This window comes from Panicum virgatum, chromosome 3K (genome assembly GCF_016808335.1).
Source record: "Panicum virgatum strain AP13 chromosome 3K, P.virgatum_v5, whole genome shotgun sequence".
Lineage (NCBI taxonomy): Eukaryota > Viridiplantae > Streptophyta > Magnoliopsida > Poales > Poaceae > Panicum > Panicum virgatum.
Window position 1 is genome coordinate 32,827,018 of NC_053138.1, and position 70,779 is coordinate 32,897,796.

Genomic DNA, 70,779 nt, shown 5'->3' on the forward strand with positions numbered 1-70,779 from the left:
CTGGGGGAGCAAATTCCTCAGTACAATTATGTTATGATTTCTCTGGCAATAATGGAGAAGTTGTTCTCAAAGCCTAAAGATATAAAGTATAAAGCTAAGATATAAAGAATCATTAGAACTTTTGAGTTCATCTTATTATGGTGTCAATCGTAAAATATTATGATTGAAGCTCAAATGATTTTCTACTCATAAGATATTACGAGTATGATGAAATTATGGCCTCATGAATATAAAAGCTTTGAGATAAAGTTCTCAAGTGTTAAAAAGTGGATCGGAGGTTAATGTTAGGCTATTGGAAATATTTTCCATTAGCATAAAGTTTTTGCATCCTTCATCCCAATAATGTGAAATTTTTGTTATGAAATTTCATCGAAATATGACTCTATCGCTTAGCCCATATTTCGAGGGGGAGAGTTGAACTTCCCACTAAGAATAAAAGAAGGAAATACTTTATCAGGTATGTCTATATTTCATTTCTTTAAGTAATTCCTTTACATAATTATATTATGAAAGATATTAAAATTTAATACACTTATGTATATGTGGGGATTTTGTATTTATTAGTATTTTGGTTTTATTACTTAGCTTCCATTATGTTTAGGAGTATTATTGTCGCACTGAATTAAGTTTTAGATAGTAACAAAAGGATTAGAAGCTTTAAGGCAAGGGTGATTAACAATAATTAGTTTCATTTTTATGCTAATCTTAGTTATACCTTGTTTTTAATACTTGTGCATCTTTTAATGGTAAACCTCACATAATTGCCTCCTAACTAAGATATAGTTTTAAGAATATTTTCCATCTCATGGAATGGAAGTTTGTAAGTCTCTAATAGTTATGTTAAGTTTCTTCTAATGGAGACAATGCCTAAATATTACTATAAAATGGAATAATGAAAGATACAATTTTATGTTCATTAAATAAGGTTCATGTAAAATAAGGAATTGATTATTATGATAAAATATATTAAAGAAAAGAAATGCTTATTATTGCACATTACTTTGAGGGTATAAGCATTTAGAATGATGAAATAAAGTTCAATAAGAAATTTTGGATTAGTCAACGTCTTGTTGACAACAAGCAATTGGGATATTGTATATTATAAGGAATGAGTTTTATCCTCAGGGAATTAAGTTTATTCTTGGTGATGTTCCTTACGTTATTTGAGTATTAAGATTCACCAAGATTGGTCTAGAAAATGGGAGTATTAAGTATTATCCCCAAAACTATGTTTACTCCCATTAAGGACAATAAGTTCTCTTATATTGTGGCAGACATAAGTGATGGATATACCTAAGTTATGATATGCCTTTAAATTTTAAAGAACGGGATATCTGGCAAACATAAGTCTAGGACTGGACCCCTAGAAAATTGTTTAGAATGCACTGCATGTTGGCATAAGTGCTAAAGAAGTTTTGTGCTATAAGTATAGCACTAAGGGATTACATGCTCACTTTTAAGAAAGTCTAGTAACCACCAAGTTATGGGGTGTTCAGACAATAATGTTTCTTAGTAAAGGTGCATTAATGTCCACAAAAGTTGCACCCTTGTAGGGGAACCATATTGTGGAATGGCTTCACCCAACTCAAAACATCATTAAAGATGTAGATTATTTTGTGGCATGTTTAATCCCAAATACTGATATATGGGTTGTTTGTCCCTAATCCATATTATTTTGAGAAAATAAGGGATTTCTTAAGAAATTTATCCCGAAACTTATTATGTAAATAGTGCAGTTTTATTCGAGTAACATGTCAAAGAATATTGCTAGGTCCAAGACATTGTGAAAGAATCATTCCAGAATAAAACATTACATGTTTCAAGGCCTTAATGATGTATTAAGATTTTAAATTTTAGTGCTCAACAAATAAGTATTAAAGACATAAGTGTTGAGCATTATGTGTTTAAGTATGGTGCTTAGTATATAAGTGTTAAGATATAAGCATTAAGTGTTAAAATGTAAGTGCTAAGCATCATATTATGGTTTAAGAGGCTTTCCTTCACAATATTGCCGGCATAAAGATTAAAATGGCAGCCTATTATTCAGGGACAAATTATGATTCTGGAATATGTTTGATTTTCAATTTTGAAGCGCGCACATAAAGTTCATAAGAATATATGTATGTATATGAAAACAAACTGCACTCTCGGACTATTGTAGCACCATCTCACCATAAGCCTAAGAGGAATCATTTTGATTTTGAACGGAAACCATGGTCACTTAGTCCTGTGGTACTTAATTGACTGCAGTGATTGATTGGTCTGGTATACCGTCTTTTGAGAAATGAATCCATAAGTTTTGTATAACGATAAAGAGTAAGTTTTGGAGCTCCTAAGTTAAAGAAGTTCATTTGATATGAGGTGGCATGCTATAGTAACTGGGTTCAATGGTATGTATAATTGACCATTGTAATCCTTTTATCTTGGTATGTCATTTTGTTAAAAAAATAAACTTATAAGTTTAAGCTTTATGATCAAGGGGGAGAATGTTGGGTTGATCATGTCAGCGATGATGTCAGCATTTAGAAAATATCATAGCTAATCAATAGCTGCTAATGAATAAGTCCAAATTGGACTTGAGCTCTTGATTGGAGGGCACTAGAAGGCCCTTGAAAGGTGCTGTCCCACTTGTGATGCTGTGAATATAAATAGGAGAGAGTCCTTATGGACATAAGGCTCTACGTTTTAGCCTCTCCCCTAAAAAACCTAGCTGCCCAATCTCAGCTAATCACAGAAATCACAGAAGGAATGCCTTCTCTACTTAATTCTAGCACTAGAAGCAAGAACAGCAAAGAAGAAAAATGAGAGGCTCAAGTAATCAAGGTATGTTTAACATCCCATCTTAATTTTGTAGTTCCTTCTTGGGCTAGATGATCCTGCACATCTAACAGGATAAGCCTACAAACTAAAAGCAAGTGAGGATGTGGTTGCGTTTGCCTACAAACTAAAGTCTTGCAATGTTTAGTCAACTTTAGGGCAATCCTAACCCATGGTGTACATAGATGGTGTTTATGGTGCCAAATACAAGCAATGCACCACCTATAGAAACTGCACTCTACAACCCATGGTTTCTTAGTGTGGGCTCCAATCCCCTCACAACCTATCATATTTGTTTTTCATCTATCATGAACATACTACCTTCTCCCAATGCTAACTTAATAGTGTATTTTTTGCAAAAAAAAACTTAATAGTGTATTGGATTTCATGTTTTACATGAGACCCGATTTCTTCATCTTTCTTCTCTCATTTATTATAGTGCCACCGCTAAAAATTCTATATGACGATGTTATGTATTTAATGCTATGGACACTATTCTACATGGAGAGTTGATGGAGAGTTGGGAATGCCCAGCAAACGCATTATCTCAGTGGCTGTCAACTACATCACACAACAATGCTTCGCTAAAAGTAGCAACAGCTGGCAAGAGAACAGCGGTTCGAAACGAAGAACAAGAAGAGCAGGGAGCAGCACGGATGCTTCAGTGACCGAGGGAATTATTAGCAATCAATCAATGAAGGTGCAGAGGGCGTTCGAAACGAAGAACAAGAAGAGCAGGGAGCAGCACGGATGCTTCAGTGACCGAGGGAATTATTAGCAATCAATCAATGAAGGTGCAGAGGGCGCAGACGCAATCTATCAAATTTACCCATTCCGCAATTCACAGCACCAAAAACAGAAAAAAAAACTTAGACTACGTCTGTGTCAGGTTCTAAATTCAATTAAAAATTATAGAAAAATCAAAAAAATACAAACTAAATTTTGTTAGGTTTATTAAATCAAGATCTACTGAGAAAAAAATACTCATGCATGTGAAATGTCAATTTTGCCCCTGCTAAAATTTTAAGTTGTGTTTAATCTAGTTTATTTTGTATCTGTTGTTCTGTTTGTCTAAAAATCCTGAAAATTTTGTGATAGCCTACTCTTTTCATGTGTATTCCACTGGAAAATTTTCAGGTGCATAGCCTACGTGCATATTTGTGGATCTATTATTGTTGGATTTCCATCATTTAGCAGTAGAATAATAGATCCACAAACATGCACCTAGGCTATGCACCTGAAAATTTTCCAGTGAAATACACATGCAAAAATTAGGCTACCACAAAATTTTCAAGATTTTTAGACAAACAGAACAACAAATACAAAATAAACTAGATTAAACACAACCTAAAATTTTAGAGGGGCAAAATTGACATTTCACATGCATGAGTATTTTTTATCTGTAGATCTTGATTTAATAAACCTAACAAAATTTAGTTTGCATTTTTTTGATTTTTCTATAATTTTTAATTAAATTTAGAAGTTCACTGTTCTGAAAACTAAAAAGAAAATAATTTTTTGCCTGGCCTACCGCCCCGCCAGTTGGCGGTAGGTACCCTGCCGCCCGGCAGGGGGGCGGCAGAGGCTCCCCCAGAGGCCAAAATACGATTAAAAATAAATTTTATTTACATTCAGGTCCCTACCGCCCCGCTAGTTGGCGGCAGGTACCCTGCCGCCCCGCAGCCAGACGGTAGGGGTACAAAACTGTAAATTATGAAATCGAAAATATATTTCTGTAAAAAATAATTTTAAAAAATATAAAAATAAAAAAGACGCCAGATTACAAGCTTGGCTGGCCCAACTACACGCCGCCGATTGTGATGATATAAAGAGACGTGGATTGGGGTGAACCTCAGATCTCTGACAGTACTATAGGCATCACTTTAATTTTATTAGTCAGAGCAAATATTATAACAGAGTGCAAGCAGACTAAATCCTATGTGGAAGAGAGAGAAGAGAGAAAAAAACAGGCGCTGTGCTTACCGCCGACTGAAATGGATGAATGAATCTCTGTTTGTGGACCCGGAGGGAGGCAACCGCCTGCTCCCAGACTGCCGCGGGCGCAGAGCGTCCGCACGCAGCCGGCGGGTGGGCGGGGTTATTAACCCTGCTCTCAAATGTCCTGCGCTATATAGGGTCCGAGTACCCCCAATATTTCTTGCACAATTGTATCCACCCCAGATTGATCAACAGGGATATACCCATTAAATTAAGGTTACACAAACTGTACAAAGAGGCCCTTCACTATAGCCCATTAAATTAAGAAAATCTGCAGTTGGTTACACACTTCCCCCGTCCTCCTCACCATGTGCGATAACAATGCTCTGACTAACCTTCATACTGATATATGACTAGGTATTTGCAATCAACAACCTGCTTGCACAGAGCCCAGCGTTGATTGCATTTGCAGCGGTAGGCTTTTAGGCCTTCATGGTGGTCTGCAACTTCTCGATCTCCATCAGTCCCACAAGGTGCGTGGTTGGTAGCAGGAGGCGAAGCAGAGGGAGGATAGATACACCGGCGGGGACTCTGGGCCTAACCTTCTCAACTGCAGAAGCCACCACATGGGGAGGTGGAATGTTGTACCACTGGAGATACCAAGAGAGGATCACCACATCATTTTGGGCATCAGGCCATCTGCCTGTGGTCAAATAACGGTGAAGATTGTCCTTGAGGTTAGGCAATTCCGCAAAGATGTCTCCCACACGCTTCATAAGCGACTCCAAGAAGGTGGACTGAATAATTCCTCCATCTGTGATTCTACCATCAACTATTGCTTCGTTGTAGGCCAAAGCGACCTGCACATTGGAAAGAAGAATCATAGGAACAAGACCAAACGTTGGGCATTTTCTGACTGAAACTTTATTGGAAAAAATGACCACCGCGGGAAAGACCATCGTCACGGCTTTGCACTGAGAAAACCCCAGCCAAACTGGTCCCCAGCCTAGGGCCAGCCGCAACGGGCCGTTAAGAAGTGTCGATAGCAATCCACGTCGGAGAGAAGAGACAGAAAATGTCGCTAGACCAAGCAAGCGAACACGGGCGGGCGGGCAGCTCAGCCTCGGCGACGCGAGGGGCCGCGGGCAGACGGGTGGAGCGCAGCCTCCGCGGCGCCACCACGGGTTGGGCGACGCTTGGCCTCGGCAAGCGGAATGGGAGCTCAACCTTGGCGACGCGGGGAGCTGCAGGCAGATGGGCGGCGCTCAGCCTCGACAGCGCCGCCGCGGGCTGGGTGATGCTTGGCCGCAGACGAGCCGAAGTTCGACGACATGGAGGCGGGCGGCGCGCGGCTCCGCGGTTGCTGGCGTCCATACCTGCTCGACCATGGAAAGAGTGCAAGCGCGCACGCCGGCTCGATCCGCTACAGGGGCGCAGCTGCCAACGCATGCGAGACGAGGCTAGGATTCAAGCGACCGCTGAGCAGCGCAACCAGGAAGGATGAAAACTTCAAAAAGAAGACCAAAGGGAGAAAACGCAATATGCCCATCCAAACAATAAAAAAAGAGTCAGATGGTTCAGGCGGTGAACTACCAATTTGGCTGGAAATAATGTTTTTAAAATGGAGACTGAAACAAACCTAAACGGGCAATAAAGACCAACAAGACAACCGTAGATAGAGTGCTCCATACGAACCTTCAAGTTGGGAAGGAAAAGGGAATCATAGAAGGGAAAATGTCCAATCTTCAAATGCTCCCACATTGACTCAATTATTGTGTAAAAACTGATATATACCTGGATGAGAAATAACTGTCACTAAAACAAGCTAGCTGATAAGAAATGAGCAAAAATTGATCTTCAAGTTTACAGTAAGAAACCTGTAACAGTGATGGTCTATCTTTGCTCATACATTCATACAGCACTGGAGAGCAGAACTCTCGAAAATTGCATCTGCAGTTGGAAGACAAACATTAAGAATAGAATTCAAAAATAAGCCGGCCAAATGACTTGTCATACATGTAGTGCTGCTTATCCAACCTAAACTCTTCTTTGCAAATATAAGGAAAGAGGACATAAAAATTCACTTGCCTGTTCTTCCATGACTTGGAACACAGTTTTGCAAAAGCAATCAAGCTTGGATTGGCCGAATAAGTGCTTACAAGCTGATCAATTCTGTTGGCACTATGATTAATGCTGTTTGGTTTATTACTGCATCTAGCAGATGGCATATCACAAACCTGAAGTTCAATGCAAGAGAATAGTAAAGTTACATGTTGGTATCACCTATAGTCCTCAATAGGGGCATTAAGGAACACATCTGCACAAGTGTAACAAAACATTAACCTCATGCATTGCCCGCGAAATCAAAGACTGGCAGCCAATTGGATCATCAGAGTAGGAGCATGATCCAACTTTTCGCTTTATGTAGAGTACGCCCCCGTTGAAGGGATCTGTCTTGTCTCCGGATCTCCACCATGGCTTGTCTATTTGAAAGTCATGATAAGAATATAATGAAAAAAAATTCTGAAGAAAAATGTGATATGTTCAGGATAAGTAAAATACCTTCAGGTGTAAGTTTTATCACCTGAGGCCAATATCTAGGTCCACAAACTCGAATGCTCTTAAGCTGCAACAGAATTAGCCCTTTTCAGATTGTGCAATTTATTAGGTCAAACTCGCACCACTCTGCACTTTCTATATACTTATCAACCAAAATTCTAAAATAATAGAGTGCAAAGGAGGAAAGTTGCATGTGAACTGGCAAAACTCATGATCAAAGTTGATTGTAAAGGAAAACACAAAACGATAGTTCATGCACTTTGCTACATTGTCTGTTCTCAATGCTATTCATTCATAGCTCATATTTTTACTGACCATGTGATAGAGAAACAGCTTGCAAGAAGAATGAGTTTAATCATACATGGCAATGGAACCATGTCTGGGTTAATTTCACATTTGATAAGACACTTTTAGCAAAGTATCACAGGTTGTACAAAAGTATAGGGAGCATACTATAAGATACTGCTAGTGAATCCTTCATTAAAGATGGTCATTATCCAAAAAAACTTAACCACAAAGGCATGAAGATGAAATGCAACCATACATGACAATAAAAAGGCAAGATTACACATACATGATTTTCAATTTGAATGAATGGGCAAGATAGAGTGCATGTCATGCTTAATTGCTTAAAATTAAATACAAGGGTTGTGCTTATATGCTGTCAATGTGATGGGCAAACAGTTACATTGTATGATTCCGCAGCAGTACAACAGCAGTAGTTCATGCACTTTGCTATTTAACCTCAAAACCTTGAAAAATAAAGAAAACTTCCAACAAACTATTATTTAGCAAATATTACTGACAAAGATTCCTCCCTACGAAAAATCCCTACTATCCTTGGTTCGTCAATATCTCATTTCTAGTCATCACCATCGAAAAAGATGGCAGCAGATCCTGCACATACCCACCTCTTCATCTGTGTTGAGGCTGCCTAATCCAGCCTAGAAGGATGGTCAATTTGTCCGCAAGTCACACAAGGCAGGCTAAGGGTGTGGTACAACACACACACAGGGTCAGCGACCTAGCTAGGAAGTAGGTGTTAGGAATGTGCAGCTGAATCTATTCCATGGTCCAAAGAGGCAGAATATACATGTGTACAATATGCAAAGAGGCCCTCCAACTAGAGGCAAAAACAAGAGAGATATATACAGCTACATATATATCTAACACCCCCGCTCAAACTCATGGGGGATCCACAACACTGAGTTTGGAGAGGAAATAGCTGTGCTTGGGTGATCTCGCGTGGAGGGACCATCACAAGAGTAGGACTAAGGGACAATGGAGAAGACACAAGAGGGGAAGGAGGAACCTCGACGGGAGGAGGCCCAAAAAGCGACTGAGAAGGCTTATAGGTGGAGGTGGAGGAACTATAGAAGGAGCATAAGATGGTGATGGTGGAGTGGACGGCAACAGAAAAGACTCGTCAGGAAGAGTCAAGAAGGAGATAGACTCCGTGGTAGGGGAAGGAGGAACCTCGACGGGAGGAGGCCCAAAAAGCGACTGAGAAGGCTTAGGTGGAGGTGGAGGAACTATAGAAGGAGCATAAGATGGTGATGGTGGAGTGGACGGCAATAGAAGAGACTCGTCAGGAAGAGTCAAGAAGGAGATAGACTCCGTGGTAGTGGAAGAGGAGCTAGAGGAGAAACAAGGGAAAAAAGGGCGGGATTCATCAAAGGTGACATCCCGAGATACCCTCATCCGACAGGCAACATGGTCGTAGCAGCGATAACCCTTGTGCTCCGTATTGTACCAAAGAAAAACACACTCAACTAATTGAGCAGTGAGCTTGGTGCGTTCACGAGGAGGGAGAAGAACAAAATAGGCACACCCAAAGCAACAAAGATGACTGTAATTGGGGTGGATGACCAAACAAGTGCTTATACGGGGTACAACCCTGAAGAACTGAGGAAGGTTGTCTATTAATGAGAAAAACAGTCGTAGAGAGAGCCTCAACCCAAAAGTGAGGTGGAAGCTCCGAGGAGAGTAGTAAAGCACGAGGTCTCAAGAATGTGACGATGCTTGTGTCCGGCAGCACCATTCTGAGCATGGGCACCAAGACAAGAAAATTGAGGAAGGGTACCCTGGTCAGCAAGGAAGAGACGATGTGAGGCAGAGATGTACTCACCAGCGAAATCGGCACGAAAAGCACGAACGGGAGAATCATACTGAGTGCAAATCATAGTGGCAAAATGCTGGTAGATAGAAACTGGCCACGAGAGGACATAAGATAGATCTAGGTAAACCGTGAATAATCATCGATGAAAATGACATAATAGGAGTGACCCCCTTTCGAGACAAAAGGAGCAGGCACCCAAACATCCGAGTGAATGAGATCAAAAGGACGTTGCAATACAGAAGCACTAGATAGATAAGGGAGTTGCAGCTGCTTACCAAGTTTGCAACCCATACAATGAAGTGCACCATCACCAGACACAAGACCTAAAACACCATTGCCAACAAGAGTGGAAAGCCTTGAACCAGAGAGATGGCCAAGACGACGATGCCACTGAGCAAAGGTAGGTGCACTAGGAGAACTAGTAACCACGGGGGCAGGTGAGGTGGATGAGAGACTCGCCACAGTGGACGAGGTAAGACGAAGCCAGTCAAGCTAAAGATGCTGAGAGTCATGACGCCTAGGCCCAGTCCCCGCTAGAAGTCCCGTACGAAGATCCTGAACACAACAAGAGTCGGACTCAAGAATGATGCGACATCCATGATCAGTGATCTGGCCAGCAGACATCAGCTGCACAGTGAGATTAGGAACATGTGAAACTATAGACACATGAAAAGAAGACATTGAGAGAACACCTCGTCCAGTAACTGGAAGATAGATGCTATTAGCTGTCTGAACAACAAGAGGGTGACAACAGAGGACAAGAAAGACAGTTGGGTAGAATTGGGAGTCATATGAAACGAAGCACCAAAATCAAGGAACCATGAAGATGATGTGTCTCGGTAAGGAGGCAGTGGTGGTAAACCAGAAGCACGAGCAGTAGTCCCAAAAAAGGAGAAAGTAGCTACATTGAGGCGGCGGAACAACATGAGCAACTCCTGCTCTAAGGCTGGTAGACGAGGCCATCAGTGCAAGACCAGGACTGCTCTCTTCCTGACCTCGCTCCTCCATTTTTTTTAACTTGGGCTGCCCCACAGGAGGGACACAAGGCAAAGCAAAGCAAGAGAGCACACACGAGCAAAGAGTAGAGCAGAGCAGATCTCACGCGCGGACAAAGCAGAGTGCACGTGCACGCAAGCAAAGAGAGAGCAAAGCGCACGTGCATGGAGGCACAACCCGGTGGTGGGGAGGCATGGACCAGCGGTGGCGAGGCGCGTGCCGACGGCTGGGAGGCGCGAGCCGGGGGCCACAGTCGAAGGGGCATGGACCGGCGGTGTGGAGCAATGGCGAGGCGTGGACTGGCCGCGAGGCGCCGTGGGAGGCGCGCGTGCGGCCACGGGAGGCGGCGGGGAGGCACGGGCCGACGGCGGGGGCACGGCAGGAGGGGCTAACGGTGGCGCCGACGGCGATGGGGGCCGCGGGCAGAACAGCTGTAGAGTTCACGGGCACGTGTAGTAGAAGGAAGTAGACAAAGGGAGAAGAGGTGGAGCTGACTTCGCCGACCGGCGGTGGTGGCTCACCGACGTCTAGCCGGAGGGCTCGCAGACGACAGCGGGATGGAAGACCCTAAACCTAGGTTGTGATACCATGTTAGGTATGTGCAGCTGAATCTATTCCATGGCCAAAAGGGGCAGAATATACATGTGTACAATATGCAAAGAGGCCCTCCAACTAGAGGGAAAAACAAGAGAGATATACATAGCTACATATCTATCTAATAGTAGGAACTCCTGAAACTAGAGGCACCTGCCAAGCACCAAAAACTATTCTCGATGTTAATAGCAGCCCTGACGAGGACAGATTAATCATGCCGACGAGGACAATGGCAAGTGCGCCCACAACAACAGAACCAAAGACACGACGCAGGCTGAGCGCCAACTATGGCTCAGTGCACTGGGGTAAGATTATATATGTTGTTTCAGTACCTAAAGCACCAGCATTTTAGCTAGTACCTAAAAAAAGTCTGTCTTGACAATAGTGGAATAGCAGAAATACAACAAAAAAAACAACTGCCAGCAATATAGTAAGTAGATGTCAGTAACTGCAGACAATAAATTGGTGAATATGTAACTTCAGTGCACCTTGTTACAGTAGTGTCGAACGATAAACATATGTCATACATCAGTATTCAGTATATGTTTAAAGTTTAATGTTTATTAAGAATATTGTTTCACCATTAATTGTAACTTGAATCAACCATACGTACCACTGAGCGTTCTGGCAGAAGACAAGGTGTCACCTCACAATAGTTGGTCTCATCATAATACTCTGTTTCAGCAACTGTCACTTCCAATGGGCAATAAACTGGAAGTTCTGTATCAACATCCACCGTCTGAACCCATCGAGGCTCTGTAGCTATTACATATAGGTGTCTGAATGCCTAAATACAGTAACACAAAGAACTTAAATTTGTTTGCAAAGAATGATGCTATGACATACAGTGAAGGTCAGAGCTGAGGGAAGTAGAAGAGAATGACCTGGAGATGACAGCGATTGTCATTGGGTCCAGCAGGCAAACGTGGGTAAAGTGAGATCAATAATGCAGCAATTCCACTATTTTGAGTTGAAAAAGTGTGTGTCCCGCCTCCAAGGAATAAGAATCCTATCGCCAGGCTTACCTACATTGTTGATAAACGGGATTAGCCCATTTTCTCACACAATAAAATACTAATGTGTTAACATGAACAATAACACACACGCACCCACCCACACCCACACACACACACACACTTTGTTGCAATTTTCATATGGCAGTAGCACCCATAAGTTTTGTATCAACTAGGAACATACTCCAAATTCCCTACCAAAAGCCAAGGCCAGAATACAGGATCCAGTAACCAGGGTAGTAATGACCAAAAAGAAAGTTCAAGAAAACCAAGTCAAAACCAGCAGATATGAAGGATTTTCCATCATTAGTTCGGGTCAAAAAGGTAACAAAGATGACTGCCTAAAACCGATGATATTTAAAGGGTGGCATAGCCAAAAAGGTCACATGGTCTCTAGTCAGGAATCATAACCCTGATGACCAAACGTTTCCGTTTCAGAGTTCTCATAGTGTGCAGTAAAAGAATATATCCGCTATTAGTCCTCGGTATTTGATTTTAAAGAAAAACATATTTGTTCACCCTATTAACGATACTCACAGCCATCTGTAATCCATAATTCACTTGTCCTTCTGCAGACATTCTTCCTCTAAGATAACGCAGTAAGCGGAAAATCTGCAAATTTCCCGATCCTGCCATTACCTTAACAAAGGAAAATGACAAGAAATCAGAACACATATGCGCAGAAAACTGTTTACTAGGATAAGGACATATGTAAATCCATAAGACTTAATGAAATGTGTACAGCTAACAGCTGTGTCGAGTGTACTATGTACCAAGTCTAAGTAAATAAAGTCATGATACACTCCACTAACCAGAGATAGAGATAGAACAATAAGGTGCAAGCAGAGTTCAAGGGTTCCACGGTCAACATATTGTAGTAATCCCTTTGGCAGTATACTTGCTGTTCGAACAGGTATGTGCTTAATCTGCATAACAATGAGCAATTATATTACCAAAATACAATTTAACAGTTATAATTGAACAGGCCGTGTACCTCATTTAGAAAATGTATAGTATAGGCGTAGAGCAGTTCTTGGGCATCACCATTTCTGCTGCCAGCATACTTGAGTCCTGCAAACATTGATGAAGCTGATAAAGGGCAGCAAACATGCAATGGGCTTGTCGACAAGGAGTTTAATAGGTCATTAGAATAACCACCGTAGCTTCTACATGTTCATGAATTGGAGTTTGTGAGTGCTTGGATGTGCCAAGTGGTCAGTCAAAGAATGTAAGCATCAACAGTCCACGAACAGAAAATATAGTAAACATACTCTGGAAATAAAGCAAAGGAGATGTTCTGTAGTGACGGAACAGTACAAAGAGAAATTTTCAGCCAGTACAGAAGTAGTAGGACTAGACCAAGAGAACCACTAAACAATAGCTACGGTTAGTGGTTTAATATAATGTAGAGTCCAAGTTAAACAAATATTACAAGAAATTATGAAAACTAAATTACCTTGTCTTTTTATAAGCTTAAAAAACCATTATACTACGAAAAAATATGAAGCACAAACAGTTAGTGATTCATGTCAGAATTGACACAAACAATGCTACTCACCAAGTGCAATGCATGCTCCAGTCACTATATTAACATAAGCTTGAAAAAGAGCTTCGGCATCAAATTCATCACTGTCAATAGTCCCTTCACTCATGTTGGAAACACCAGTCTTTACAGTTTCAGGAATTTGAGAATCAATCCATCCTTTGGTAGGTTGTATTCTGCAAAACGACATAGTTCTTTAGTTTTATGTTACGGTCAACAAGCGGCACAAGGACTTCAGATTGAAATTGCAAGATTACCTGCTCCACAATATTAAATTCCTGGCTATAATGCGAAGCATAACAAAATCAGGTCTCACATACTGCAAATCGAAGAAAGTATTTGGGATACCGAGTCTAGCCGCAATCTCCTCGGACTCTGTCTGTGATGTGAACCATAATAATACAGAATTTTGTTAGGGTACTGGTAAAACAATAAAAATAATTTCGAAAGTTATAAAGAGATACCAAGTAACCTAGAAAACATACCTTTTACAGTTCAAAAAAAAGAAAACATACCTTCAGAAATATCAAGGCCAGAGCAATTATTGCTCCAGGTGCAGTAACATCAACATTTATTTGTGCTCCATCCATCATCTATACAAAAAAAATAGCAATACACATCAAAATGTAGAGCTATTTATGGAACTTTGAAATCGCTGTGTAAAGAGAAAAATGACCTGCCCAGTGTTGCCACTTTGATCATCGGCAGTTGTTGCATTTAGGTGTTTTTCCTGAGAACATTATCAACTTGTAAAATAGAGATACAAATATAGAATCATTACAATGACAAACTTAAATAAAGAATCGTAACGCTGATTGCTCTTCAAATAGCATTTTAACTATTGAGATAGGGAAAGGCACAGAGAAACATTAACTGCTGGTATCTGCTCAGTGGTTGTCGCAATCAGATGTTTGTCATTTAAACTCCCAACTCAGTAAAGACCTAACTGAAGCATTCTATCCAACTTCCGTCACTAAACTGGGTACAACTTCTTAGGGAACATATCAGGTGCAAACCAACATCTCCGTGCAAACCATGCAAACTTCAATCTGGGCCACCAGATCAACATCCAAGGGAGTGTTAGAAGCTCAATTCTAACTCTCATTGAGCTGAGAGGATGACAATGAACTTGGGGCAATTTTCTGGGTTTTCTTCATTCACAAACTCAAAGCCATGCCAACCCAAGGGGCTGGGGATACATACTTATAGGCAGCCAGGGCAGGCAGCCATTGCTGCAGTGAGGCAGCAGTCAAGCAAAAGATGCTAAGATGTTAGTCAAAAGAACTAAAGCTAGATGCTGTCCTAGCAAACTGACTGTCCTAGCAAACTGAAATATGCTAAAGGAATAGATGCTCTGGTTCTTGCAAGGACCCTATGCCTTATCCATCCAGCACAAAGACTTATCCATCATTCTCCCCCTAAGTCTTGTGCATCGTCTTGTGGGAGGATTGGACCATCCCGGTCCTGGAGCAGAGCTCAAGGAACTTGATCCTCCCAAGGGGCTTGGTGAGCAGGTCTGCAAGCTGGTCCTTGGTGTTGATGTAGGTTGCCTTGATGCTCCCGTCCTCCAAGCAGCCTCGGATGAAGTGGTACCTCACCCGGATGTGCTTGCTCCGTTCATGGAAAACGGGGTTCTTCGCCAAGGCCAGGGCGGACTTGCTGTCCACCCTGAGCTCCACCGCTCCAATGTCTCTGCCGAGTAGATCACCAAGCAGTCGAGCGAGCCAGAGCGCCTGAGTCGACGCGGTGGAGGCCGCTATGTACTCGGCCTCGCAACTGGACAAGGCCACCACCTGCTGCTTGACCGACTGCCAGCTAGCAAGGCACTCGCCGAGGAAGAAGAGGATCCCGCTCGTGCTCTTGCTGGTGTCGATGTCGCCGGCGTGGTCGCTGTCGCTGTACCCGACGAAGTGTGCCGCTCCAGGGCACCTCGGGTAATGGAGACCGTGGTCGAGAGTCCCCGCAACATAGCGGATGATCCTCTGCACGGCCTGCTGGTGCTCCGTCGTCGGTCGCTGCATGAACCGACTAACGTAGCCGACGGAGAACACCAAGTCCGGCCGTGTGTGGGCGAGGTAGCGGAGGCTCCCCACAAGGCGCCGGTACTGAGTAGCGTCCACCTCCTCTGTCGTGCTGTCACGGCTCAGCTTCAGCCTCTCCTCCATCGGAGTGAGAGCTGGGTTGCAGTCGGTGAGCCCGGCGAGCTCGACGACGCGCTTGGCGTAGGCGGTCTGTCGAAGTGTGATCCCGGAGTCGTCCTGGTGCACCTCGATCCCCAGGTAGAAGGAGAGAGGCCCCAGGTCGCTCATCTGAAAAGTGGCCTTCATCTCCTCCTTGAACGCCACCACCTCCTCATCCTTGGTGCCGGTGATCACCAAGTCGTCGACGTAGACACCCACCAGCAGGGCATTGCCTCCATTGCCCCGCCGGTAGATGGCCGCCTCGTGCGGGCTTTGCTCGAAGCCCATCCCCTTGAGCGTGGAGTCCAGCTTGGCGTTCCACGCCCTCGGGGCCTGCCGCAAGCCATAGAGGGCCTTGCGCAGACGTAGCACCTTACCCTCCTTGCCGGGGATCGCAAACCCCGGCGGCTGGTGCACGTAGACCTCCTCCTTCAAGTCGCCGTTGAGAAACGCCGACTTGACGTCCATGTGATGGACGCGCCAGCCCTCCTGGGCAGCCAGCGCAAGGAGAAGTCGCACGGACTCCATCCGTGCCACGGGAGCGAAAGCATCGTCGAAGTCGACTCCCTCCTGCTGCACGAAACCTCGTGCCACCAGGCGAGCCTTGTGCTTGACGACGGTGCCGGCCTCATCCCTCTTCAGCTTGAACACCCACTTAAGGGTGATCGCGCGGTGACCACGAGGGAGATCAGCAAGCTCCCAAGTGCGGTTCTTCTCAACCGCGTCCATCTCCGACTGCATCGCGGCACGCCATGCCGCGTGTCCCTCGGCCTCTGCGAAAGACTGAGGCTCGCCGTCGTCGCACGCGAGGTGCAACTACGCCTCCAGGTCGTGAGGCACCAGTCCCTGCACCGGCTGATCGCCGAGAAAGTCCTCCATCATACGGTACCGCAGTGGCTCACCGTCGTGGTACGCGTCGATGCGCTCCTCGTCGTGAGAGAGAGGAGTAGCGAACTCCACCGGGCTGTGCTCAGCATGAACATGTGCTGTATTAGGCGTGCCCGGAGGAGTGGCTGCCGGTGCTGGAGTGCGCGGCGTCGCCGGCTGTGGTGGTGCAGCCGAGTAACTCGGCGCAGCCGGAGTCGTAGCTGAAGAGCGTGGTGCCGCCAGTGTGGCGGGCGCCGGAGTCGGTGGAGGCTCGGGGACCGGGGTAGGCACGCTCGGCGAAGAAGAGCTGCCTACTCCCCCGGCTCCCTCGAAGTGGACGTACTCGACGGTGAAGTCGTCGTACATCGGAGCCGAGCCGTCGTCCACCGCCTTGTCCCACGCCCATCCTCGCCCTTCGTCGAACACAACGTCGCGCGCCGTGCGCACACGCTGTGTCTCCGGGTCGAGAATGCGGTAGGCCTTCGAACCCTCTGCGTAGCCGATGAACACTCCCGGAGTGCTCCTGTCGTCGAGCATGCCGATGTGGCCAAGCTCCTTGGCGAACGCGAGGCAGCCGAAGACCCGCAGGTGGGAGACCGCCGGCTTACGCCCATGCCAAGCCTCATACGGCGTCATGCCGTCGAGTGCCTTGGTGGGCGAGCGGTTGAGGATGTAGACGGCCGTCACCACCGCCTCTCCCCAGAAGACGGCCGGCATGCCCCTCTGCTTGAGGAGGGCCCGGGCCATCCCCACCACCGTCTGATTGCGCCGCTCGACGACGCCATTCTGCTGCGGGCTGTACGACGCAGAGTAGTGGCGCTGGATGCCCTCATCCGCGCAGTACGCCGTGAACTCGGCCGCCGTGAACTCGCCGCCGTTGTCGGTGCGCAGCACGCGCAACTTGCGGCCGCTCTCCGCCTCCGCAGCAGCCTGAGCACGCCTGATGGCGTCCGCAGCCTCTCCCTTGCTGCCGAGGATCATCACCCACATGAAGCGGGAGAGGTCGTCGACGAGCAGCAGGAAGTAGCGTCGTCCTCCTGGTGTGACCGGTGTCACCGGGCCACACAAGTCCCCATGTACGAGCTCGAGCCGCTCCTTGGCTCGGAAGCTCGCCTGCTGGGGGAAGGAGTGCCGCCTCTGCTTCGTCAGCACGCAGACGTCGCAGAGCTGCTCCACGTGGTCGAGGCACGGGAGGCCTCGCACCATCTCCTTGGCGCCGAGCCGCTTCAGGGCCTCAAAGTGGAGGTGCCCAAAGCGCTCGTGCCACTGCCATGCCTCGTCGTCCCTGCGAGCTGCAAGACAAAGAGGCTGGGTCACCCCGACAAGGAGGATGTAGAGGCGGTTCTTCCCTCGAACCACCCTGCCGAGAAGCTGGCGACGGTGGTCCCAGATGCGGAGGACCCTGCTGTCGATCACCACGCGGGAGCCGCTCTCATCGAGCTGCCCAAGGCTGATGATGGAGTTCCACAGCGCCGGGATGTAGTAGACTCCGGTGAGCATCCGGTGCTCTCCGGACTTGGCGGTGAAGATCACGGAGCCCACGTCCTTGATCTCCACGGCGGAGGAGTCCCCGAACCTGACGGAGCCACCTATGTCGACGTCCAGGTCGGAGAAGAACTCCCGCCGCCCGGTCATGTGGTGCGTGGCGCCGGAGTCGAGGTACCAGCCATCGACCCTGTCGTCGTCGGAGCCGTTGCCGAGGAGAACTCGGGCACGCGGCTCGTCGAGGTGTAGAGCGGTGACAGGCGGTGCCGCCGGATGCGGCTCCATGTCCCCGTGGAGTAGGAACAGAGCCGGCTCGTCATCCGGTTGGGCCTCCGCGACGTGGGCTTGGCCCCCACGCCTCCGCTGCGGGCAGTCCCTGGCCCAGTGGCCGGGCCTGCCACAGTTGTGGCAGGCGTCGTCTCGTGCCGCCTTGGGCCTGTCAGCGGGGATGCCCTGAGCATCTCCGTGGGCGCCACCCTCGGCGCGCCCTCGTGCCCCGGCTTGGGCACCTCCGCGCCCCTTTCGCGGCTTGCCGCACTAGCGGCCACCAGTCGAGGAAGAGGGCTCCCCCTCCTCCTGTCACCGCACCGAGCCTCCCACTGCTCCTGAGTGAGGTGGAGCTTCCCACCGATGGAGATGCCTCCCGAGGGAGGCTGTGGCTCGTCGCTGTCGACGACCTTGAGGCGACCTATCGCCTCCTCGATCGTCATGGTGGAGAGGTCCAGCAGAGACTCGATCGAGCGAGCGGTCTGCCTGTACATCTCGGGGACGCAGCGGAAGAGCTTCTCGACGGCTCTCTCCTCGTCGTAGGTGTCGTCGCCGAACTGCACCACCTTCTGCAGCAGAGTGTTGAGACGGAGGGCGAAGTCATCAACATCCTCACCTAGCTTGAAGGCCAGGTTCTCCCATTCCTTGCGAAGTGCCTGGAGAGTGGTCTTGCGGGCGTGGTCGCTGCCGATACGTGCCGCAGCGATGGAGTCCCAGGCCTCCTTGGCAGTTCGCTTCTTGGAAAGCGTGAACTGCATCTCGGGCGGGGCTGCTGCGATGAGAGCATCCAGCGCCCGTCGATCCTCATCGTAGTCGACGTCGCCGTACCGGACTGCCTCCCACATATGCCGCACCTGGAGCTTCACCTCCATGACTGCGGCCCACTCGACGTAGTTGGTCTTGGTGAGGGTGGGCCACCCACCACCGGGACCGACGTCCCTGACCACCGCCTGGAGGCCGTGGTAGCCGGGGGCGCCGCCGCGCGCACCCCAGCCAGGAGCGCCGCCACCGCCCTGCGCGCCGCCGCCAGGGGCGCCGCCTCCGCCGCCGGGTGCGCGGCCCCCTAGACCATCGCCAGGCGCGCGGCCCCCTGGACCGTCGCCGGTCGCGCCGCCCCCTGGGCCGCCGCCGGGCGCGCGGACCCCTGGACCGTCGCCGGGCGCGCCGCCATCCAGGCCCCGCCGGGCGCGCTGGCCCCTGGACCGCCGCCGGGCGCGCCGCCGACCAGGCCGCCGCCGCCGGGGTGGACTGCTGCCCACCGCGCGGTCCGCTCCCGCGCTCTCTCCCTCTCCAACTCCTCAAGGTCCTCGTCGGCGGTGGCGTTGCCGGCGATGGAGCCGCTGAGGCTACCGCGCAAGGTCTCAACCTCGACCTCCACCGCACGCGCCGCATCCTCCTCCGCCTCTGCTTCCACCTCCACCCTGGCCGCCGCCAGCTCCGCTGCAGACAGCCTGGCCGCCCTCGCCGCTGCTGCAGCGGCTTGTGCCGTCGCTCGCCTGCGCTCCTCTGCCGCGGCGGGCTCGGCATCTCGCTGACGCCGTGCGCTCGAGGCGACCGAGCGCTGAGACGGTGCGTCGGACATGGCGCGCCTCCAAGGGGCTGCTGCGTGGAGAAGACGCAGCCTCAGACGAGCTGTTGCTCGTCTGCTTGGGTGAGGAAGGTGGAGTAGAGGGTGCAGCAGGTGCTGCTGCGCTAGCTGCTGCTGCGCTAGCTGCTGCTTGGGAGGGAGAAGTGCAGGAGATGTCTGACCTACAGGAAAGTACGGCTCGGATACCAGATGTTAGAAGCTCAATTCTAACTCTCATTGAGCTGAGAGGATGACAATGAACTTGGGGCAATTTTCTGGGTTTTTTTCATTCACAAACTCAAAGCCATGCCAACCCAAGGGGCTGGGGATACATACTTATAGGCAGCCAGGGCAGGCAGCCATTGCTGCAGTGAGGTAGCAGTCAAGCAAAAGATGCTAAGATGCTAGTCAAAAGAACTAAAGCCAGATGCTGTCCTAGCAAACTGACTGTCCTAGCAAACTGAAATATGCTAAAGGAATAGATGCTCTGGTCCTTGCAAGGACCCTATGCCTTATCCATCCAACACAAAGACTTATCCATCAGGGAGAGTGCAGGGGGAGTGGGAGGGGAGATTTGCAAAAGTGTGATTACCCAATCCAAGGGCGGGCAGTTAATTGTAAAATTACCTAATTCCCCCATGCCCCTTGGATGTTGATCCGATGGCCCAGATTGAAGTTTGCACAGTTTGCATGGAGAGGTTGGTTTGCAACTTCTTATGAGAGGCATATCTTACAGCTAATATCTGCCAAACTGGATACATATTATATTGGCATACTGCCGAAATCTACCAGCTCGCTGCTAAATAAATCATGAAATTTTAACCAAGAAAACATAGCTTGCAATCTGGCCTCTTGCCAATGAAACTTTGAGAGGCATCATGTTCAGTATAACTGTATAACACATTGCAAACTAAAATACACTCAGCTTGGTTATTTAACACTAGAATCATGTTCACTTATGCCTACTTTAGTTTGGATGTAGATGAGGTTATTGATCTCATGGAAAACAACCCCATTTGCTTCATCCAATGTATCAAAACATTTCTGATCATATGCTCAATTAGTTAAATATTTTGATATGTCATTCCAATAGCTGAGCAACAAGGGCATATATCAATAGGCCAATGATCACTTCGAATGAAACACTTATCATGATATCAAAGAAACATATATCATAAGGGGGTTTATAGGATTTGCCACTTCCCAAGTTGAATCTTAAAGAAATAAATTGCATAAGCCATCAGAGTGGAACAACTAGAAGAGTAGCATATCCTAAAGAATTCCATATCCTTAGCATGTGTTTGTTTGTGAGATGAGGTAGGACGGGACGGAGTCATCCCACCTTGTGTTTGGTTGAGAAGGATATGTTTATCCTAGTTTTTTGTTTGGTTGGAGGGATTGAGAATGAAGGATGGATGTCACTTTTAACACCGTTGGCGTTAGCAGTAGGACCCATATGTAATCTATGACCCCACCCGTCATCCTCGTTTTCCCTTTTTCTTTTTTCCCAGCCTCATCTTCTCCACCGCACCATCCTATCCTCTCCCGAGCGCTCACCGGCCCGCTCATTTCCCCTCCACCCGAGCGCTCGCCGGCTGCCGCTCCCCTACCCTACCCTCCCCTCCGCTCGCAGCTCGCCGGCCGACTCCAGCCGCCGGTCCCATCCGCTCCACCCACGGTTCGCCAGCCTGCTCCCCTCCCCTCCGTCGCAGGCTCGCAATGGAGGGAGATGCGTGTGATGGGGGGGAAGTGGGACACCCCATCTGCTTGTGATATGGTAGATGGGCTAGATAGCGTAATTAGGCAATACTCGCCCTCCTTGTGGAGGCTCTGAGTTTGTTTAACCCTAATTGTTGCTTGCTTATATTGATAAAGTCGGACTCCATAAATAGAGCCGGAAGGAATTACAATCTCCTAAAATCTCTCAATTTTCCTAACAAGAATTTATTCACCAAAATCCAATCTCCTAGCTACGCCTAGAACCTGCGCGCCCCCTGCGCTTGGCGTGGCTGGTGCCACGTCTTTCTTCTTCCTTCTTTCGTACTTGCGGCCCACAAAGGCATCCACAACAGCTCGTTCTAGAGGGATGGGTGCATCCTGCATCTAGAGGGTATATTCCCTTCTAGGGATGGACCCATCCCTCATGTTCCCAAACCAAACGTGGGATCGCCCCATCCCATCCCACTTCATCCCACCAACCAAACACATGCTAAGAGGGCAACAGAGGCTATGAAAAAAATCTTACATGGTAGACTTCTTTGCTGCCAATATATTCGAAAAGTCGATCTAGGAAAGTATCCATGAATCCAAATGCATCGCTGCCATGACCTATGAGAAATTCTTTTGTTACTTTTGTGCAAGCACGCCACTTCAAGAATGCTGCAGGAATACTTGTCATGAAATGTAACTCACCCAATGCAACAAATCCTAATGCAGAACCTGCAGCGACGGCATACCCTTCCCTTTCTAGCACATTATCACCACCACTTCTTCGGCCAATCTCACCCTAAAGATAAACAAAAAGCATTGAGTCCCAACACCCAACTTGCAAGGTGGGGTAGCCTAGAAACCTAACAAGAGCAACACAAACCAAAAGATTATTAACACTAGAAAAATATTAATGTAGTACAAATTGTGATAGTGTCAACAGATCAGTTTTTATACGTGAAACTGCTGCGATAATTAAGTATTTTTTAAAAAACTAATTAATACATTTAATCCATTTAAAAATACAAAAGGTTTATTTCTCAGTTTTTCTATTTTGCTATAACTTTAGTATACCAAAATGCTAGTATCAAAGATTAAGCAGAATACCATGCATACACATGGTAATACCCAGAAACATTGAAGGATTGATTTCTTTCCTCATTGATCAAAAACCACAAAAAGAAAAGGACAACTCAATACAGAATCAAAAGAGAAGAAAGAAAGGGAGCCTTATTGACTTGTTGTCATGATTACCAGAAGTATCTTCATGGTGAGCGCATGTGCTGAGCTTTCATATAGAAGTCCAATTCCCATCACTGCTGCTGACTGAACACATAGAAAATTTATGGAATAATTGATGTGTAATATTTGTCTGCTTATAGCATTTAATTAATCAGCTTAAGTAGGACATTGCTCAAGATGACACAACAGAGCAGCTGATAATGGAGTAGCCATTTTTTATCAGGGTTTATAAATCACTATGTAGAGATGAACTAGAGAAACAATGTGAGAATCTATAAGAAGAGCAATATAAAGCAGCAAGCCACAGTACAGGCTTTATTAATTCAATTCTGAAACTCATGATGTACAAAACCAGGGTAGTATAATACAACAAAAAACAAACATCCATAAAGTAAATACTAAGCACCTTTTGTTTCATTTCCAAAGTTTGTTCATGTAACCTGTGAGTAGTTCAAGCCAACACCCAGGTGTCATATAGCAACTCCAGAGTAAAAATCTCATAAACACAGGAACAGGCTTCTAAATTAAGTATGACATGTTCAAAGTTATTAGGCTAGAAGGAAAAACATGCAATAAAGCAGTAGCCTACTGCAGTGTTACCTGTAGAAGAGTTGGTAATTCCAACTCTGGCGTAGAAGATGGATGCCGAGAAGGAACATGAAAGTAGAGCATCTGTAAAGTATAAAGCCACAGTCATTTCAAGTTGCAATGGAGCAGAATATCTGGAAATCACAAAATTCAAAGTGCAATAATGGCATGGCAGAACAAAAACACGTAAAGAGTATATTTATGTGCAGTTTTTGCAATATGCTAAATAACTAAGGTACTTCATTTCATGATATTGGGCCACCTTAGACAGGAGAAAAGGTGGAAAGATGGACCCACAATGGTGAAAAATGATTATAGGTAGTGCGGTAGTGCCTTAGGTAGGGGGTGCAAGGTTGAAATGTCTCATTAGCTAGACTCAGTTCGTGCCAGGGGCCTTATTTTCAGAAACAATTTCACAGGAGAATGGGGCCCTGTATTATGGAAAGGAGGGATTAAGTGAAATAACGTGAAATCAGACAAGAATCCATAAAAAAGATCATACAAATATGAGCTGTTTATCCTCTGCAAATCTAGTTCCTCTTAGGAAGGTGATTTGAACCCATAATCTTTTCAAACAGGATTGGAGCTACAAGCACCAAACAGGGAGGTAGGTGCTACAGCAAAACGACATTATTTACAGAGAAAATGGATCAAATTCCCCAAAAGAGGCCAGATTGGGTACGGGGAACAAGACTTTCAATAACAGTTCCCTGAACTTGTCCACAAGTTCACTTCTAAACATGATAATTAAACCCACATAATAACAGCGTATCTACACATCCACGTACTGAAGTTAATACCTTAGATATTGCAGGATCCATTGTTCCCCTATGAGATGCTGCCAAACCAAGCAATAAACCAAGTGTTGTTATATCATGCTCCTGCACTCAGACAATTAGTCCAAATTATACAAAAATATATAACAACAAATACATACTTGCTCTTACTGAAAATGAGAAATTCCACGAAACTACAGATTGCTTGTCAAAGTCAATGCCAAACTACAGGTTTAAGAACATGTATCTCAAAACTACATATTTAATCCATCAATGTATCACAGAACTATAGATTTTAGATGAGTGAAACCTGTAGTTTTGTGGTGTAGTTTGTGACACTATGACATGCTAGATTTGTAGTTTTGTAACGAAATACAAATTCTTAATTACATAATTTTGTGATACTATGCCATGCTGAATCTGTAGTTATGTGATATAACTTCTTAAATCTATAGTTTTGTGATAACTTGTATACACAATCTGTAATTTTGCAAAATTTACTCAAAATAGCGCAGTGGCATTCTCCTAACAAGTTGCAAACAGAATGCTGTCTGGTCTTGTGGTCTGGTCCTTTTGACTTGTGTTTCTTGTAACAGACCTTTTTTATTTTCTAAACATCTCCCGCCCTGGTCCAAGGTGGGAAGTGTAGTCTTGTATTGGACTATTTTTTCTCTCGTAATGCAAAGATACGCCCGAAGGTAGAAGATACACATATTTGGAAATTCACAAATTCTGGCCAATACTCCACCAAATCAGCTTATGAGGCTTTGTTTATTGGGGCCACTCAATTCAGTCCTTGGGAAAGAATTTGGAAGAGTTGGGCCCCAGGGAAATGCAAGTTTTTTATGTGGACAGTGGCTGACGATAGGTGCTGGACAGCTGATAGACTTGCACGACGAGGCCTTACTCACCCTCCAAAATGCCCACTTTGTGACCAGGTGGGAGAAACAATAGACACCTACTGGTTTCCTGTGTCTTCACCAGACATTTTTGGTTCAGCATTCTGCAGTTGTTTGGTTTGCAAACTGTTGCTCCACAGCTGGATAACCAGGATTTTATGGAGTGGTGGGCTGGGGCAAGCAACAGGTTTTCTGGTCAAGTTAAAAAAGGAGTTAACTCCATCATTATTCTCGGAGCTTGGTTAGTTTGGAAGCACCGCAACTACTGTGTTTTTTATGGAGGATCCCCTGATCTGTCCTGTGTCATTTCTGCTTTTAGAGAAGCAGCTCAGCAGTGGTCTGTAGCAGGGGCCCAAGGAGTTTCCTATCTCCTTGCCCTAGCTCCTGCTTCGTGCTTCCTACTTGTTCTAGTCTGGTGGTCTGGTCCTACTCTTTTCTCCTTTTCTTAGAAAGACAATTTTAGTGTGTCCTTCAGGGTGTGGTTCAGACCCTTTAACCCTGTAACTTTTTTTCTGTTTTAGGGGTTCTCCCCCCCCCCTTTTTCTTCTTAATATATTGATGCACAGCTCTCCTGCGCGTTCGAGAAAAAAAAATACAAAGATACGCAGCTCTCCTGCGTGTTCGAGAAAGAAAAACCAGAATGCTACATAAAAGTACTAGAGATTGAATAATTTAAAGGGTTTTGGTAAAAAAAACGCATGAGCAAACAAATTAGTGACGTCAATTATTTTCCTGTGGAAGGACTGAACGTGTGCCCATACCTACTCTGGGCGTGCCATGAACTGTAGCTATGACAACACCCCACCATTCACCCAGTCCTTGAGATGAGCCTTTATCTCCTATTACTCTTAGTTATTCAGTTACCTTGAATATAATTTCCCATCATTGAGATAAGTCTATGTTAGTTCTTATTTTCTTATGGGCCCTCCCTCCCATCAACTATTTTTACCTCTATCATAAACCTAGAACACAAGCCCGTGCCACAGATAACCAAAGAATAACAATAAGATCACCTGTGAGAGATATCGATAAGCATCAGTCATGGTTAAAACTCTTAGATGCTCATGCAAGCCAAATGCTAGAAGCAGACCAGCATGAGTAAAATTTGGTTCAGAAGGTCTATTGTATTGTATCCAAGTTCTCAACATTTTCTCCTGCAAAAAAGCAATATAGTAAGCTCCACTTGCAGCTACAGGAAAACAACAAATAAGAGAAAACTATCTGCCAGAGTTAGTGAACTCCAAATTTTGCTACAGTTGTAATAGACTTTTTATCTTGTGTTACCGGAAAAGGGGCAAGCCTCAGGCCAGCAGCTACACCATTATGAAACTCAGCCCAAGATTTGAATTCTGAGACACTTCTACTACTTAGGTCAAGATTAACCTGTATGAAATACAGTGAGGAAAAAGATAGAAGTAAGAACTAGAGCTACCATATGCTCCCGAAAGGCCAAAAGTTTAGAAATTCTACTTAATTAATATCACAATAGTAGCAAGGTTTGCTATTCTACTTTCTATACACAAATAGTCATCTTTCAGAACTTCACAATTTTTAGTTTGCGAATACTAATTACACAAGATGAGGTAGCCAAAGTAGTCAATCATTACTGCTGAGTGCTGAATCAATACAACAAAAAACTTGAACTTATTTATTCTATGGTACTATTCTCTCAAGTGATATCCTAGACATTGCAAAAGAGAATGAAGAAAACGGTGTTGAAACTACAAAAGGAAAAGGATTACTGTTGCGTTCTGCTGTGCGGGCAATCGACCAGCCAAAACAAGCTTTGGGAACACCAGAACCTGCAGTGTAAGGAAATAGTTCTAAGGTAGGAAGAAATGAAGGTGCCTGCTGTATGAAACATTGACAAAAAACCAACATCAACCATCAAGGCTATCATGACATTATAGTATGGACTCATACCTCTGTCAACAAAGTATAAGTTGTAGCTAAGGTAAAAGCCCCACGTCCAAAAGGTAAAGCAGTTGTCCTTTGTGCAAAATTCCATAATTGTTGCTAAAATACAAGGGAAAATTTGAGCAACAAGGGGAGTTTATGATCAGTGAAATCCAGAAAAAGTAATGAAAAAGATACCCTGATTAAAATGATTGTTCCTCATTAACTCATATTAGTGATATATTTAATAGAATGAAACAACTTCCCAAAGGATATGTTCAAAACTAAGTGCACAGGAAAATATTAAAAAGATCAAGAAAATGCTGGTGGCACAAGAAGCAGGAATTAGGTACTTCGAAGTTCAGCTATGGCTTGTTTGTGTTTATGTAATAGCTTAATACCTGCAAGCAAAGAAGCAAGAAAAAACAGTAACCTGTTGTAGGTCTTGATCTGACACGCTAGGATTAGTAGGTGTTTGTATGGCCACAGGTCTTGCTGAGCATAAGAGGCGTCTAACCTAATCAAAAGAATATGACAGAATTATAAGCAGACATATCGGGCATGAAATAAGATTAAAGAAGACTAATGTGACTTACACAAGCCACGTAGTGTTCCTGTTTCGTAAATGTATGAAACATAAAACTATACAGATAAAGAAAAAGACTCGCATCATATCATTTACATAAAAGAGCAATATGGGTTTATTACAGTGGTGGCAACTACAATAAGGTTATTTTGCATCGGCAACTACATCCATTTTGATAGTCTTTTTAATTGAAGTGTCAGAACAAGTTTACAAATTGTAGCTGTTTTGATCTGGTAAAACTCATTAACTTAGTGTAACAAGCAAAGCATTGAGATTCCTAACAATTGTAATTGAGTAAAAACTTGGTCTTTGAGATGAACATAAGTTTATGTTGCAATGTAACCAAGAGAATAGATAATCTGATGCAAGAATAGATAAGCCAAGAGATATGAAATAGGTTCATTGGGTTGTATATTAGGTTCAACAGGTGCCTCGTACATAATGGAGAGAATAATTTCTGTATTCTTCCAACCCTAGAAGGGTGGGTATATAATACCTACACATGGGTCTCTAGATGGGCCTCTATACACATGGGCTCAATATACTCCAACACCCCCCCGCAGTCTGAACAACCGACGCAGCGGTGTTCAAGACTGGACAAGATGAGAGTACAAGTAGAGTACAAAAGGGCTAATACCCCCCCCGGCAGCCACAACTAGCCACCGGGTACGTTGAGGCTGGATCGAAACTCCGAGAAGGTCAACGAGGGCAGCCCCTTGGTGAAGATGTCAGCAAACTGGGATGTAGTCGGGACATGGAGTACCCGAACATCGCCGATGGCGACTCTGTCGCGCACGAAGTGTAGGTCGATCTCCACGTGCTTCGTCCGCTGATGCTGGACGGGGTTGGTGGAGAGATACACGGCGCTGCCGTTGTCGCAGTAGACGAGCGTGCTCTTGGCGAGCGGGCTGTGAAGCTCCGCCAAGAGCTGTCGTAGCCAGGACGCCTCCGCCACGCCGTTAGCGACAGCCCGGTACTCCGCCTCGGCACTGGAGCGGGAGACAACCGGCTGCCGCTTGGACGACCAGGAGACCAGGTTGCCGCCCAGGAAGACGGCGTAGCCGGAAGTGGAGCGACGAGTGCCCGAGCAGCCAGCCCAGTCAGCGTCGGTGTAGACCACCAGCTCAGCAGAGGACGAGCGGTGAAGCACCAGGCCGAGGTCCACAGTGCCACGGACATACCGGAGGAGATGCTTCAGCGCAGCAAGGTGTGACTCCCGGGGATCATGCATATGGAGACAGACCTGCTGAACAGCGTAGGTGAGATCCGGCCTAGTGAAGGTGAGGTACTGCAAAGCGCCGGCCAGACTCCGGTAGGCAGTAGGATCAGCCACCGGATCAGCCAGATCAGCAGACAACTTCGCCTGAGTGTCGACAGGAGTGGAGCAGGGATTGCAATCAGTCATCCCAGCCCGCTCCAGGATATCGAGGGCGTACTGCCGCTGGTGAAGGAGAAGACCAGACGGGCGAGGCTCAACAGTGACGCCCAAGAAGTGGTGGAGCTGACACAGTGAAGTAACTGCTGACTGGAGGCTGTGAGCACAATGTCGTCGACGTATAGCAGCAGATAGGCAGTCTCATCCCCACGGCGGTAGACGAAGAGAGACGTGTCAGACTTGGCCTCGGAGAACCCCAATATCAGCAAGAACGTGGCGAACCGAGAGTACCAAGCCCGAGGAGCCTGCTTCAATCCATAGAGACTTGTTGAGCCGGCAGACCATATCCGGACGACTCGAGTCCACAAATCCCGCTGGCTGAGAGCAGTAGACAGTCTCTGACAAGGTGCCATGAAGAAACGCATTCTTCACGTCCAGCTGGTGCACAGGCCAAGAGCGCGAGAGCGCAAGCGAGAGGACCGTGCGCACCGTAGCGGGCTTCACGACCGGGCTGAAGGTCTCATCATAGTCCACACCAGGCCGCTGAGTGAACCCCCGGAGAACCCAGCGAGCCTTGTAGCGCTCCAGTTTGCCATCAGCCCGACTCTTATGCGTCCAGATCCACTTGCCAGTCACCACATTGCAACCAGACGAACGCGACACGAGGTCCCACGTCTGGTTGGCAAGAAGAGTCGCGTACTCCTCTTCCATCGCGCGACGCCAGTGAGGATCCGCCAAGGCGTCGCGGACAGAGGAGGGTACTGTAGAGACCCGCGGCTCTCCCTCTGTGGCGGAGAGAGTCGCGGCCTGAGACGTCATCCGCCGAGTCACCATGGGATGGATATGCCGAGGATCCCGATGGATGACAGGCGGGTGGTACACCTCCGACTCGGCTCGAGAGGGAGCCGGAGGAGGCGGCGGTGGTGACGGCTCCGGCATCGGCGTCGTAGGAGCCTCCGGAGCAGGAGGCGGCGCCAGTGTCGGCGCCGAACGACGCCGGTACACCTGCACCGGCTCAGCGTACCGCTGCGGTGTCGGGGTCGGCGCCGAGCGATGCCGGTACACCTGTACCGGCTGAGCGTACCGCGCAGGTGCAGGTGAAGTCACCGGGGCCGCGCATGGCGCAGCGGGAGACACCGGGTCCGCGCGCGGCCCGACCGGAGGTCCGGGAACCGCGCGTGGCGCGACCGCGGGCACCGGGGCCGTGCTCGGCGCAACAGGGATCACCGGAAATGGTGCCGACGTGCCGGGAAAACCTACAAGAAAAGGACAGACAGGTAACGGTGGCTGAACCACTGAGTCAGTCGGAAACAAAGACTCCAGCTCGTTGTCAGGAGAAGGTATAGAGGAGGTAGAGTAGGGGAAATCCGACTCGTCAAAGACGACGTGTCGGGAGATCAGAACGCGGCGAGAGGTGCGGTCAAAGCATCGGTACCCCTTGTGGTCAGGGGAGTACCCAAGGAACACACAACGAGTCGAGCGGGGCGCCAGCTTGTGAGAAGCGGTGGCGGAGGTGTTAGGGTAACACGCACACCCGAATACCCGAAGATGGTCGTAGCGAGGAGGGGTACCGAAGAGAGCGTGGTGTGGAGTGGGAGCAGAAGAAGCAGTGGACGGAAGGCGGTTGAGCAGGTAGGTGGCGGTGTGAAGGCTCAGCCCAGAAGCGCGGGGGCAGAGAAGCCTGGATCAGAAGGGTGCGCACGACGTCGTTCGTCGTGCGAATCATCCGCTCAGCCTTGCCGTTCTGAGGAGAGGTATACGGACAAGACATACGCAGCTGAACACCCCGAGACAGAAAGAAGAACCGAGAGGTGGAGTTATCGAACTCCCGCCCGTTGTCACACTGGACGGCATTAACTGTGAGGCCGAACTGAGTGGACACCCAGGCAAAGAAGTGGAGGAGGGTGGGGAAGGTCTCAGACTTGGCGCGCAAAGGAAAATTCTAAGAGTAATGAGAAAAATCATCAACAATGACCAGATAATATTTATAACCAGACATGCTGAGTACAAGAGATGTCCACAGGTCACAGTGAATCAGATCAAAAGCATGCGCAGCATGCGAAGAAGAAGAAAACGAAAGTCTAACATGACGACCTAACTGGCACGCATGACAGAGGTGCTCAGCAGGAGCCTTAGTACATGGAGCATCGGTACTACGGCTGAGCTGAGCCAAAACGTCGCGGCCGGGGTGACCAAGCCGGCGGTGCCAGGTGGTGGAAGAAGGCGTCATAGCAAAAGCAGCAGACGAAGAAGCCGAAGGCGAGGCAGCGGAAGCAGGAAGCCGAAGAATGTAAAGGGGCCCCGAGCTGTCACATCGGAGGAGCGGACGCCGGGAAGCCGAATCCTTCACAGTAAGACCAGAGGAGTCAAATTCGATAGAACATGAATTGTCAGCAGTAAACTGACGAATAGAAAGAAGGTTGTGAACCATTTGAGGAGCAACAAGAACATTAGGAAGACGCGGAGCAGAACCCACTGCGGTGACAGGAAGGCAAGACACATCACCAACCATGATAGAAGAAGGACAAGAAAGGTGTGGGAGTCGAACAGAAGAGAGGATATCAGCATCTGGAGTGGTGTGGAACGAGGCACCCGAGTCGGCGATCCACTCGGTGCTGGCCGGCGGCATCAGTCCCATGGTGCTGAAGGACTGCGCCAGTGCGGCCTGGTCCCACCCCCCAGGCCAGGTCGGCTGCTGGCTGTGTTGAGCGGGCGGAGTCCAGGACGGCGCGAAGAAAGGAGCTGCGCCAGTGAACATGGCCGCCGGCTGTAGCTGAGGACGAGGCCCCCCTTCCGGACATTGGAACGGCCACATCGAGATGCGCCATAACCATGGGTTGTTTAAGGATGGCCAGGGCATACCTCCAGGGGCAGGGGCAGAAGCAGCGGGAGCCGGGGCCGGAGTCGGTGCGCCCCGACGGCCCCCACCGGTACCAGTACCCCCAGAAGCAGGGCCACCAGTGCCACCACGTCCCCCCCCCCCCCCCCCCCCCCCGCCGCCGCCGGCGACGTCCACGCCCCCCCTCCGGTCTGCCCGGCGAGAGCAGCACCGAGCAGGGAGGTGGCAGCCTGGCAGGAGCAGCGGAGGAGGTCGGTGGAGTAGCAACGAGCGCGGCGGGGGTGGGCGAGGACGATTCAGGCGCGAGACCCCTGGTGATCTCCTCGAGGTCGTCCCGGACCTGCAGGAAGGTGGGGAAGGGCCTCTGACGGGCGATCCAGCCCTTCAGGTGGTCGTAGCTGCTGCTCAGACCCCGCAGGACATTGAGCACCAAGACCCGATCGGACACCGAATCCCCGAGGTCGGGAAGAGCATCTACCATGCTCTTCATCCGCCGGCAGTACTCACCGACGGAAAGGTCCCCCTGCACGAAGGTGCGGAAGGTGGCGTCGAGCTGGAGGGCGCGGTACTCGGCGTTGCCGAGGAACTGCCCCTCAAGCACCACCCAGGCCTGCCGCGCGATGCCGCTGTGGGTCCGGACGAGGTCCTGAAGATCTAGGGATATGGTCCCGAAGATCCAGGACAGGGGGACGCTGTCGAGGTGCAGCCACGCCACGTCGCGCGCCTCGATCGGCGAGTCGACGAGGACGTGGTCGTCGAGGGCGTAGCGGCGAAGGGTGAGGACCTGGTCCCGCCAGCGGCCGGAGGAGGACGGAGACCAAGGCCATGAAGTTCTGGACGCCGGCCGCCTGGAAGCGAACATGGGGTCGGCCGGGTCGTACCGGGCTCCAGATCCAGCTGGCGGGAGGAAGAGACGCCGTGCTCGGGGTCGACGGGCAGCTGGCCGGAGACAAGGAGGAAGTGCTCCGCCTCGGCGACCCGGAGAGCGAGGGCGTCGGCCGTGGCGCGCTCACGCTCCCAAGCGATGGCAGCCACGCGGACCCGCTCCTGGGCCGCCGAAGCCTCCGACTTGGCGGCGAGGAGGGCCACGGCGAGAGCAGCGTCGGCCTGCTGCCCACGGAAGGCGGCTGCGGACAGCGGCACATCCACGGGAGGCATCCCGAGCTCGGGCCACGTGGGATCGGCGGCGGCGGGCTGCTTCCCGGTGGCGACGGCGGCGCGGTGGTCGTCCTGCGAGGCGGCCTGCGCGACGACCTGCGCGGCGGCCGGAGGCCCTGCAGCCCCCGTACCCGCGCCAGCAGAGGCTGCGTCGGGCAGGGGGCCCTGCTGGGCAGCCTCGGCAGCCTGCTGGGCCGTGGCCTGCTGCTCGGCGGCCTGCTGGGCAGCTGCGCCCGCAGCTCCCCCGGTGGCGGCCCCTACTGCGGCGTCAGCAGCTGCGGGCGCAAGGGCCGCCAGGGCAGAAGCAGCCGTGGCAGAGGTCCCGGCCGTGGGCCGCGGATCCGCGCCCCACGGCCGGAGCAGAGGACCCGGCGGCGGCGGATCCGAGCCTCACGGCCGGAGCAGAGGCCCCGGCAGCGGCGGATCCGGGCCCCACGACCGGAGCAAGAGTCCCGGCGGCGGCGGATCGAGGCCAGGCGGCGGATCCGGGCCGCATGGCCGGAACAGAGGGCAAGGCGACGGGCCAAGCGGCTGCGGGCCACACGGCCGGTGCAGGGGAGGAGGAGGGGAGGGAAGGGAAGGAAGAGAGAGGAGGGGAGGGGAGAGGAGGGGCCGGCGGCCGGCGGCGGCGGCGGGCTGGGTAGGAGAGGGAAGAGGGAAAGAGGAGACCTAACCCTAGGCTATTGATACCATAATGGAGAGAATAATTTCTGTATTCTTCCAACCCTAGAAGGGTGGGTATATATAATACCTACACATGGGCCTCTAGATGGGCCTCTATACACATTGGCTCAATATACTCCAACAGTACATAACATATAACCAACAGTTGGCCCCCACAATTAACTAGTTGTGCATTACAATCGCCATCATGTGAACTATCAAAAACATGTAGCAGTTTACAACCCAACATATTTGGAAGTAAGAATTAAAATGCAAAGCAAATAGCAATGCAATTGCAAATTCATGTCTATGGACACAACAAACCTCATTCAAGCGCAAATCATGACCAAATCTTAGTTGTGTAGTTGAAGTGAAGATATGTTCCATGCCATCCTCAATAGGTTTATAGACAGAATCGGAATCTTCAGAATTCAAAACTTCTGATATAGGGATGTCAGATGCAGTTGTTGTTATGGTTACAGGTTGCAGATGTAGCATATAAGGGACTGACATTAATGTCAAATTATCATTGTTCCACAACCCGTTGTCTTTCCTAGCTGACCCCATCTTTGCCATAGCTAGATCTTCCCTGCCAACAAGAACATAAGCTGTGGCAGGCCAATCATCAGGAGGAGAGTCACGACATTTGTCCAGTGCCTGTAATATGAAACCATGTCTCAAGAAAAATTCACTTGCAGCATATCAAGATGTATAATAGAAAGGTGGCTCACATGGCGAAGCACAAGAGATACACCAACTGGTAACAAGTCCAACTGCTGACGACCAAATTTTTCAGCAACCATAGCCAGAACAGTTAGTTCCTCGATGTTTCTGGCTGAACCACTGGCAACCTCACAATACAAACCTGAAGATAGTTTTTTCCCTTTCCTTTCTGCTCCTAACAACAAACTATAAAATGACGCCACCTTCCTACCCCAACTCAAAGCAGAAACTTTCTGTTTGCGCATTAAAGTAGGAATGTCTTCCAGCTTCGCTGAGTCACAACCATAATGTAGACAGTATTCAAACCAGCGAAACAGAGAAGGCGGAGTTCTTAAAGAAGTTGAAGCTAGGGAAGGGAATTCAATCAAGTTGAGTGGAAAGTCACGGCAATAATAATCAACATATGTATGTTCACCCAGAGATGATGCAATTGTACATAACAATGAAGCAAGACATCCTAGATCCCTGAAAAAGTGAAGGGGCAAGATTGGTTTAAAATATGGCCATAAATATAAGAGAAACATAAGACTGGTATAAGTACAAAATGTCTCAAGCTATTCAAGACCACTGTGAAGTCATGCTTGCAGGTGCTGTAAATGCCTTTCGGAAGACAGAAACATTGATTCATACTCCCTCCGTTCCAAAATGTAGGTCGTTTGACTTTTCTAGGTTCATAGGTTTTGCTATGTACCTAGACATACGTTATATCTAGGTGCATAGCAAACAATATGAATCTAGAAAATTCAAAACAAACTTACATTTTGGAACGGAGGGAATACTATTTAACAGGCTAGAAAGGAATTATTATGCCATTAGCTGGCATCTAACAATATCTACACAAAGAGAACCGAGTTGCCCATGAACCATGAAGAAAGTCGAAATATTAAAGGATTTCATTACTATTTGATTGTTTATATATTGAATGCTATAGCAGCATGCAATAAAGAATGGACATGTTGGGATTACTTTAGTTGGTAGTACTGTTTTGTTAAGGTAGGAGTAACACTTTTTAGATTCAGAATGTTAGCAAGACAGCTAGTAGCAAACCACAGAGAGGAAACCAGTCAGCATAGCAACCCATAAATAGGAAACTAGTCAGCAGTCTGTTTATTGGTATGTGTAAAGCTACACTCCTATAAGACAACAAAAGCCTACAGATCATTCCTGAGTCAACATACGAAGATCTTTACAGATAATTGAATTAAGAGTTAATTGGATCCATGCCATTACAATTTTCGAAGTTATGAGATCTACCGCTACAATTCACCTATTCTGAAACTTGCCATTACAATTCTTCGTCTACCTAATTCTTGTCATTTTCTACGTCTTTTGGGTGTCTAGGCCCGCTGTCAGACCACTATAAGCGTACACATCTTCCATATGGACCAAAACGCTCCTGCTGCATCTCTCTCTCCACTCGCTGACATGTGGGCCCCACAAGTCAGCTTCTCCTTCAACCTCCAGCCATACTCCTCTCCAATGGCGACGGCCCCGTCACCCCTCGCGCTCTCCGCCTCCACCCTGCTCCGTGCGCCTCCACGCCGCGGCAATGCCGGCGGGCGCGCACAGGCAACCGCGGCGTAGGCGGATCGTGGTGTGCGCCAAGATCTGGGAGATCTTCATGCCGGCACTCAGCTCCACCATGACGGAGGGCAAGATCGTCTTCCGGTCCGCCGCCTAGGGCGACCACATCAACAAGGGCATCGCCGTCGGCATCATCGAGTCCGACAAGGCCAACATGGATCTCGAGACCTTCCACGACGGCATCGTGGCGACGGTCCCCGTCCAAGATGGGAGTCTGCGCCAATGGGAGCGCCCATTGCGTTGCTCGCGGAGTCCAAGGAAGAGGTGCCCTTCACCCTCGTCAAAGCCCGCCTCCGACATTGGCGGCTGCTCCAGCGCCTGTGGCCGCGAGAACAAAAGGCATTGCCAGCCCGCATGCTAAGAAGCTCGCGAAGCGGCTGCATGGTGGAGGATGGCTCGAGGTTGAAGTAGAAGCTGACTTGTGGGGCCCACATGTCAAGGAGTGGAGAGAGAGATGCAGCAGGGGTGTTTTCGTCCATACGGAAGATGCTTACGCGTATAGTGGTCTGACAATGGGCCTAGACACCCAAAAGACGTAGAAAATGGCAAGAATCAAGTAGACCAAGAATTATAATGGCAAGTTTTAGCATAGGTGAATTGTAGTGGTAGATCTCATAACTTCAAAAATTGTAATGGTATGGATCCAATTAACCCTTGAATTAAACTACGACTTTCAAGAACATCATACATGATGAAAGGACATGATCAGAAATTTAACCAAATGTTTTACTTCTTAGTGGATATCTACCGTATGAAACAAACTAACACGCAAACATTTGATAAAAACGAATATCGACAAAATACTTCCTCAAACAAAAGAAAGAAACAGAACTTACTCTTTCCGCAAAATGTTAAGCTTCAGGTTCTCATATAGGGCATGCAATGTCTCCAATGTTTCTCTCATAAAACGAATATAATATGACACATCTGTACTATGCTCATCCTGGGGATTAAAGATAGTTTTGTGTGTATCATATGAAACAGGCAGAAGTGAATTGTAAGAGGTTGGAGCCCTTTTGCAGTATTGCGCATGGTATTTGCTGTTGACCAGGAAGTCCCAAGCTTTACTTGGCAATATGGGTGACTTAGTTGGCAAAGTTTGTCCATATTCTGTACAAATTCTTTTTATTTCATAACTAAAATATTCCCATTCTGAATCCACGTGAGAGTTTGAATATAGGTAGGTAGCATCACTATCACCCCAAAAAAGAGAAACAAAATGACTGTAAAAGCAACTCTGCAAGCCCTCTGCCATTGCATTTATGCAGTCACTAACCAGAGAAGAGGAAGGATTTTTGCGCAACGAACATCTGAGCATCTGGGAAAAAAAAGTAAATGAGTAAAATGTGCCATAAGATCAACTGAAGGTTAAATATCAAAGCAGTCTAAAATTGGAAATTACAGTGAGGAAAGGAGCACAGTTGAAAAGAACATTAACAACATTAAGTTCTTTTAGAGTTGAGCAAAATAACTTGATTAATATTTCTAGAAAAGATCGCATATGAAACTCATGATTGTAAAAGAATAATTGATTACTCAACCAACATGCAAAAATATAAATTAGCAATAGCATTTGTATTCACACATTGTACAGTGCAACAAAACCACATAAACTGTGGTCGCATCAAGTCCAAAGACATAATGCAGAAAGATTTTCCTATGTTTTATTTAGTTTCAAACACAACAAACACAGAACTGATGCAGAACAAAGAGACAAAACACAGCCCCAAGACATTACACCTTTTGTAACATCAATTGTCAAAATTAAAGAAACAAAGACAGTTCTAAACCATAAGGATATTTAAAGACAAGGTACATGAACAGCCTACCAGACCATTATTGCATGTCACATTTATGCAGCCTTCAACAGCATCAGCTATGCTTGTGATTTTCAGATCAGAATAAGTATCTGAAATCACAGAATTTAGGCCGCAATTAGAAAAGAAACCCTTTCCCAATTCAGTAGGGAGAGTATATCTGCATAGGCACTGCTTCCCAGACTGCATTATACATATTAAAAGAAACCAATGATTACTTACATCATGCAAAGAGAAAGACAAAAAGAAGTAGAACGGTAAAACCAGAAAGTGCTAGTGCTTAGGGGTGTAAAAGGATCAGATACAAAAGATTATCACTAACATAATATTTGTTTCATATTTTTCTTTAGAGTCAGAATCAGATACAGCAATAAAGGTACGAATGTGGATTATCTCTGTTGGTGTATGTGTGAGTGGCCCATATGGCCCGGTGTTAAGGCTCATCTAGAGGCCCATGTACAGCTACTATATACCCACCCTTCTAGCGTTTGGAGGAATACACACTGAATTATTCCTTCCTACATGGTATCATTTGCCTAGGCTTCTCTCTCCTCTCCTCCCACCCTCCAGCCGCCGCCAACGGCGCCATGGCCGGCTGGCCGCCGGCGCCACCTCCCTCCCCCCCCCCGTCCTCTTCCTCCCGTCCCGGCCGCATGGCCCCGCCCTGCCGCCGCCGCCCTGGTCGCGCCCCTGCCTGGCCCTACCGTCGCCGCCGCCGCTGCGGGCGCGGGGGCCCCAAGCCGATGCTCTCGCTCTCCGGGTCGCCAAGGCGGAGCACTACTTCCGTGTTTCCTCCGGCCAGCAGCCCGTCGTCCCCGAGCACGGCGCCTCTTCTTCCCATCAGGCCCCGTCCTCTGGATCTGGACCCCGGCTCGACCTAACCGACCCCATGGTCGCCTAGCTCCACCTCCAGGCCGCCGGCGTCCAGAACATCAGAGCCCTGGTCACCGTCCTCCTCGACCCCACGTCCTCCTACGGATGCTGGCGGGACCAGGTCCTCCTTGGCCTCTGCCGCTACGCCCTCGACGACCACGTCCTCCTCGACACGCCGATCGTGGCGCGGGGCATGGTCTGACTGCGTCTCGACAGCGTCGCCATGTCCTGGATCTTTGGGACCATCTCTCTAGATCTTCAGGACAGCGTCAGGACTCACGGCGGCACCGCGCGACAGGCCTGGCTGGCACTCGAGGGGCAGAGGGACCTCTGCAGGAGGATGAAGGGCATGGCTGATGCTCTTCACGACCTCGGGTGTCTGGTGCCCGATCGATTCTTGGTGCTCAATGTCCTGGGGACATGGATCACCAGCCAGAGGCCCTTCCCCTCCTTCCTGCAGGTCCTGGACGACCTCGTTCTCGAGGAGATCACTAGGGGTCTCGCGACCGGATCGTCCTTGTCCACCTCCACCGCGCTCGTGGCTGCTCCACCGGCTTCCTCCGCCTCACCTGCCACCTCCCTCCTTGGTGCTCCTCCCACTGGTCAGACCGGAGATGGGGGGGCGTGGACGTCGGCGGCGGGGGGACGGGGTGGTGGTGGTACCGGTGGCGGTGCTGGTGGGGGCCGTCGGGGCGCGCCGACTCCGGCTCTGGCTCCCGCTCCTGCCCTTGTCCCTGGAGGTACGCCCTGGCCGAGGCACGCCCTGGCCATTCTTCAGCAACCCAAGGTCAGGGCGCATCTCGATGTGGCCGTTTCAGGGTCCCCGGGGGGCTCGTCCTCTGCTCCAGCCGGCGGCCATGTTCCCCGGTGCTGCTCTCCTGTTCGCGTCGTCCTGGACTCCACCTGCTCAGCCCAGCCAACCACCGACCTGGCCTGGGGGGTGGGACCAGGCCGCGCTGGCGCAGACTTCAGCACTATGGGGCTGACACCGCCGGTCAGCACCAAGTGGATCGCCGACTCGGGTGCCTCCTTCCACACCACACCAGATGCCGATATCCTCTCTTCTGTCCGACCCTCTTGCCCTTCTTCCATCATAGTTGACGATGGGTCTTGTCTTTCTGTCACTGTCGTGGGTTCTGCTCCTGATTCTTTCCGTCTTTCCAATGTTCTTGTTGCTCCTCAAATGATTCATAATCTTCTTTCCATTCGCCAGTTTACTGTTGATAATTCTTGTTCCATCGAATTTGACTCCTCTGGTCTTACTGTGAAGGATTCGGTAGGCATCTTGATTGATAGGAGCCTTAAGGATGGAGTCGTAGAGGTTAGAAGGCAAGGCGACCGGATTATCCTAATCCGGTTGGTAGGTGGAGATTCGGTTTTGAATGTGATCAATGCCTATGCCCCTCAGGTAGGCCTTAGTGAGAGCACCAAGATGCAGTTCTGGGAAGATCTAGATAGCATGGTTAGTACCGTGCCTACCAGCGAGAGACTCTTCAAAGGAGGAGATCTCAACGGCCATGTGGGTGCGACTAATGTAGGGTTCGAGCGAGTGCACGGGGGTTTTAGGTATGGTAGCAGGAGTCAAGAGGGAGAAGAAGTATTGAACTTCGCGTTAGCCTACGACTTGTTGATAGCGAATACCGTATTTAAGAAGAGGGAATCTCATCTTGTGACGTTTCGTAGTGGACAACACTCGAACCAGATCGACTTTATCCTTGCTAGGAGGAAGGATAGACGTGGTGGCTTAGATTGTAAGGTGATACCTGTGGAGTGTGTTGTCCCTCAACACAAGCTTGTGGTGGCGGACTTTCGTCTTCGGGTACGTGTCCACCGGGACAAACATGCCAAGATTGCGAGAACAAAGTGGTGGAAGCTTAGAGGGTAAGCGGCACAAGCGTTTAAGGAAAGGATGCTAGGTGAGGGGCCTTGGGAAGGAGAAGACGCAGATGACATGTGGCTAAAGATGGCAACATGTGTTCGAAAGGTGGCATCAGAGGTGTTTGGAGTGAGTAGGGGAGGCAAACAGGAGGGGAAAGACACCTGGTGGAGGAATGACGAGGTGCAAAGGGCTATTAAGGAGAAGGAGTGTTTCAAGCGCCGCCACCTTGACAAAAGTGCAGCCAACATCGAGGGCTATAAATTAGCGAAGAGGGTTGCAAATCGAGCTGTGAGTGTAGCAAAGGGTAAGACGTATGATGACCTGTATCAGCGGCTAGGCACGAAAGAATGGGAGAAGGACATTTATAGGATGGCTAGGATCCGCGAGCGGAAGACAAAGGACATCAACCAAATCAAATGCATTAAGGATGAGACAGATGGACTGCTAGTGAAGGATGAGGAAATCATGGATAGATGGAGAGAGTACTTCGACAAGTTGTTTAATGGGGAGAGTGAGGGCCCTACCCTTGAGTTAGATGACTCTTTTGACGATACCAACAGACATTTTGTGAGGAGAATTCAGGAGGTAGAGATCGGGAAGGCTTTGAAGAGGATGAAGGAAGGTAAAGCGATGGGCACTGATGGTATCCCCATTGAGGTGTGGAGATGCCTAGAAGATAGAGCAATAGTATGGTTAACTAAGCTTTTTAATCTCATTTTTCGGTCAAACAAGATGCCGGAAGAATGGAGGAGAAGTATATTAGTACCTATCTTCAAAAACAAGGGCGATGTTCAAAGTTGTACTAACTACCGTGGGATTAAGCTGATGAGCCATACGATGAAGCTTTGGGAGAGGATTATCGAGCATCGCCTAAGAAGAGTGACAAGTGTGACCCAAAACCAATTTGGGTTCATGCCTGGAAGGTCAACCAAGGAGACGATTTTCTTAATACGACAATTGATGGAGAGATATAGAGCAGAAGAAGGACTTGCACATGGTCTTCATTGACCTTGAGAAGGCATATGACAAAGTACCGAGAAATGTCATGTGGTGGGCCTTGGAGAAGCACAAAGTCCCAACTAAGTACATTACCCTCATTAAGGATTTGTACAAGGATGCAACGACGTTTGTCCGGACATGTGATGGCAACACCACTGACTTTTTTATTAATATAGGCCTACATCAGGGGTCAGCATTGAGCCCTTATTTATTTGCTTTAGTGATGGATGAGGTCACAAGGGATATACAAGATGAGATCCCTTGGTGTATGCTCTTTGCTAATGATGTGGTGCTAGTTGACGAGAGTAGGGCAGGGGTTAATAGGAAGTTAGAGCTGTGGAGACGCACGTTAGAGTCGAAAGGGTTCAGACTTAGTAGGACCAAGACCGAGTACATGATGTGCGATTTCAGCGCGACTAGGCATGAGGAGGGAGACGTTAGTCTAGATGGGCAAGTGGTGGTCCAGAAGGATACTTTTCGGTATTTAAGATCGGTGCTACAAAAGGATGGCGACATTGATAAAGATGTTAGGCATAGAATTTCAGCTGGCTGGTTGAAATGGCGGCAAGCTTCTGGCTTCCTTTGTGACAAGAGGGTGTCACAAAAGCTAAAAGGCAAATTCTATAGGACAGCAATTCGTCCGGCGATGTTATACGGCGATGAATGTTGGCCTACAAAAAGACGACATGTCCAGCAACTTTGTGTAGCAGAGATACGGATGTTGCGGTGGTTTTGCGGGCACACAAGGAGGGATAGAGTCTGGAACGAAGTTATTCGGGATAGGGTCGAGGTGGCACCAATTGAGGAGAAACATACCCAGCATCGGCTAAGATGGTTTGGACATGTCCAACGAAGGCCTCCTGAGGCGCCGGTGCGTAATGGGGTTCTTGAGCGGGTCGATAATGTAAAGAGGGGTAGAGGTAGACCTAAACTGACGTGGGATGAGTCGGTTAAGAGAGACCTTAAGGATTGAAATATCTCTAAAGAGATAGTTTTGGATAGGAGCGCTTGGAGACTAGCTATCAATGTGCCTGAACCTTGAACTTATTTCTTTCGGGTTTCATCTCTAGCCTACCCCAATTTGCTTGGAAAAAAAAAGACTATGTTGTTGTTGTTGTTGGTCTTACTGTGAAGGATTCGGCTTCCCGGCGTCCGCTCCTCCGATGTGACAGCTCGGGGCCCCTTTACACCCTTCGTCTTCCTGCTTCCGCTGCTCCGCCTTCGACTTCTTCGTCTGCTGCTTTTGCCGCGACGCCGTCTTCCACCACCTGGCACTGCCGGCTTGGTCACCCCGGCCGCGACGTTTTTGCTCAGCTCAGTCGTAGTACCGATGTTCCTTGTACTATGGCTCCTGCTGAGCACCTCTGTCATGCGTGCCAGTTAGGTCGTCATGTTAGACTTCCTTTTTCTTCTTTTTCGCATGCGACGCATGCCTTTGATCTTGTTCACTGTGACCTGTGGACCTCTCCTGTACTCAGCATTTCTAGTTATAAATACTATCTGGTGGGGGTTGATGATTTCTCTCACTACTCTTGGACTTTTCCTTTGCGCGCCAAGTCTGACACCTTTCCCACCCTCCTCCACTTCTTTGCATAGGTGTCCACTCAATTCGGCCTCACCATTAAGGCCGTCCACTGTGACAACGGGCGTGAGATCGACAACTCCACCACCCGTTCTTTCTTCCTCTCTCGGGGTGTTCAGCTGCGTATGTCTTGTTCGTATACCTCTCCCCAGAACGGCAAGGCTGAGAGGATGATTCGCACGACGAACGACGTCATGCGCATCCTTCTGATCCAGGCCTCTCTGCCTTCCCGCTTCTGGGCTGAGAGTCTCCACACTGCCACCTACTTGCTTAACCGCCTTCCGTCCTCTGCTTTCCCTGCCCCCACTCCACACCACGCTTTTTTCGGTACCCCTCCTCGCTACACCACCTCCGTGTCTTCGGATGTGCATGTTATCCTAACATCTCCACCACTGCTCCTCACAAGCTGGCACCCCGCTCGACACTGTGTGTGTTTCTTGGTTACTCCCCTGACCACAAGGGGTACCGCTGCTTTGACCTCACCTCTTGCCGGGTCCTCATCTCCCGACACGTTGTGTTTGACGAGTCGGATTTTCCCTACTCCTCAACACCTTCCCCTGACCCCGAGTTGGAGTCCCTGTTCTCGCCTGACCCGGTGGTTCAGCCACCTTTATCTGTCTGTCCTTTCCCTGCAGGTTTTCCTGGTACACCGATCTCTGCTGCGCCACGCGAGGCCCCGGTGCCTGCTGTCGCGCCACGCGCGGCCCTAGGGCCTCCTGTCGTGCCACGCGCGGCCCCGGTGTCTCCTACCGCGCCACACGTGGCCCCGGTGCCTCCTACGGCGCCTGCGCGCTACGCCCAGCCGGTGCAGGTGTACCGGCGTCATTCGGTGCCAGCACCGGCACCGGACCCAACTCCGGCACCGAAGTCTCCACCGCCACGTACACCGAAGCCGTCGCCGCAGCCACCTCCGCCGACTCGCTCTCGAGTCGAGCCGGCTGTGTACCACCCGCCAGTCATCCATCGGGACCCTCGTCATATTCATCCCATGGTGACTCGGCGGATGGCTTCTCAGCCCGCGACTCTCTCCGCCACTGAGGGAGAGCCGCGGATCTCTTCGCTACCCTCCTCTGTCCGCGACGCCCTGGCGAATCCTCACTGGCGTCGCGCGATGGAAGAGGATTACACAACTCTTCTTGCCAACCAAACGTGGGACCTCGTGCCGCATCTGTCTGATTGCAATGTGGTCACTGACAAGTGGATCTGGACACATATGCGTCGGGTTGATGGCACACTGAAGCGCTACAAGGCTCGTTAGGTTCTCCAGGGTTTCACCCAGTGGCCTGGTGTGGACTATGATGAGACCTTCAGTCCAGTGGTGAAGCCGGCTACTATGCCCACAGATGTGAAGAATGCGTTTCTCAATGGCACATTGTCAGAGACAGTCTACTGCTCTCAGCCAGCGGGATTTGTGGACTCCAATCGTCCGGACATGGTCTGCCGGCTCAACAAGTCTCTATGGTCTGAAGCAGGCTCCTCGGGCTTGGTATTCTCGGTTCGCCACGTTCTTGCTGACATTGGGGTTCACCGAGGCCAAGTCTAACACTTCTCTGTTCATCTACCGCCGTGGGGATGAGACTGCCTACCTGCTGCTCTATGTTGATGACATTGTGCTCACAGCCTCCAGTCAGCAGTTGCTTCAGCGCGTCATCTCCTCTCTGCAGCAGGAGTTTGCTATGAAGGATCTTGGTCAGCTCCACCACTTTTTGAGTGTTACTGTTGAGGCTCACCCTTCTGGCCTTCTCCTTCACCAGCGGCAGTATGCACTTGATATACTGGAGCGGGCTGGGATGACTGATTGCAAGCCCTGCTCCACTCCTGTCGACACTCAGGCGAAGCTGCCTGCTGATATGGGTGATCCCGTGGTTGATCCTACTATCTACTGGAGTCTTGCTGGAACCTTGCAGTACCTCACTTTCACCAGGCCGGACCTCACATATGATGTTCAGCAGGTCTACCTTCATATGCATGATCCCTGGGAGTCACATCTTGCTGCGCTGAAGCGTCTCCTCCGCTACGTCCATGGCACTGTCGACTTCGGCCTGGTTCTTCACCGCTCTCCCTCTGCTGAGCTGGTTGTCTACACCGACGCTGACTGGGCTGGCTGTCCGGACACTCGCCACTCCACTTCCGGGTATGCCGTCTTCCTGGGCGGCAACCTGGTCTCCTGGTCGTCCAAGCGACAGCCGGTTGTCTCTCGCTCCAGTGCCGAGGCGGAGTACCGTGCTGTCGCTAACGGCGTGGCGGAGGCGTCCTGGCTCCGACAGCTCTTAGCGGAGCTCCATAGCCCGCTTGCCAAGAGCACGCTCGTGTACTGCGACAACGTCAGCGCCGTGTATATCTCCATCAACCCCGTTCAGCATCAGCGGACGAAGCATGTGGAGATCGACTTGCACTTCGTTCGCGACAGGGTCGCTATCGGCGATGTTCGGGTCCTCCATGTCCCGACCACCTCCCAGTTTGCTAACATCTTCACCAAGGGTCTCCCCTCCTCGACTTTCTCGGAGTTTCGCTCCAGCCTCAACGTAGCAGGTGGCTAGTTGTGGCTGCGGGGGGGAGGGGGTTTGCCCTGTGTGCTTTCTTTGTTGTCCAGTCTTGAACTCCGCTGCGCCGGTAGTTCAGACTAAGGGGGGGTGTTGGTGTATGTGTGAGTGGCCCATATGGCCCGGTGTTAAGGCCCATCTAGAGGCTCATGTACAGCTACTATATACCCACCCTTCTAGGATTTGGAGGAATACACACTGAATTATTCCTTCCTACAATCTCAGTTACAAATAAATAAATATCGAATATGGGACAAGTCGGATGCGGACAATGTCGGTCACGACTCACGAATGTTTCCTCTGATATTGTGTCAAAGGAATAACAATACATATCACACTTGTTGTAATTGTTTGTCCACTCCACAAGTCCAAATTCTAACCATTTTGTGCTGAAAGAATTAATAGATGACATATCACTACCGAGTCAAGTTACATAGAAAATAGTATACACTGATAAACGAAGCCAAGAGTCTTTTGACTACTCGTTTACACGACATTCTAGCTGATGATACAAAAAAAGCACTAAATTAATATATGTCTTAGATATCTTTGGTTGTATGATACTTGAACGAAAAGCCAACATGCATGGACCGAATGAAATCAACTATTTTAAAGGACGTTTAACTAAAAATGATGAATCCAAATAAGACTATATAGAAAAAATGCATAGAAATTTGTAGCTCACTTCACTTTCCAGTCTGAAAATATTTTGGGGTTTTTTTATTAAAATGGAACTGGTCTATTTTTACCATGGAACTATTGGCAGAGTTCGATTTTAGTCCTCGAACTAAAAAACTATAAATAAATAAGATCCAACTCCAAGTGGGGCACCAATAGAATATTATATTTTTTTAAAAAAATGGTACTAGTTTTGTATTTTTCTATTTGAAGTGAATTTTTAGAGATTAAACTAGATTTTTGTAAATGTATTTATCTTATATAGTACAACTATCAGAATATAAAATCCGACTTGACTAACTGGATTATCCAACAAAATATCCGATATCCAATGGATACTACTCTTCTTATATTCGAATCTGATATCCAAATAAACTATCTGAAATTCGTATTCGATAAAATGTCCTGATATCTGAAAATGATATCCGAATCACCATTCAACCCCTTTCGATCGGACGGAAAATATCCACACCATTTACACCCCTATGTCCTCTTCGAACAAATCTAAGCTGAAGTGCCAGTGAACTTTATAAGAAAGCAACCAAAATAACCAAACAATAAAGTCTGAAGTCAAGTTTTTTTTTTGCAATATTCGAAATGTGTTGTCGTGCAGTTCTTTAATATGAACTGAGGTTCAAGGGGTAGATGGCGGCGCACACCCTCTCAACTCAGCTGGACTTGCTCCAGCCAAGACGGGGGGCTCTGATCAACAGATGCCATGGGGGCAAACATTAGATTTGTTTCTTGTTAAAAAAAATGTGCCTGCACCCCTTCATATGGGCCAGCCCTAATCTTCTTAACTAATTAAGATAAAAGCTTATGTCCATGCCAATGCCCACATGGGTAGTTGGTGCCATGGTCTCTTCTACATGAGTAGGTACAGCCCACAACAGCATCCACAAGACTACTATTGAGTAACAATTCAAAAATCACTTCAGATCGGAAGGGCTCCAAAAGTGAAATTATAGGATCACTACAACAATCTAAAGGTACTGATGTTTCAACCTTAACAGAAAACTGTTTGAATTAATAGTGCAGTGGAAATTAATCAGATTGATTCCTGGTCAACTAAGTTATGAGCAACCAGGGCTTCTTTTCACGTGATAAACAACTAAAGTCATGAGCTTTGAATGACAATCCAGACTGGCTGTTGGATCATCAGGGCCTCACAAAAACAGCATGAACCTGACTTCAGATTCATATTTGTAGAATAAAATAACAAATGGCGCAACCTGAACTTTGAACGACAGGGAACATACATAGAGAAGTAGATCATTGTCCGAACTCAGAACGAGGATATCTGTAAAGGGAAGGACTCCAACCCGCACTCTGCATAAAGCACAGCAACATTAGCAGCAGTAGACTAGGGATCCAAAACCATGCGCTTTAGCAATCACCTTGGACGAGTCACGACAACTGGCACAGCAGCAAATGCAGGAATGTTCCAGCTCATGTGAGACTTAATATCACCAAAAGCTTCTTCAGTGGTATCATCAACTTGAATCCTTACAGCAAGCAATATTTTTTGTTCATGCAGTAAAAAGCAAATTATTGGCAATCCATCAAAATCAGTTGCCAAGAAGACCTGACATGAATAGTTAGAGTCAAGTTCAAGTAATAACTGGAATTAAATATTTTGCTACCATTACCAGTGTAAAGGACATGACAAGATGAAACAGAGAGAAAAGAAAGACTTTTTTAATATCATATGTCTATCACACCTTGAATATGAATATGTTGAAACTGTAAATAAACGATATTCCTACGATTTTTTCTCTCGAATACACAGGAGAGATACGTATCATTGCATTAAGTACATAGAGTACAGCCAGATGAACAAATTGCAATTCAGGCTATTAAGCATGCCTGCTGAGTAAAACAAAGCATATCTACAGAAAAAAGCATAACACAATACACGATTAGAATGGAGCAACCTTACTAGCAGCAGATTGGGGGCATTTCCCTTGCCATATCTTACGGAATGTACATTTATGTGAAGAAATATCACATGAGACAGGTAGCATTGTATTTTCATTCATTGCTTCCTGGTAATTTGCACCATCAATTTGCCAAACAGAGTGCTGAAACTTCCCTGAATACCACGGGTAAATTTATTAAACCAGAAGAGAGAGAATGCACAAGTAGAGAAATGTGAAATGCAGACCTTTATGATATGAAGCCATTAGAGGTATTGTATCACTTGTCCAGATTGTCTTTTCATCAAAATCTTTCATCATAGTTAGTTTTTCCTTTTCTTCAAAATATGTTGCCTGTAAATAGATAATTGGTTATTAAATCAAAACAGCACCAGGCAGGTGCCCTGCTAAAATGTTCAAACAACATTGCACAACCAGTAACAGAAATTGTATACCAACAATGTACCTGCAGAGAAGTTAGTCACTTGACCATTGACCAAGTGTTGGAAAAACCGAAAAGATAAGCCACCACTACCAGGCAAAAATGAAGATGGTGCTGTACAATATATACCTGAGGCTCTTCAAGTGGATGTTTCAAAATGAGATGTGATGAGATAATGGCTCCATTAGCTTTGCTGTCTGTCTCCATGGTGTTTGCTTGGCACGAAACATTGTAAGTCAATCCATATTCTTTGTTAGGACGATTTAAATCCCTTGCATTTAGCAGCGAACTCGAGGATGACACCATACGACCTCCATCAGTTGATTTCTGAAGCAGAAGACCAAAGGGGAGTGGCCATATTGATGAAACGGCATATGGTAGTGGAATACTAACAACTTCGCCTGCAAAATGAAATGCATACATCACAATCCTCCAAAATTAAATACATGAAATTTCAACACTAATCAGCTGGCTCATGATAGACCAATGGGGTAAACTCACCAGTTACATTGTATAGAGATAAAGTATCAACTTGCAGCACACATAGAAGGGCATCACTGATTGTATCCATCCGACACCAGGAAGCCTAAAATTTAGTTTAACAAAAAGGAGATTAATTTTTTTCTGTGTTTGAACTAGTTTAATCTGGCACACGTCTACAATCTTGTATGTTTAACAAAAAAAGGTGGAAAGCATGTATTACTTAGTTTTAAGGTATTCTACTTCTGTATACAGTTCAAAACAGTTAAACCAGCTTGGACATGCACAAGAACAGTTAAATATGTAGCTATAGAGCAAACACGAAAGACAAGGGTGAAGTGAGAAAATTTCAAATAGAAACAGGTGAAAAATCTGAGAAATCATTTCTTTTGAAACAATGACATAAAAGCAAGCATACCATAATGACTGTATTTGGTGATACATATCTTTTGTGAACTCGAGAACCACTGCTCCATATTATCCTAGAAGGAAAAGAAAACAGAAACAGATGATATTAGTGGCAAAGAATCCACAAGAATTGTTAGACTTTAGTGCCCATAACTAACGTTGAACTCAATTTAACGTTGTTTAATTGTGGGCCCTCATTGTAAAAATGTAACCAGAATCCCTTTGGCGTGAGAAAAATGAGCTGATAACAGCGCACCCCCCCCCCCCCACACACACACACGCACCCCACCACCACCCAAAAAAAGACACAGGCACACACACTCAAACCCTGACATTACGGTAAAAGGCATACATTAATATTGCAATATTACATCATACGATTCCAGAGTGCAAATTGAAGAGTCATTACATGCTAGTACTACCTCTCTGTCAACTATTTAAACACTACTATAGGCATTTAGCTTCCAATTGGAGATACCGATTACAGATTGCTGCAGGGTAAACATGGTTCAGTATATTCTGATGCAGCTGGGTCAGTACAGCAAGATTAAATAATTAGTTCCATAGACCACGGCTCCATCAACCAGGGAAGAGACAAAAATGAGCCACAGTGAAATACAAAGGTGATAAGTCAACCATAATAACAGAACAAGCACGCGATTGGTCACTGTAACTCAGCATAACCACGCTTACAAGGTATGTAACCGTTCGCCTACATGGCCGTTTAGACCCAAGGCTTAAACATCCATTTAGACCGTTTAGTGACCATTTAATCCATTTGAAATAGCTAAATTTATATTGAATAAAGAGCTAAGCGATAGGTTACCGATTGTTTAGCGTTAGGGATAACATTGGGTAAAAGACTAAGATGCAGGACTAGCTAGTGATTGAAATTGAACAAGAGAATTGGAAAGCCATGCCCAGAGCGGGCGCGGGGGGGGGGGGGGTTCGGGCGCACTGATTTCCGCGGACGAAGAGCTCGTGGTCGCCGTCTGCGCCGGAGACTGAGGCCCCATCGCCGGGGTCTGGGACGGGGGAAGCGGCGAGGGCGGGGTCGAAGAGGAAGTAGTCGTAGTCCTGCGGCGACCGCGCCCCAGGGGCTCCCTCGCCGTCGGCCTCCTCGACCGCAAGCCCGTGCGGCCGGAACTCCCGCAGCACCGTGAGCCGCCGCGACCCGATCGCTGGCGCCATGATCCCGCTGGCAGCGACCGGTGCGGCGGCGAGACGAGGGGAACGAGACGTGGAGCAAGCGGGCCGCAGTGTGGAGTGCGACGCGGCGGAGTGAGGGGAAAGCTCTCCCGTCCCGCCTCCCCACTTTGGGCGCTTCGAAACGGTTTGCCGCGGCGGGGAAGAAACCCTAGCCGACGGGGGACGAAATTTTGCGAGCCGCAGGTTTAGGTTGGGCTCGGCCCTTTTATTTAAAATGGGCCTTTGTAGGGGTTGAAGCCTCGAACGACTTGGGCTATGCTCTCTCGCCCTGTTCGGCTTGCTGTTTTGCACTGGCTGGATGGTACTGTACGCCCTCCCGCTTGTCATCGAGACTATATCACGTGTAGTTGCTACAGTACCAGTCGCTACAGTAATCATCCGCTACAGTATATACCCTCTCACAAAACCAGCTGCTACAGTATCAGCCAAGGCAAAACAGCAAGCCGAACAGGCTGTCTGTCGGCTGTTCCAAGCTTTTTTTCACACATTTACCACGTGTAGGTCGATCAAGTTGAATTTCAGCCTTAAATCGGCTTTAATCTCATACGAGAGATTTCATCTAGATATTCAGCATTTAAATTTAAATAAAAGGATGATAAGAGAAAATATTTTTACAACAAACAAACAGTTCCAACAGCTTATTTCAATTTTATAGCGTCTCTTTAAACTACCAACAGTAGTTAAGGAAACTTAAACAAGTTTACCTCGATAGCATGAATTATCAAATCATATGCTCCACATATATGACTCCAAATACAAGGGCACGCTGCAACCAAAATCTAATAGCAAGACATGGTTTGGTATAAGCCATTATAGCATCTCCATTCTCTAGCAGTCTCCCTTTCCCCAATAACTGATAATATTGGAAGGAAGATACACTCCAGCATTTCCTCAAAATCTCTCCCAATTTTTCAATAATTATGTTAGAAAGATAGGCAATTTTGAGAAAATTTTAATTCCAAATCTAAACATATAATTCAACAATATTTTCATGACTATAGTGAGTGAAACATAGCATGTGCACGTGTTTAGGATTAACACAAATTTAATCAATAATAAAATGAAACACAAGAGTTTCGGTCTATACCGTAGGGCGGGATCAGTGCCGCAGACACTAGTGCGCCATTACCAGCTGGAATAGACATGCTATTCGACTTGTCTTGTTTGATGTAGCCATACAATTTTGATGCAGGAAGATGTTCACAGTGCAGTCCTGCAAATAGTCATCAGGAAGTAGACAAAGTAGTCGTTCAGGGAGGCCACCAGGAAGTAGAAGAAGTAGTCGTTGAGGAGAAAGTAGTCGCGTCAAAACGCTACCCCAAAACCTGACTGTCCGCTGTCCCGAGAAGGATCTTCAATGATGGGGATGCGGAGAAACAGCTGAGGGAGAAGGGAGAGGTCTCGTGATCAGGAGTACTGAAAGTTCATCTAGGCCCCCTTGTTGGTTTTGATGGTTGAATGAAACACAATTAAATAACTAATGAGTTTGATGAGTTTCGGATAGGTCTCATTGCAAATAACTATACCAAAATTATAATACCTCAAATTGAAGAAAGGGCAAGCAGATTGAAAAGGCAAAAGCGACAAAGTTGCAATGGATATTATTTTGATCTCAATGATGGCTTGCTCATATGAATTAGTAAATATTGTTAGTGCATTGGTATATTGATCAAGAAGGAAGAGATATGGTCAAGAGCTTAATACTTCCATAGAAGCAAAGCTTCTTAGTTGCTTGGTCATAAAGGCGGTATATAAATCAACTTGTTGAACAAATGGAATTCAATAAGTATAATGCATTGTATTTTGATCGAGAAGGAGGAAATGTGGTCAAGAGCTTAATATTTCAATTGAAGTGAAGATTCTTGATTATTTGATCATAAAGCTGAATAAGAATCAATTTGTTGAGGTAAAGGAACTCAATGAGTGCATATTGTGGTGCAAGGCTATGTGTGATTTAAGATGGTAAGATGATTAAGGGTCAGAAAGAACTTGGCTACGAGGTACTAAGCAGGGGAGAAGGACAAGCAAAGGGCTTGGCGCTGATGAACCCATACTAGGGTGAAGAAGCAAGTTAGACAAGTTGCTAAACATCAATCACTGTTGAATCACATGGATTTAGGTGTCTTGACGATGTCAAGTTGATTATTGATCATATACGATGAGGAACTTCATGGCACTAGCTCAAAAAGGATAATACTCAAGAAACTAGCATACAAAATATTTGCAAACCCGCAAAGTGTGATATTGAAGAAAAGCGACATGATGAAGGTATTAAAGCTCAAGAGGATATTTTTGTGTTTAGATATTGATCATAGGTAATGGCGCACTATCAAGAGGAATGCGATGTTGATAGCTTTGCTTATGACTCGGTGCTAAAATCTAACCTTTCAAGTGCTAACGTAAGAGAAACACTTGTCACAATACTTGCACCGGGTGGTCTTGGATATTTTTTCAATTGGAATGAATAGTCCTCTGAATAACCTTTCCATAATTAAAGTTCATCGAATTTGGAGTCCAGAGTAAAAAGTTATGGTGTTTTCTCTAAAGCTACCTAAGTTGTCTGGTGGACCTGCGAAAACTTCGAAGAATATTCCAAAAATTCCGAAGGTTTTGGAGATTCCGGATATTTTTGTGGAGATTCCAAAGATTTCTGTGTAAAGAAAAATGCTAACTTTGTCTTTCGAAGATTTTTATGGAGTTTCCGGACTTGTTTTCAACCTAACATCTTGTTTTTGGGTCTCAAGATTCCGGAATTTAATAGCCCAACGACTAGTGTTTAGGGATGAGTATTTATACCCCTCACCCCCTCCCATTTGTTGTTGCTGAGTTTCCACACAAAATATACATACCCACTGCCCTAAGAAGCTCTCTCCACTCTAGATTTGTAATAGATTTGAGAAGAAAAGTGAGTTGGGGTTGAGAGAGAGATTGGGAATAAAGATTGAGTGAAAGCGAGCAAATCCTTTCTTGAGCACCCGAGTTCATTGTTGACGCCTGCCAACGTCACCACTGAGCGAATAGCGATGGCGCCCGCAGACGCCAAGGGGGTGGTAGGTATTTTATGAACCACAAATAATCTGCAAGCGCACAGAATACCGTTGCAGCATTTTACCCGAGAGTATACTGGGGTGTCATTTATATTTCTACGGGGAAGGCGGTGAATGGAAGTACATAGGCTAGTTAATGAACTGATCTAGATTGGATATTTAGTTGCATAAACAGGAGTAAGATATATAATATGGTAGGAAGTAGTATGACACACATACAAACTGTCCTCAGAGATAAATAAATAAAAGATGCTATAGGCAGGGAGAAAGGCAGAAGTAAGAGCTCGAGTCAGATGTGCTAGGGTAGCTATATCTATGCTATCATGTGGTTAGATCAACAAATTAAAAGATTAAACTAATACAACAGGGAGACCGCCCTATAGCTGGCGGGAGAAGGCCGACCAACCATGCGGCTTTATGCACCTTCTACCCCCCCCAATCCGAACGTGGAGAATTACTAGGGCTCGAACAGGGCTGTCACCACCTGTCGGCTACCTCTCGATCAGTGGGAAAGGGTGACATTCAGCAACACTTAGCTAGTCTAGACACCATGTCTATATTAGCAAGCGATACTCTAGCATCCCACGCGGAGCTCCCACCCTCAGGATGGACAGACATTACACTAGAGTAAACATACGAATACTGAAACGATTGATAGAGTTCTAAGGCCAATATGTTAACCATCGCAAGCACAAAGCGATCATGCAATGCAAGCATCGAATGATACCGCAACCAGATCACGAAATATATATCCGAGAACTCAGAACATACTTCAAGCAGATATCGGTAACCATAGTCTAATTCAATTACAAACAACCGAGAATTACAAGAGAAAACTAGAGATGTACCTATACCAGAACTCCTGAGTAACTCCGAAGACTCGATGACTCCTAGATTTCTTCTAAACTCCACTAATCCTATAGGCTAAGCAAGAAAGCTCTTGAAGTAAGGGAAAGATGTGGTGTGTGTATGCGTGTATCTTCATTCTTACTCCCTTCCCTTGTGTTTATAGGAGGAAGCCACGGCCGAGCAGCAGTTCTCCCTAGGTGAACCGCCATTAGGGATCAATGCCAAGCCTCCACGTGGCCAGTTGAAGGCGGTGGGGCCCACGGGCTGGTCGGCCCATGGCCCATGGCCACCAACCGCCCCTAGCTTCGGCCGGAGGGCTGTCCTGGGCTGCCTTTTCCTAACCTTGTAGGACTTTGCCTGTCTTGAGTGGTATGAACGTGGTTCTTGGGTTACACTTGGTCCGTTTGAGCCTGAATCTGTGCTTTGATTTTATGTCGGGCCAAAGTGTACTTGCAACCTGTAGATTAGCTCAAAAACATGTCTTGCATTTTTCTAAAGGTGAAGTGTGGTTTAGGAGTTTATTTGAATAAAGATGCGTGAAGAAATACAAACTCTCATGATTTTTTGATCAAGTTGATGCCTAGAAATGGTCGTTAGTGAACGTCAACATTCATAGCAAAAAATCTTTGTGGCGTTTGTTACTCTTGGAGGTCAATCCTCTTAGATGGCTAGGTGTCGGTGAGCACTCAAGTTCGTGGTGTTCCGCAGGAAGTTTATGAAGGCTTCGATTTCTAATCCACAAGGGAAGAAATCAAGAAGTGAAGTTGGGAAAAGGTTGAGAGAGACCCGGCTTCTTTGGAAGCACCCAACGGAGGCGTAGGAACCCATGGAGGGATCCGAACTTCGATAGACAAATCCTTGTGTCACTTGTTCTTGATTTGTTGATTTCACGGCTTGTTGCTTGTGCTAGCTTCTTTCTATCTCGATCCACACTTTGAGAAGGTTTGAGCTGCAAGTATATAGTAAAATAGCTTGAAAACAACTCACCCTCATACAATAATTCGTTGATCTACTTTTGGTTGTGGTTTCTATAGGCGTGTTGCGAAACTCTTGTTATTCTGGAGACTCCACAGATTTCTACGGAAACTCCGCAAGTTTTAGAGATTTCGAAGAAATCTCCGGAGTTTCCGTAAGTTACTAATTCTGCTGCAAATTTTGTGTAAAATTTTAGAACCGCCTATTCACCCTCCCCTCTAGGCGATTTCAAAGGTCCTTTCAAGTACTTGAGCTATGAGTTGTGTGCTGGAAGAGAAGAAGAGGGGCTAGTTTATATAGCATTGGTGGTGACTCAGGTCCAACGAACCTGGACATTGATGAGAGTCAATTGCTGGTGCCATAATTCAACAATAATTGTCAAAATTTGATGTCTCAGAATAATTTCATTTAAATGCATTCAGCTGCAATAAGTTACCTCATCTCAACACGTCGCATCGCACTGCACCACACCGTACCAATCAGCTTAAACCTCAGCCAAGCGAAGCCGCGCCCACGCCCACGCCCACGCCCATGGGCTCGGCCTCGGCTTGGCAAGACGAGCTAGCATGCGCATGTGGCTCTCCTCTCTTACCGGCTTCACAAGCGGTGTACACATGGCCCACCATTTAAGTTCGTCGGGGTCCTCCTCAAATACCCATACGGTATTAATCTCATTATTCCCTAGAGTTAATTAGTGGGCTTTTAGTTCTTTTATTAAAAAGGAATAAAACGAGCCAAGACCATAAATTCCAACAAATTATTAGGTTGTTCTAATATTTCACCCTAACTCCCTCAAATAAAGAGAGATTTGGCTCTCTCAATATGTTAGTTGTATTGGGATAAAGTTATTGGGAAACTGTAGAAGTATATCTCCCAATGATCTATAAAAATGGTATCAGTACATTCCGATACTATCTTATTAGAAGTTGTTTATCGGGGAATTGCTAGAGATGCTCTTAAATCTGAGGGTAAGGTGTGACCAACGTAATAAAAGACAAAAGACAGTGTCTAATGCTGTGAGTTCTACTTCCATTGTTAACCTCGTTGAAATGGTCTACTTGCAAGACTTCCACGAAACAGCGCCACCTTCAAGTGTGAACACATATTCACTCATGGCTTTTATCTCATCAGCATCAGCATCAGAGATGCACTTTGATTCATTATACCCTTCTAGTACCCTAGGGTCCCAGTGTAGTGAATTCCATAGTTACCCTTCTAGTACCCTAGGGTACCCGTGTAGTGAATTTCATAGTCCATTGTAGATAGCGCATTACTCTTTCAAGAGCCTTCCAGTGATCATCTCCTGGGTTTGAAATAAATTGGCTCAGTTTGTTCATAGCAAATGAGATGTCTGGCCTCGTAGCATTAGCTAGATACATCAATGAACCAATGATCTGAGAATATCTCAGATGATCTCTCATAATCCTTTTGTTCTTTCTCAAAATTACACTGTCATTGTAAGTTGTTAAGATAGGGTTATGGTCATTATAACCAAAGGGACTTCAAACTTCTCCACATAGGGAGACCGTAACAGAGTCACTCCACTATTACTTTTTTTACCAGCTTTATGTTAAGGATAACATGAGCTTCTCCCAAATCTTTCATCTCAAAACTTTGAAACAAAAAATCTTTGACTTCCTTAATCACATTATTAAGACCCTGTTTGGGGGAGATTCTAGCAACTTTTGCTTCTTCAGGAAGCTCCAAAAGCCACAAGCACCCCCAAACGGGGTCAGATTCTCCACAAAAAAAAAAGCTCCAAAAGCTTGTTTGGTTCTACAATCGCAGAAGCTCATATGGGTGAGCTTCCCGAGCTTTTCTAGCATCCACCCATCTCTTTCCCACCGCTGCTCCCCGCTCGAGAGCTCGCGCAGCGCTGCCACTCCCATCCACACCTCTCGCCACCACCCATCCTCTCCACTCGCCGCATCGCCGCCTCTCCCGCTCGCGCCGATCGCCGCCGCCCCTTCTCTCGGCTCACGAGCTCGCTGCGCCGCCGCCGCTTTCATCCACACCGGCCGCCTCCTCCCCCGTCCGCGCTGGCCGCCGCCTCTCCCATCCGTACCGGCCAGGGAAATCGGCCGCCAGCGGCCTCCTCTCCCCCTCCCTCGAGGTCGCCACCCCCAGATCTAGCACGCGGCAGCGCAGGGGCCGGCAGTGTGGCGGGGCGCGGCTCTGCAGTGTGGTACGGCGGGGCTCAGCAGACCTCAGCGGGGTGCGAGAGGGGCTCGGTGCAGGGGCTGCAGCACCCGCGCGCGGCTAGGGTGGGGGGTGCGGCGGGGCTACACGCCGGGAGGCGAGCAGGGCGGCGGAGGAGGGCGAGCACAGCGATGGTGGCGGAGGCCAGCGGGCAAGGAAGAAGGGTGGAGACAGAGAAGCTGATGGTCAAGAAGCTCCGCCAAACAGACCACTCTAGCTTCTCTCAAAAGTAGCTTTTTGAACTAGTCTGTGGAGCTTTTCCCAGTGGAGCTTTTGGAGCAGCTCCAGCTCCCCCGAACAAGGCCTAAGGCTTGTCCCAAAAATCAGTATGTCATCCACATACAAGCACAGAATCACTCTTTCAACCCCACCAAAGCTGATCTCCTCCATTTAAAATGTAAATTGTTTTAGTTCTTTTAGATTTACTAGCATAGACGCACGTGCGTGTCGCACGTGAACGTGATTTGGAACAGGCTCAGCTTCCCGCCTCTTCTTCAGAGAGATTCTATCATATACTCACAAGGCAAAGGGGCGCCGCACGGGGGTTCTTGCAAGAGGAACGCGCCTGTGAACATGGGCTCGTCCGGCGGAACTCCCCCTCCTCCCGGTCCCGTCGTCATGGTTACAAGCATCATTAGTTTCTCTCCTATTTTTACACCCCTATTTTTGTCCCCTGGATTCTGCAGGCACGCAATAGTGCATGCCAAAGTACTGCATTGTTTTCCAATCCAGACCTCATTATGAAATCTTCAGCGTCGGACACCTTCCCAACATGGCCTAGGAGGTCATCGCACAGCATTGGTCAAATTGCAGACTTCAAGCACACTCTCGAATGTAAACTTAGGGTCTTATGCTCTTCTGGAGTAAATTTGCATAAAGCCTATCAAGCATGGCATAAATCACCACATTCTGGCCTGGAATGCAATCAAACACCTTGATGGCCACCTCCAACCCACCATTTCTTTGCATATATCCACCATTGCACTCCCTACGAACACATCCAAGTCCAGACCAAACTTAACCACACAGCCATGCAGCATCATGCGACCATCCTCCGAATCCTCGAGGTCAGAGCAAGCCTTCAGGATCCCACCCAGAGCGAAAGCATCCAGCTTCACCCTGACCGGTGCATCCAGATGAGCACATTCACTGCCACCTCTGGCCAGCCCATCCGCACATAGCCGACAGCATCAGGTTCCACGAAACCTCTTCCCACTGCAGTGTTCCATGATAAGCCACGAGCCCTGGCTGGAGTAACCAGCGATGAGCGTGTTCCATGAGACAACGTCCTGGCTCGGCATTCCGTCGAACAGGAGGTGCGCGTGCCGCATGTCGCCGCAGCAGGAATAGGCTGCGAGCAGGCTGTTGCAGAAGAACATGCCCAGCGGCAGCCGACTCGGAGCACGTGGGAGTGTGCTAGCCTGGCCAGCACCAACGACCGGGTCCGCGAGGCACGTAGGAGGCCGCTGTAGACCGACGGCTCAAGGGACGGGAGCCGGAGGCGACGGCTTGCACTGCGCGGCGAACGTGGGCGCAGTCCTCGGCCACCACGATGGTGCAGGAGAGGCGCCTCAGGAGGCAAATGGCCGGTGGAGCCGGAAGGAAGAACCGGTTTTTGGAGCGGAGGCCGAGGGGGGAGGTCGGAGGAGCTCGACGACCGAGACTGTGAAGAACAAATCAGCGGGTACAGTGCGCGGGTAAACTTAGGACGCGGTGAGAAAAATATTTTGTTTTTGCCAGAAACACTCCCCGACATACTATTTTTATATCCTCTCCCACCTCCCTCGGCCTCAACAGATGGGTCCGATGTGAGGGGTACGGTGTGCCCGATTTGGGTGAGAAAGATTTTCTATTGTTTTCGATCTTTATAGTATATATAGATAGCTTTCGGTACGAATCTAGAAATATGTTATATCTAGGTATACAGTAATCACTATAAATTTAAAAAAATTCAAAACAACTTAAATTTTAGAACGGAGGATTATATAGTAAATAGGGTATTTTCTAGATAAATACTAGACCTGCCATTGTAAGGCACTTTCTCTTGCTTTTAAGGGGTACTGGAGTTTCAGCTTCCCGCGAAGTGCTATCGAGTGTGACCCTGTGACACGAGGGCCTCTATCTCTCTAATTTTTTATCAAGTTCTTTCTTTGAAATTCTTAAGGAATCATTATTTTAAATTTGTTATATTCTTCTTTGGATCTTTTCTGAAAACTAGTTTGCGAAAAAAAATATTATGTAGAACAATTTTGCTAGATGGTTTCCTTCAAAACTTTTGGTGGTTTTTTTCAAACCTTTAAAGTTTTTCCTTTTTGTCCTCTTGTTTCCAACCCACGTCAAAAGATGAAAAATCCTTACACGTGCATTAGTTGCGAGCAATCGGAACTTTTTGCCGCTTGTTGTTGAAGCAGTTTTGGATGATATTTTGGGTTTCATCTCTAGCCTACCCCAACTTGCTTGGGAAAAAAGGCTATGTTGTTGTTGTTGTTGAAGCAGTTTGTTGTCGAAGCAGGTACCTCAAGAAATTTGCTAAAAACGCTAGGGAGATTTTTTGGATGATATTTTGCTTTGAATTGTGCTTATCTCTAGTTTTAGAAACACTGTTGTCACCATAAAAGTAAGTCCCTACGAGAGTTTTTCCGAAAACAACAACAAACATATTGCCCAAAATCATGAGTGATGAACACAAGCGAGGATTTCATAAGACCTGGTAACAAGCCATCTTGATTGAGTGAACAGTGCAGAACGATCGTAAGAGGAGAGAATTCTTTATTTTGATACTACTAAAGTTACTAATTTACTCATTGGCTCTTTAAAATTTAAATTATGTATTTGACACTAGTTCTAGATTTTGTTCCTAAATTGACCCTGTTAGTGTCTACCGTTAACGCGTCAATACCTCTTTATCAGTTCTTAAGCAAGTAGATCAAATTGCCTCTGGTTATAGAAGAGGGAGAAAAAAAAAAAGAAAAATAAGGTAACGGTGCTCATCCCTGCACGCAAATTCTAGATCGGCGCAAAGTAGAAAAGGGGCAAAGTAGAAAAGGGGCATTAATACTCAGAATAATCGTGTTTTCTATCATCAATCAAATTAGAATTATATTACATCATCAAGAATAAACAAGAACTGTTAGCTTCTTCCAAGGAACCGCTAGCTTCTTCCAGTTGTGAACTCGATACCTCACAGTCTTTTGATACCCCCAGTAATCACTATTCACTATATATCGATAATCAAACAAGGATAGATTGCATCATCACCAGAAAAACAAATAATTATAGGTGACTACACTAATCATAGTAAGCTCCCAAGAAAAACTACAAGATATTGTATATATCCCCTCCAAATATCTTGTTTCTTCAAATCTAGAAAGTTCAAAAACATAAGTTTCTATCAGAACTGCATGTCTACAATGTGAAGGAAATTTTGTAGCTACATGCGTGGGCTCATGCCATTTCATCAATTTTTATCAACTGTGGAGTCATGAACTTAGGTGAATGTGCGAAATTTAACTGCAATACACAAGAAACTGGGTTTCAAAACTGTCCCCTCCACGACGCTGCTCCTCCCTGGCGGCGTCCGCATCGGCTCGCGCGGCCACCCTTCCCAGCCCCGGCAACGGCCACGGCACGCGCAGCCGCCTGTTCCCTCCCAGTGCCACTTTCGCCGGCATACGCCTCGGCCCACGCGGCCTCCCCTCCCAGCCACGGCGCCGCTCCTCACCGGCGGTGGCGGCCTCAGCGCGCGCAGCCTGAAGAGGATCAGCCTGCAATAGCACACTTGCGCCTCTACTCCCCTCGCTCGTGCCGGGAGGAGTACCTGCTCCGGCTCAGCATGCTCTTCGCTGAGCTCGGCGTCAACGCACACGCCATTGCGCTGGACACGCGTGCCGGCTGTTGGGGACACCACCTTCGGTCCGGTCACCGAAGGTGCGCGAAGACAGGGCAGCAAGAACATTGAAGCCAACGGGAGTGAACACAGAAGATTCCCGCCTTCGCTTGCCTTCGGGTCGGAAGACGAAGACTCGCGAGGACCGGTCGACGGGAGCGTCACGACGAGGAGTAAATAACGGGCCATGTAGCCTTCGCTTGTCTTCGGGTCGGAAGCCGAAGACCCGCGAAGACCAGACGATGCAAGCATCAGCGAGGAGTAAGCGACAGGCCGCGTAGTCTTCGTGGAGAAGGCCGAAGATGATTATCTGCAGTTGTGGGCCCATCTGAGCTGTAGAGCACTGAGCTTGTATTAAGGAAATTACGTGTACGTAGAGGAATATTCCAGGAATATGGCCGTTGTAAGGGTGTAGAAGAGTAAATGTACGTGGGAGGTGTAACGCCACCTATAAATACTCCCTGTAATGGTCATTGATGGGACATTGAATAGAGAGAGAACATTTACTACTGGAATCGTGTGCTTGTCCCTTACTGTTGCAGTGTCCGTCCGTTCCGGAGACACTCTCCACCAACAGTTTGGCGCCCACCCGTTGGTTCGATACACCACATGGCGGCGACGAAGAAGGGAACCAACGGAGCCACTTCGGAGGACACGACAATGACGGCCACGGCAACACCTTCGCAGGGCGAAGCAGCGGCAACACAGGCGAACGGGACCAGCAGCGACAGCATCTCCGTCGATGCCCTCGCAGACGGCCAGCTTGAAGTCAACTTTCTGGACATCGGCGTCTCAGCCGAAGACATTGCGGCGATGCGTTGGAAGAGGCACGAAGAGCTCAGCAGCAGGCCTTGGAAGCAGAGCCTTCGGAGAGACAAATGATAACAAGAGAGAAGGGAAAGGAGACCATGCTCACAGAAGCAGAGCGTCAAGAGCAGTACAACAAGTTGAGGGAGGAGGAGCTTCGCTGCAAGGCGCTGCAGGAGAAGTTCCGTGCACAGCGGCTGCAGCTCGAGAAATTGTAGGCACCACCACCACCACCACCACCACCGCAGAAGGAGATGATTGTGGTCAACCCGCGGCAGCATGAACCACCAAGGCTCCGCCCAAAGTTCGTGACAGTCGAAGAGATCTCTGACCATTCTGAGTCAGACAGCGAAGAGCACTACCGTAGAAGGCATCAAAGAATATCACCATTGTCTGAAGAGCTGGAGGAGGTGCAGTGGCCTCATCGCCTCAACCCAGCAATATTGCCGCAGTTCGATGGGGAGTCAAATCCCGAAGAGTTCCTCCTCAAATACGAAGCCACCATAGAAGCATCAGGAGGAGGTACCGCGTGTAAAGCAAAGGCGCTCGTCCTAGCATTGAAGAGCTTGGCGCAGCGGTGGTACGCAAACATTCCACCAGGAACCATTTTGTCTTGGAAGCAGCTTCGCTTCGAGTTATGTGCAAGTTTCCGCCGTGAGGCCCGATGAAGTCACATCCTGTGATTTTCACGATCTCAGGCAAGGAAGCATGACCTTGCAAGAATATCTTCAGAGTGTCATGAAGCTTCGCGCAAGAGCACCAAATGTCGTCGACCAAAGCATCATCGATTCGGTGGTAAAGGGGATCAACCTAGGACCATGTGGAGAATACATATCCCGGCGCAAGCCGAAGACAGTAACGAAGCTGTTCGAGATAATGCAAGAATATTGCATATCCAACTGTGCGAAGAGAAGAAGGCTCGAGGAGAAGAGCGAGCAGAAGAAGTCACGAAGCAGCGAGAGGTCCCACTCAAAACCGTGGCACACAGATGAGCCGAAGCACAAAAGAACGGTGAACAATGTCTCCGAAGAAGAACCCCGAGAGCCCAGACACCATCACCGGGCGAAAGGCGAGAGGTACCGCCACGAGCAAAGGCCCAACCGCGATGATCGTCACCATCGCGAAGAACGACACAACAAAAGCCGAAGAGACAGCGGCGGTCGAAGGGAGAAAATTCCATTCTGTTTTTTTCCACGGCAAAGACAAAGGCCATTGGACAAATGAATGCCCCTTCGCCATTGAAGCGATAACCTTCGATGTGGTCGACATAAACTACCCCTACAACGCCATCTTCGGCCGCAACACCTTGGTCAAATTCGCAGCAGTAATCCATCAGTCCTATCTATGCATGAAGCTGCCTACAGCCGGAGGAATTGTCACAGTCTTCGGCAACCATGAAGAAGCAAGAAGATGCAAAGACAATGCATCAACCGCAAACAAGAATGTCCATGTCATTAAAACACCAGATGAGGACAATGAGGCTGCAAATAGTGAAGAGCCAGAGAAATCAAGGGGAGTATCCTCGGCGGAGCACACGAAGAAGGTTCCATTGTGCGAAGATATGCCCGACCGAATGGTGATCATCGGAAAAGGGCTTGAAGAGTCCGAGGAGGCCAGACTTATACAGTTCCTCCGCAACAATCAAGATGTGTTTGCTTGGTCCTCCTCGGATCTACGAGGGGTCAGTCGAGAGGTCATCGAGCATGAGCTTAGGGTGAACCCGAAGGCGAAACCAGTAAAGCATGGCCAAAGGACAATGTCCGAATAAAGACAGAAGGCGGCTCAGGCCGAAGTACAAAAATTGCTGGATGCGGGCGTTATCCGTGAAGTCCAGTACCCGGAGTGGCTAGCAAATGTTGTCATAGTACCGAAGAAGAATGGGAAGTGGCGAATGTGCATTGACTTCACAATCTTGAACAACGCATGCCCGAAGGATGAATACCCACTACCACGAATTGACACCCTGGTCGATGGAGCAGCTTGCTCGGAGATGCTCAGTATGTTGGATTGTTTCTCAGGTTACCACCAGATATTCATGAACAAGGCAGACGAAGAGAAGACCAGTTTTACCACCCCCTTCGGGACATATTGCTACGTGAGAATGCCAGAGGGCCTCCGCAATGCCGGATGCACTTTTAACAGAATGATCAAGAAAGTACTGGGAGATCAACTGGGAAGGAACATCTCCGCATATGTCGACGACGTTGTTGTCCGAAGCAAGAAGAAGGAGGATCATATCCAGGACCTTCGCGAAACATTCACGAACCTTCGCCATCATGGTCTGAAGCTGAACCCGGAGAAATGCGTCTTCGGGGTCCGAAGGGGCAAATTATTGGGATGCATGATCACCGAAAGAGGAATTGAGGCAAATTCGGAGAAGATAGAAGCCATCAGGCGGATGAAGCCGCCAACTACAAGAAAGGAGGTGCAAAAGTTAACAGGCAGGTTGGCTTCGCTTAACCGATTAATATCAAAGTCTGCGGAGAAGTGCCTTCCATTTTTTAAGGCGCTGAAAGGCTCAAGCAACATGGAATAGGGCGAAGAGCAAGCGAAGGCTTTCGAAGACCTAAAGCAATATATTGAAAAATTGGCAGTCATGTCCAGTTCGTCAGAGAAAGCGGAGTTGCTGTTGTACATCTCCACATCAGGCGTAGCTGTAAGTGCTGCTCTTGTCGAAGAGCGCACGATCGAAGGCGCATTGACATAGGTGCCTATATACTTCGTTTCCGAAGCCCTAAACGGGTTAAAATTGCTGTGTTCAGAAATGGAGAAGATGGCGTATGCGGTGGTCATGGCAGCACGGAAGCTTCACTACTACTTCCAGAGCCACAAGATCAAGGTCCCAACCTCCTTTCCACTTCGGGACATGTTTGAAAACAGAGAAGCCTCCGGCAGAATAGGCAAATAGGCTACGCAGTTAGCCGAACACACCATTGACTTTGTCTCCAGGCCAGCAATCAAGTCGCAGGTCTTGGCAGATTTCATCGCTGACTGGACCCCAACCACACCTTCGCAAGAACAGCCGAAGATAGAAACAATATGGCAGCTCGAGTGCGATGGGGCTTACCAGAGAGATGGAGCAGGAGCTTCGGCAGTATTGACAGCACCTTCGGGTACATAGCTGAAGTATGCAGTCAGACTTGACTTCAAGGGATGCACCAACAACGTTGCAGAGTACGAGGGCCTTCTCTTGGGTCTTCGCAAAGCAAGAGCGCTGGGCACGTGAAGATTGTCGATCAGGTCAGATTCAGAGTTGATCTCAGGCCAAATCAACAAGTCCAACAGAGCTCTCAAGCTGGAGTTGGCGAAGTACTTGGCAGCAGTGCGAAGCATGGAGAAATACTTCCTCAGGTTTAGTATCCGCAGTTGCACAGTTCGATCCTTTACCACCGGATGTATTCTTCGAAACTTTAAAGCAGGCCTCCGTCAATTGTGCCAAAGAACCCGCCAAATTCATCAACGCCATAACCAGCGAAGACTGGAGGGCTGCAATCATGGCATACCTTCGCGGACACTTCATCCCGGAGGACGAAAAGGAAGAAAAAAGAATGGCACTTCGAGCCAGGAACTACAGAATCATAGGCGAAGAGTTATACCGAGGTGGAGTCTGCGCACCGCTCCTAAAGTGCATTTCACGCGAAGAGGCCAAACAGTTGCTTGAAGAGATACATGCAGGGATGTGTTCTTCGCACATAGCAAAGAGGGCCCTGGTAGGCAAAGCTTTCCGCGAAGGATTTTATTGGCCCTCAGCTGTGGCAGACGCTCACGATGTGGTTCGCACATGTCCAAACTGCCAAAAGCATGCTCCATACAGCAAATTCCCACCCGACGAGGTGCAGCTACTGCCTCCGGTATGGCCCCTCGCAAGATGGGGCATTGATATTGTTGGACCATTGCCTACAACTCCGGAAAACTACAAGTACGCCGCTGTGGCGGTAGAGTACTTCTCCAAATGGGTCGAGGCCAAAGCACTCAGGGACATCATAGCCGGAGCCCTACAGAAATTCTTTTGGCAGAACATTGTTTGCCGCTTCGGGGTCCCGAAGGAGGTTACAGTGGACAACGGCAAACAGTTTGACTGTGCAACTTTCAGGGAGTTCACCACTCAACTTGGCACCAACTTATGCTTCGCGTCGGTCTACCACCCGCAGTCCAACGGCGCGGTAGAAAGGGCCAACGACATCATCTTCGCAGGCATCAAGAAAAACATCACCGAGCTGCCGAAGGGGAAATGGGCGGATGAGCTGCCGAGGGTCATATGGTCTCATAACACAACCGAGTCCAGGACCACGAAGTTCATCCCCTTCAAGCTACTGTATGGCGAAGAAGCCGTAACACCCGAGGAAATCAAACTCAAATCCTGGAGAACAGCCGAAGGGGCAGAAAACGTCGAAGAAGACATCAAGCCCTCAATCGACACAATCGAAGCTGGCAAGATTCAAGCAGCAATCAACTTGGGAAAATATCAAGAAGAAACACAAAGGTGGAAGAATAAGAAAGTGAAGCCCAGAGACATCGAAGAGGGGGACTTGGTGCTTCGAAGAATACCGAAGGCCAAGCAAAAAGGCAAGATGCACAGCAAGTGGGAAGACCCGTTTATCATCACATCCATGGCAAGGCCGGAGGCCTGTAGGCTCCGCACGCTAGAAGGCACCGAAGACCCTTATTCGTGGAACAAGGATATGCTACAGAAGTACTACGTGTAGGAAATGTGTAAAAGCCACCGGAGGAAAATAACCAAAGGGGCTTGTAGAGCAAATTTTTTCTTTTTTCATCTGGGTAAATCTGCACAATGTACCGAAGGGCCCGTACTCTTTTCCTCACAGGGGAAGCTTTCGCGTGTCCACCCGGGCGCCGAAGGTGTGAGGTTTTTAACGAGGCGGAACCCTATGTAACCCCTTGTGAAATATAAACAAGGCCCCCACAAAAAGAGTCTCGAAGGAATGGGCACGTTGCAAAGGCGCCGAAGCATCTATCCCTCTTCGTCAAAGCGAAGAGGGGAGTCATCAGCGCGAAGTGCAAGCCATAACGCTTGAGAGAAGTAAGCACGAGGCGCAATCCCGCTTAGGGGCTTTGCTCCTCTCAGCTTCACTTCCACAGAAATCAATAAAAATCCCTTCGCATGAAAGCGAAGGGTGGAAAGTCCTGTCGCGCGAAAGCCAAAGGCTAGGCGCGAACCTCTCCAGCTAAAGAGCCGAAGGTCCCCTAACAAAGTCCTTACGTGCGAAAGCCTAAGGCGGAAAGTCCTGTCGCGCGACAGCCGAAGGCATGGCGCGACCTCCCCGGCAAAAGAGCCGAAGAACCCTGTGAAAGTCCTTACGAGCAAAGCCGAAGGTATGGCGTGCATAATTAAAACAAGAGGCCGGAGGGGCTAAAACCCGCTTCACAGTCATCATCCCCGCCAGTCGAGCGAAGGGGGGGGGGGGGGTTGGCGCTTCGCAAAACAGATACACGCACGACGCCGGTAACGATGAACAAACCAAAAGGCGTTTGTAACCTCGCCCGCGCAAAGGGGGGTGGCGCTTCGCAGCATACATTTGTGCACAGTCGAAGGATAAACGCCAAAAAATTACATAATTTATTACACACAAAGTACATGTTTATTACACCGCGAAGATACACTTCGCGCGAAGGCACGAAGAAATAAATTACATAGTTACATTCGAGGCCTCTTCCTCGAAGACTAGGCGGTCCACCTCAGATATGATCTCCCGGACCGCCACATCTATTATTTCTTCGGCTGTCCATCGAAGAAACACTTCGAAGTCCTCCCCTGAAACCGAGGGCAACGTAAATTAACTAGAGCTCTCATCGAAGATGCCTTTGCGTCGGTACATAAATTCATGAGGCGACAGGGGCTCTTCGTCTACCGGCTCCGGCTTCGACTCACGGAGACCGGCGGGAGCACTATACGGCCTATCAGTATCGAGAATCCGTCTTATTTCGCGACGAAGCGCGCGGTCAGCAAGGATCTTCGCATGTTTCTCTGGATCTCGCTGAAACTCGAAAAAAAAACGCTTCGTATCGGCGTTCCGGAGCTCGTAAATGCGCACCCTATCCGCCCAAAATTCGTCAAACGAAACGGAAGGGTAATGAGCATGAAACTTCGCCCAAGACGCACCAGAGACATAAAAATTCCTTCGTTGAAGAATGCGAGGAAGCACACCTTCGGTCACCTGCGCAGGGGCCAATGCAGGGTCCTGCGCAGACACCGAAGGTGTTAGTCTCCTAAAATGATAATTACAATACAAAAGTGGACGATCACACGACCACGGCCCTCACACCTCGCCAGCTGCAGGGTGGGAGGAGCCCCCCCATGGTTCGGTCTTCGGGCGCCGGGGCTCCACATCCGACATTTCCTCCCTCGCAGCCCGCTCCTTCGCCATCATCCTCGCCGGAGGGCAGCGTAGCGGCTCCGCCGGCGTGGTCGCCACCACCTTCAGCAGTAGCAGGTGGCATTTCAGCAAGGATGGGCTCCGCAACAACTTCGGCTTTGGCTTGGAGCTAAAAAGCATGAAATATCAAAGATGTTAAGATATATTTCAGGGCGAAGGAAAGGAGCATAAAAAAGAAGACAAGAAACCACCTGAGCCTTCATCCGTTCAACCTCACGACGAACGATCGCATGGCCTTCGCCCTTGAAGAAAAGGTCCATAAAATTTTTAGCAATGTTCTTCGCCAGAGCGGGCAGCGCCTCCGGGCGAACAGCATCTTCTCCGGGCCAGGGAAAACCATCGTCGCGGAGGCAACGAAGCTGGGCCTTCGTCACAGTGCTGGCGCCGGCAGCTTCGGAAGGGAACAAGCTGTACACCGCAGCATTGAGCGTGCGAACGGCGACAACAGCGTTTATATCCTCGTTGAAATGAGCCCCTGCGTCCAGCATAGCAATACATGCGCGGAGCCACTTGAAGAAGTCGTCCACCCTGACGGTGTCCTCCGAAGAGACGTTAGGAGCATCAAGCCCGTATTTCTTCAGGAAATCTGGAAGCTCTTTCTAAAGCTTGGTCGCCCCAGCCCTCACCGACTCCTTGAACGAGTGAAAACGTTTGTGCATAAGAGCCCACCGTTTTTCGGTGTCTTCAGCGAGCAACTTAGCAGCCTTCGCCGAATCCTCCGCCTTTACCGCCCGATCAGCTGTCGCCAGCAGCTCCGTGGTGAGGGTCACCTTTTCTTTGCAAGATTTGTCGAGGCGTCATTGTAGGGCCTCTTTTTCTTTCTCTAGAGCGGCCACCTTCGCCTCCAGATCTGCGACGGCAGCCTTTGAGCTCTCTTCGGTCGCCAACTGCCGAGCGGCACAACGCGCAACCACGAAGGCCTTTAGTGACAAATCTTGCGCACTCTCCAGCATGTTTGTCAGCCCACTCGCCATCAAGTCTTTTTCCATTAGTGGGAAACAACACGAGCCACCCGCCTCCGACAGCAGTTCACGCTCACGGTCCCGGTGTAGCGAAAATGGCCTCTCATGCCATATTTCAATATAATGTTTTGGTGATTGATATAGACAACACAACACTTGGACTAATATGATTGTTAAGAAAACCATTCTCAGGCTTTTAGGTTCAAGTGATGACAAAGAGAAGATAGGCGTAGCTAGGCCCGAAGGGCCACCCCTACCCGGTTAGCGGACGGGGGTCGAGGGGGAGCCGCCCCTCGTGGGTCTCAGGGCAGCGCCCTGAAAGCTCTTCGGTCCAAGGGACAAGAATTGAGGCATTTTGCTATCATCGGTTAAACCAACGTAGGGCAAAATGAACTCACCGGTGCAATCACAGAGAAGGTCTGCGGGCTAGGGTTTTACACCGGATTAACCGACGCTAAAGAAATTGCATACGTCGGTGCATTGACAGATGAAGACAGAGAAAATTCTATACACCGGTTAAACCAACGATTACATATTGGTAAACGTCGGTGCAGTTGTCCAGAGAGTTAGTTTTTCAGTAACTACACTCACCGGTTAAACCGACGCTGCATCGGTTGATTACGTTGGTCGATTGAGGTAGCCGTTGAAGTATAACGGCTAGTTGGAAAATGCACTCACCGGTTAAACTGGTGATGACAAAAAGTTGAGCGTCGGATCAACCGACGTTAAGGGTTTTTGTCAGCCTTTTTCCAACGGCTAGTTTGGGGTGTGTGGGCTATATATATGCCACCTCACAGCTCATTTGAGAGTGCTGGAGACCAAGGAAGTATACAAGAGCCAAAGATCATCTCC

The 70,779-nt window shown here is 48.1% G+C and overlaps 1 protein-coding gene across 8 annotated transcripts; it reads right to left on the reverse strand.

Moving 5' to 3' along the window:
* Window positions 1–4,971: 4,971 nt before the first annotated feature.
* On the reverse strand, window positions 4,972–50,982 carry LOC120699034 (anaphase-promoting complex subunit 1-like). Of its 8 annotated transcripts, none has more exons than XM_039982892.1 (38): window positions 50,557–50,980; window positions 49,609–49,672; window positions 49,212–49,296; window positions 48,840–49,111; window positions 48,517–48,622; window positions 48,287–48,444; window positions 47,750–47,937; window positions 47,612–47,681; window positions 37,811–37,981; window positions 37,258–37,299; window positions 36,818–36,924; window positions 34,406–34,862; window positions 33,999–34,331; window positions 27,487–27,570; window positions 27,081–27,173; window positions 26,900–26,959; window positions 26,442–26,540; window positions 26,171–26,311; window positions 24,283–24,363; window positions 23,495–23,566; window positions 22,907–22,978; window positions 22,358–22,451; window positions 22,191–22,273; window positions 14,256–14,309; window positions 14,095–14,172; window positions 13,837–13,958; window positions 13,595–13,755; window positions 13,031–13,107; window positions 12,849–12,962; window positions 12,574–12,675; window positions 11,908–12,048; window positions 11,637–11,810; window positions 7,318–7,381; window positions 7,099–7,238; window positions 6,844–6,992; window positions 6,633–6,705; window positions 6,451–6,549; window positions 4,972–5,615 (listed from the first exon to the last, which is right to left on the reverse strand). In XM_039982892.1, the coding sequence occupies exons 1-38, from the start codon at window positions 50,787–50,789 to the stop codon at window positions 5,238–5,240; spliced, it is 5,091 nt and encodes a 1,696-aa protein (XP_039838826.1). In that variant the 5' UTR covers window positions 50,790–50,980; the 3' UTR covers window positions 4,972–5,237. The 8 variants fall into 8 exon arrangements, with proteins under 8 accessions (XP_039838826.1, XP_039838822.1, XP_039838825.1 ...); XM_039982891.1 differs by lacking the exon at window positions 4,972–5,615 and adding an exon at window positions 5,647–6,192; XM_039982888.1 differs by having other exon boundaries at window positions 36,818–37,299; window positions 50,557–50,982.
* Window positions 50,983–70,779: the final 19,797 nt, after the last annotated feature.

What these genes read in the sequence shown, in the direction of transcription:
- LOC120699034 (XM_039982886.1), bottom strand. Translation starts at nt 50,789, where the DNA reads ATGGCGCCAGCGATCGGGTCGCGGCGGCTCACGGTGCTGCGGGAGTTC. An exon ending in ATCCACTTGAAGAGCCTCAG is followed by an intron (nt 48,623 to 48,839) that starts GTATATATTGTA and finishes ATCTATTTACAG; the next exon opens with GCAACATATTTTGAAGAAAA. An exon ending in GCAGCAAAGAAGTCTACCAT is followed by an intron (nt 14,310 to 22,190) that starts GTAAGATTTTTT and finishes TAATGTTCTCAG; the next exon opens with GAAAAACACCTAAATGCAAC.